The 72,089-nt window shown below is 36.6% G+C and overlaps 4 protein-coding genes across 6 annotated transcripts in view; 3 read left to right on the top strand and 1 right to left on the bottom strand.

Annotated features, from left to right (window-relative positions):
- Nucleotides 1–16,655: 16,655 nt before the first annotated feature.
- LOC145765526 (uncharacterized) lies at nucleotides 16,656–39,292 on the bottom strand. 2 transcript variants are annotated; one of them, XM_082577360.1, is made up of 19 exons: nucleotides 39,184–39,292; nucleotides 37,882–37,994; nucleotides 37,032–37,128; nucleotides 36,494–36,674; nucleotides 36,255–36,345; nucleotides 35,768–35,940; nucleotides 34,912–35,061; nucleotides 33,545–33,724; nucleotides 32,577–32,716; nucleotides 31,887–32,006; nucleotides 30,922–31,043; nucleotides 28,487–28,655; nucleotides 28,089–28,152; nucleotides 21,385–21,524; nucleotides 20,592–20,628; nucleotides 19,947–20,056; nucleotides 18,695–18,850; nucleotides 18,095–18,254; nucleotides 16,656–17,839 (listed from the first exon to the last, which is right to left on the bottom strand). In XM_082577360.1, the coding sequence occupies exons 2-19, from the start codon at nucleotides 37,906–37,908 to the stop codon at nucleotides 17,623–17,625; spliced, it is 2,334 nt and encodes a 777-aa protein (XP_082433486.1). In that variant the 5' UTR covers nucleotides 37,909–37,994; nucleotides 39,184–39,292; the 3' UTR covers nucleotides 16,656–17,622. The 2 variants fall into 2 exon arrangements, with proteins under 2 accessions (XP_082433486.1, XP_082433485.1); XM_082577359.1 differs by lacking the exons at nucleotides 28,089–28,152; nucleotides 28,487–28,655; nucleotides 30,922–31,043; ... (8 more) ...; nucleotides 37,882–37,994; nucleotides 39,184–39,292 and adding an exon at nucleotides 22,213–24,461.
- Nucleotides 39,293–49,858: 10,566 nt separating this feature from the next.
- LOC145786210 (protein NLRC5-like) lies at nucleotides 49,859–51,898 on the top strand. Its single transcript, XM_082597857.1, has 4 exons — nucleotides 49,859–49,996; nucleotides 50,159–50,281; nucleotides 50,713–51,791; nucleotides 51,872–51,898. The coding sequence occupies exons 1-4, from the start codon at nucleotides 49,918–49,920 to the stop codon at nucleotides 51,896–51,898; spliced, it is 1,308 nt and encodes a 435-aa protein (XP_082453983.1). The 5' UTR covers nucleotides 49,859–49,917.
- Nucleotides 51,899–51,906: 8 nt separating this feature from the next.
- Nucleotides 51,907–61,515, top strand: LOC145786244 (uncharacterized). Of its 2 annotated transcripts, none has more exons than XM_082597888.1 (7): nucleotides 51,907–52,032; nucleotides 53,917–54,066; nucleotides 57,239–57,295; nucleotides 58,361–58,429; nucleotides 59,405–59,673; nucleotides 60,475–60,657; nucleotides 61,386–61,515. In XM_082597888.1, the coding sequence occupies exons 1-7, from the start codon at nucleotides 51,921–51,923 to the stop codon at nucleotides 61,449–61,451; spliced, it is 906 nt and encodes a 301-aa protein (XP_082454014.1). In that variant the 5' UTR covers nucleotides 51,907–51,920; the 3' UTR covers nucleotides 61,452–61,515. The 2 variants fall into 2 exon arrangements, with proteins under 2 accessions (XP_082454014.1, XP_082454022.1); XM_082597896.1 differs by having other exon boundaries at nucleotides 59,408–59,673.
- Nucleotides 61,516–67,098: 5,583 nt separating this feature from the next.
- LOC145764973 (uncharacterized) overlaps nucleotides 67,099–72,089 on the top strand; it is a 7,844-nt gene continuing 2,853 nt past the window's right edge. Inside the window, exons 1-5 of the mRNA XM_082576691.1 lie at nucleotides 67,099–67,416; nucleotides 67,984–68,111; nucleotides 68,719–68,857; nucleotides 69,282–69,434; nucleotides 70,209–70,321. Coding sequence (XP_082432817.1) covers nucleotides 67,215–67,416; nucleotides 67,984–68,111; nucleotides 68,719–68,857; nucleotides 69,282–69,434; nucleotides 70,209–70,321 — 735 coding nt within the window. The 5' untranslated portion in view covers nucleotides 67,099–67,214. The remainder of the gene's footprint in view (nucleotides 67,417–67,983; nucleotides 68,112–68,718; nucleotides 68,858–69,281; nucleotides 69,435–70,208; nucleotides 70,322–72,089) is intronic.

Here is a 72,089-nt window from a genome sequence, read left to right on the forward strand (position 1 = left end):
TTCCAGGGATGGCAAGCTCGTGGTGGGGCAGACGAAGGAAACGCGAGCAGAATGGTTTAAAAATGGGGTAAATGTCTTACGTATTTAAAAATAAATAGAGAATTTAACGTTTATAAACGCCTTCAATTAGGCGCCTATAAAAATATTTTCCCGAAATATTTTTCGGAATTTTATTTTTGAATCGTGTTCAGAATTAAATTTCCTTTCCAGGGATGGCAAGCTCGTGGTGGGGCAGACGAAGGAAACGCGAGCAGAATGGTTTAAAAATGGGGTAAATGTCTTACGTATTTAAAAATAAATAGAGATTTTAACGTATATAAACGCCTTCAATTAGGCGCCTATAAAAATATTTTCCCGAAATATTTTTGGGAATTTTATTTTTGAATCGTGTTCAGAATTAAATTTCCTTTCCAGGAATGGCAAGCTCGTGGTGGGGCAGACGAAGGAAACGCGAGCAGAATGGTTTAAAAATAGGGGAAATGTCTTACGTATTTAAAAATAAATAGAGAATTTAACGTTTATAGACGCCTTCAATTAGGCGCCTATAAAAATATTTTCCCGAAATATTTTTCGGAATTTTATTTTTGAATCGTGTTTAGAATTAAATTTCCTTTCCAGGGATGACAAGCTCGTGGTGGGGCAGACGAAGGAAACGCGAGCAGAATGGTTTAAAAATGGGGTAAATGTCTTACCTATTTAAAAATAAATAGAGATTTTAACGTTTGTAGACGCCTTCAATTAGGCGCCTATAAAAATATTTTCCCGAAATATTTTTTGGAATTTTATTTTTGAATCGTGTTCAGAATTAAATTTCCTTTCCAGGGATGGCAAGCTCGTGGTGGGGCAGACGAAGGAAACGCGAGCAGAATGGTTTAAAAATGGGGGAAATGTCTTACGTATTTAAAAATAAATAGAGAATTTAACGTATATAAACGCCTTCAATTAGGCGCCTATAAAAATACTTTCCCGATATATTTTTGGGAATTTTATTTTTGAATCGTGTTCAGAATTAAATTTCCTTTCCAGGGATGGCAAGCTCGTGGTGGGGCAGACGAAGGAAACGCGAGCAGAATGGTTTAAAAATGGGGGAAATGTCTTACGAATTTAAAAATAAATAGAGATTTTAACGTTTTTAGACGCCTTCAATTAAGCGTCTATAAAAATATTTTCCCGAAATATTTTTCGGAATTTTATTTTTGAATCGTGTTCAGAATTAAATTTCCTTTCCAGGGATGGCAAGCTCGTGGTGAAGGAGACGAAGGAAACGCGAGCAGAATGGTTTAAAAATGGGGGAAATGTCTTACTTATTTAAAATTAAATAGAGATTTTAACGTTTATAGATGCCTTCAATTAGGCGTCTATAAAAATATTTTCCCGAAATATTTTTCGAAATTTTATTTTTGAATCTTGTTCAGAATTAAATTTCCTTTCCAGGGATGGCAAGCTCGTGGTGGGGCAGACAAAGGAAACGCGAGCAGAATGGTTTAAAAAGGGGGGAAATGTCTTACGAATTTAAAAATAAATAGAGGTTTTAACGTTTATAGACGCCTTCAATTAGGCGTCTATAAAAATATTTTCCCGAAATATTTTTCGGAATTTTATTTTTGAATCGTGTTCAGAATTAAATTTCCTTTCCAGGGATGGCAAGTTCGTGGTGGGGCAGACGAAGGAAACGCGAGCAGAATGATTTAAAATTGGTGGAAATATCTTTCGTATTTAAAATTAAATAAGGATTTTGACGTTTTGACAAGCCTTCAATTAAGCGTTTATAAAAGATAGTTGAAAAATTGGAAATTACAGAAAATAATGGAAAAGACCTGTACAAAATAAATTCCTTGTGTTAGATTTGTTTATTAAGTTCTGTATTGTTGTAAGGTTTTCCCACCGCACCTTTGAGGCAACCTTATACGGTCGTTAGGTTTTTTGTTAACGCAGGACCTGTCGCCAGTAGCCATATTACACCTGCTTATACAGCACATCTTGAATAGTGCAAAAAAATTGTACAGAATAGTTAATGCTTTATCAATATTGAACTTTTCAGAATTTGACAAAATGATGTGTAAATTGAAGAGATCCTAATTTGAAAACTTAAATTTCTCTAGAAAGCGATTATAGGCTATACATTTCGAATGGGTATTTTTTAAAGTTTTAATAGATTACTGCATCTACAATGATTTGATTTAGAAATCACTAGGTTTGTTTGTCGTATCCAGACTTACACCTGGTGGTTGAAGATTTGGATTAAGTGGACACGAAAGCAATGAAGCCAATCTTCCTGTCCACTTTCAGGCATGCCTTTAAGTGTCCTGCCAAAGACACACCCGCATGCTCTTGAACGGTGTCGAACCCGGTGCTCTTTCGATTGCCTTTCCAAGTTCTCACCACTCGGCTATGCAGCCGACCTCACCACTCGGCTATGTAGTAGGTATCAGTTAATGAAGAATAATTTGTATTCTCTGAGCACAACATAAACTTCTAAACATTTGTTCAGCTAATCGAGTAGGATCAGTGGTGCCGAAGTAGGGGGGGATGGGGGGGATATATCCCCCCCAATATTTTGGCAGCATCTCCCCCCCAATAATTCAGAAAAAGTTAGTTGCTATGAAGTTGTACTTCGATTTAGTTGTTTGTAAGCATCTCGAATTGCTGTTGTTTTTCTTTTATTGATGTTTAATCACAGTTCTAATTGTCTTGGATTTGACGCTAGACAATGAAGGACCTTCATTGAAGGTATTCCGGAAAAATTTGCTGCTAATTTTATTTGCAAGCACCACTGCAAAGAAGAGTCCCTGAAAGATTGGGTGGAGGCTCGATGGCAGCTACTGCAGACACTCAACTGCATTAAGTTATAAAATACTTTACAATCAGTTCATGGACAGAGTTATGTCTGAACTGACCGAGAGGTTTGAAAGTAGCCTGAATTCTGATTTGGCAAAGTATAAAGAACTTGCACGAATTTTCAAGACCGGCTTAGTTCCTGAAATGGTCAAAAATTATCCAGAGCTGAATAGACAATCGATGAGTTATCAAATTGATTCATTCAGCAAGGCAACAGCACCAAAATCTCTGTACGATGCCAAAAGAGCTTACCAGGCATTGTCCGAGTTGAAAAAAACCTCTCTATTCTCAAATACTCCAGCTGATTAAGAACCTCTTTTTGCCCGGTAAGCTTTGCTGCTTGTGAGAGGTCGTTTTCCAATCTTCGTAGATTGAAAACCTGACTGAGAAATACTTTGGGACAGGAAAGGTTAAATGCTAGCATTGTTTGCAACATTGACCAAAATATTCTTAATGACATCAGCATAAATGACAGTGCTAATGTATTTTCAATGAGCACTACCGTAAAACGCAATTTGGTTGTAACAAGTTCTTGTGATGTGTTTGAAAGTTAGCATTTTTGTCATAAATTTGCAAATGTTCTTCTGTAGCTTCGATTGTTTTCAGTCTCCTGACTAGTGACTTTGTCCTATAGCGCACTAAGTGTAGTGATTCTAGTGAAAGAGAGGGTAAAAAGAAAAGTAGCCTATAACTTCTGTTGTTTTTTTTGGAAAAACTAAGTATTCATTGGAAGGTCATAGCTTCGAATCCAGCTGGAGGTACCAATTTTTCTTTGCTTGTTTCTTAATCTTGCAGCAGTCATTCACAAGAGCACAGGTAGCGCTTTTATCTCCACTATTTCTTGTCTGTGTATTATGCTGTTAGCAGCTAATTTACCGAGGTCCGGTGATTGTTTAATAAACCTAATAGGCCTACCACAACCACTAAAATTGTGTATAAAAGTATGCATCCTCCCCAATGTTCAAAATTGTCTAAAATTTGATAAAATTTTGATTTATCCCCCCCAATCCTCAACTAACTTCGGCACCACTGAGTAGGATGCTGCGGATTCTTTTGCTGTATTCAGTCTTTAGCTTTTACGTAGAAAAACAAGTATCCGCGATCCTGTATTACCTTTGTCATTTCGCAGAACGAAATACATCGAACTTTTTTGTCATTAAATTCCCAAACTACATTGGCTCCTTCTAGACAATAACAAATGTAATGGCCGTTTTCCTTCCCTTCACTAAAATGTGCAATGGCACTTACGAATTTGTAATTACATTCAACGCCATTTGCATCCTCAAGAGTAAAAGTTTCATCTGCTGTGACACATCCTTTGGATTTGATTACACCAGTATTTCTACCTAAAGACAGAACCAAAACTTTGGGGAAACTAAATATTTGTTTACTCGTAGTGCAGTTCACACTTGTACATTTACAACATGGTGACATTTCGTTGTCAACGAGCAAGTTCTTTAGATATAAGGATAAAAGATTATTTTCTGAAATCCAGTGGTACATTGGTAGAAATAATACTTTTTCGTTATTTCTATGAAGCTCACTTTTTGAACCGCATTCAATACACTGGTGATACGTGACGTATTCCAGTGCCAATGTTATATCAGACCGCTCTAATAACAATGGCAATGACGATTCGCTAAAAAATTCGGCAGGGTCATGTTGCAAATCCAGTGGAAATTTACTTCTTATATCATTCAACGTGTTTTTAAGTAGTTTTTCTTCTACGTTTCTGTTAACAATAAGATTATGCATTATAAGTTACCTACATTTACTAAGCCAGGAGGAAGATTGCTATTAGGAGTTCCAGATAGCGTTTGCGTTTGTATAGCGTTTGATAGCGTTTGTAACGATGTAATATATCATCCAATGTCGATAGGTTGTGAAAAAATCAACATCCAAATTTCTTTGGTTAAGCTTTTCATTGCTGTTGTTGCAAAGAATATCCGCTGTCATGCAAACGGCCACTCCACAAGTATTGTTGTCTGGTTGCATCAAGATGTGTTTAGTGTCTACGGCACAATCGTCCTTACATAGCCCGTAATCAACCAATTAAGACATTTAATAAACAATCTACGCCGTCACGAAAGAACTTTGAAACATCACTGGACATGCCATTGTTTAATGAATCATAGCAATGTAACAACTCCTTTTGGATGGAAAAATGTAACAAACGAAAATGACCATTGCACAAGAAAGGCAGAAGAACGACGGGTCGCAGTTTGTCCTCGTTTTCTATCATGGCCGTTTTGAAAAATTTTATTGACTTTACGGGTGTTCCTTGAAGAAGCTTGCTTGTGGAATCGCAGTCTAAAGCTCCTATGGCGTTAATGTTGCTCGGTTCATTGACTTTTAGCAAAATGTAAGCGTCTACCAGACGTTTGCTTAGCCAACCAACGGCCGATGGATTTGTATAGTGCTTTTCCAATTCGCTCTTGATTTTCCTACAGGGGTTATTACACGCCGTAAGTAAGTCTAGCCAAGACACTTCGTGGTTTTTGTCTATTACGAGAGCGGTATCAGATAAACAGTTACGATTTATTGCCAAACCGTGCCACACCTTTGTTAAAAATTCCTTCATGTACTCGAAATCTTTTTTTATAGCAGTCCAAAAGTCATTTATCCGTTTGTCATCACACATAGAGGTTGCAAAAGCAGTGTTTTTATAAACAGCCGATGTGGACATGGAGTCACTTATGATATTGCCGTATCGAATATGCTTTTTTGATTCATTGTTAGTGTAAAACCCTGTTGAACGACGTTTTTTTGGTTTTCTAAATTTAGAAACTACCAGACTAGTGCAATGGTTTGACTGATCTTTCAATGTTTGGTCGCTTTTGTTTTTGGAAGAAATGTGAGGTTTTCTGTAACCTTGGTGGATATAATGTGCAGAGTATATTTTTTCACTAGTTCTGATTTCATTTTCATATTGTTCCACAAAATTATCGATACTTACAACTCGCTTTCCTTTTAAATAAATTTGTTTCAAATCCCAAAAATGCTGCTCAATGATTCCTTGAGTTAAGTTATCCCGAGAAATATTTCTTAATTCGGAAGAAATAACATTTTTAAACCAAGAGGAATACCGAAAGTAGAGTTGATCATTTGGGCATTGATGATGAGACGAATGCCGGGATAAGTCTCCCAGAATTAGCTGCGTATTATAGTTGTACTAATTCGACTTAAAACAATTCGAATGAGTTGGGAACAAAAGGTTTTGTCCATATAAACATTTTCGTGCTTTAGCTTTGAATTGCAATGGTTAAGGTGATACGAAAAGTTATTAGAATCTAAAAAAGCGACAAGTCGGTTATGGTAGCGTAAGTAAAATGGAGATTTCAATTCTTGTTTTTGATCCTCACGCATGCTGGTATGAAAATGGTCAGTCAGGTCGTTTACATCGGTTTCTTCAATTTCATTTGTTACTTTTGATTTAGTTTCGTAAGGTTTAACGCCTTGATGCAGTCTGCTAAAATGATAGTCCACTTGAAAAGACGTTCGTTCGCAATTGGTTACCCAAATAATGCTTTCCATTATTTCGTCCAGTTCACGCAGGGTTGTACATGCAAATAACAACGAAATCCAATGCATTGCAGTCAATCTGTGTTGTTTATGTTTGTAATGTTTTTTTGCCATAACTTTAGCTGCACGCATGGCATGACTCAAGCAATTGTGAACGAACGTTTTTTCTAAGTCGTACGTTATTGCCTCGCCTGTAACTACTCTCCAGCATCTGTTGTAATAATCTAACCTTGTCTCATTGCACATAGCACTTAATACAGCATTCCACATAGCCATGGAACTGTCAATCATCATCAATGCCGGCTTTTTTACTTTTCCGCAAATTTTTACAGTGTCCATTAAAAATTTTCCCAGAAAACTCCGTATACTCTCAGAATTATGAGTTGTTGCGATGTTTGTTGCCACCGGGAGCGCTGGACCCTCGGTGTATGGGCTTCTCACTAAAAGCGAATAAATTTGAAAGTCTTTTTCACCTTCTTGTTTTCTGACTATACTTCCAGTTGCGTCGAAATAAACTGCATCAATGGGGCGTAAATCCCGATAAAGTTTCACTTGTGCATTTGAATACATTATAACTCCTGGTGGATGTGTAGTTATTTGTCTTATAAAGGTTCGATTTTTCTTTTCAAACTCGTATCTCAGGCGATTGATGTTATACATCCAATATTGAGTATCTATTGCAAAGCTTACCTTCACTTTTTATATTTCTCAAAACAGACGAGGCAGGAGCAAAGTTATACGCTCCGTAAAATAGTTCATCTTCAGTTAAGTCATCTACCAACTTTCGGCCAACTTCGCTAGGATGTTTACATTGTAATTGTTCCATAAGTAATTTACGTTGTTCTCCTGCGACCGGCCTTCGTTTAACGCAATGCGATTCATGGCTACGCTTCCCCTTCACACTTACGACTATTTCAACTTTATCAACGTACGAAAATATACGAATGGTCCCCTTTACCGAGCATTCACAACAACGCGAGTGCTTGCAATACATGTTAGCATGGCCATTGTAAAATTTTGTATCGCCGCTACTTAGAGATTCAACTGCTGCTGGTTCTACCAAATAATGATTTCTGAAACAAACAACACATCTGTCATAAATTTTTCTAACTTTTTTGCATATAATATCGCGATATAAACCAGATGAAAATCTATGCGCAGTGCGACTGGGAGTCATTTTTTTCCATTCATCTAACGTGAGGAATAACGACTTACTATCTATGTTAACCAATTCACAACGTCGTTCACGCTTTTGCGATACTGGCTCTTTAAAATCCCCTAACTCCTTCAATGTTTCATCAGAAATCCAAGGTTTCTGATTTTGGGAGCATCCAAAAATGCTACCTTCATTATCATTTACTCCGTTTGGGTCATTATTTTTGTTTTTTACATCAGTAAATATTTTTTGGCGATCAACTTTTAGGCCTACATCATCTTCAGCTTTGTCATCAGGTTTTAAATTATTATCTATTTCATTTAAGGTTTCATCAACTTTGACTTTTACATCAATAAATTTTTTTTTATTATTATTAACTTTTGCTTTTAGATCATCAATTTCGATTATTTTGTCAGTTTCGGTTTTTAGGTGATTAGTTTCGGTCTTTACCAAATTGTTGTCGCAGTTAGATAGAAGTAAGTTTGATCTATTATCAGACAATTGTAAATCATCAGAATTAGTTGGAGAGGCAGATTTACTTACGTTACAAAGCAAATCAGATTTCTGCTGGAAAACTGGAGGTAAGACATTTAAATGTTGAATGGGTTTGTTGCTTACACCAACAAGCTTACACCAACTTACACCAACACCAACACCAGGACCGGCACCACTCATGCTATTAGCAGACCTCACAACAACAGGACCAGCACCACTCGTACATGTGTCAGACTTCAAAACAGCACCAGAATAGGCACCACTCGTACCGGAAGCTGACATCACAGCACCAGGACCGACATCACTCGTCTTGGTAGCAGACCTCACAACAACAGGACCGGCACCACTCGAGCCTGTATTAGACTTCATAGCACCAGAGCAGGCACCACTCGTACCGGAAGCAGACATCACAGCAACAGGACCGACATCACTCGTCTTGGTAGCAGACCTCACAACAACAGGACCGGCACCACTCGAGCCTGTATTAAACTTCATAGCACCAGAGCAGGCACCACTCGTACCGGAAGCAGACATCAAAGCACCAGAACAGGCACCACTCGACCCTGTACCAGTACTCACAACAACAGGACCGGCACCACTCGACCCTGTATTAGACTTCATAGCACGAGAACAGGCACCACTCGTACCGGAAGCAGACATCACAGCAGCAGAACAGGCACCACTCGACCCTGTACCAGACCTCACAACAACAGGACCGGCACTACTCGTCCTGTTAGCAGACCTCACAACAACAGGACCGGCACCACTCGTACATGTGTCAGATTTCATACCACCAGAACAGGCACCACTCGTCTCTGTACCAGACCTCACAACAACAGGACCGGCACTACTCGTCCTTTTAGCAGACCTCACAACAACAGGACCAGCACCACTCGTACATGTGTCAGATTTCATACCACCAGAACAGGCACCACTCGTCCCTGTACCAGACCTCATAACAACAGGACCGGCACTACTCGTCCATTTAGCAGACCTCACAACAACAGGACCTGCACCACTCGACCCTGTATTAGACTTCATAGCACCAGAGCAGGCACCACTCGTACCGGAAGCAGACATCAAAGCACCAGAACAGGCACCACTCGACCCTGTACCAGTACTCACAACAACAGGACCGGCACAACTCGAGCCTGTATTAGACTTCATAGCACCAGAGCAGGCACCACTCGTACCGGAAGCAGACATCACAGCACCAGAACAGGCACCACTCGACCCTGTACCAGACCTCACAACAACAGGACCGGCACTACTCGTCCTTTTAGCAGACCTCACAACAACAAGACCGGCACCACTCGACCCTGTATTAGACTTCATAGCATCAGAACAGGCACCACTCGTAAATACGTAAGACATTTCCCCCATTTTTAAACCATTCTGCTCGCGTTTTCTTCGTTTGCCCCACCACGAGCTTGCCATCCCTGGAAAGGAAATTTATTTCTGAACACGATTCAAAAATAAAATTCCGAAAAATATTTCGGGAAAATATTTTTATAGACGCCTAATTGAAGGCGTCTATAAACGTTAAAATCTCTATTTATTTTAAAATTTGTAAGACATTTCCCCCATTTTTAAACCATTCTGCTCGCGTTTCCTTCGTCTGCCCCACCACGAGCTTGCCATCCCTGGAAAGGAAATTTAATTCTGAACACGATTCAAAAATAAAATTCCGAAAAATATTTCGGGAAAATATATTTATAGACGCCTAATTGAAGGCGTCTATAAACGTTAAAATCTCTATTTATTTTTAAATACGTAAGACATTTCTACCATTTTTAAACCATTCCGCTCGCGTTTCCTTCGTCTGCCCCACCACGAGCTTGCCATCCCTGGAAAGGAAATTTAATTCTGAACACGATTCAAAAATAAAATTCTAAAAAATATTTCGGGAAAATATTTTTATAGGCGCCTAATTGAAGGCGTCTATAAACGTTAAATTCTCTATTTATTTTTAAATACGTAAGACATTTACCCTATTTTTAAACCATTCTGCTTGCGTTTCCTTCGTCTGCCCCACCACGAGTTTGCCATCCCTGGAAAGGAAATTTAATTCTAAACACGATTCAAAAATAAAATTCCGAAAAATATTTCGGGAAAATATTTTTATAGGCGCCTAATTGAAGGCGTGTATAAACGTTAAAATCTCTATTTATTTTTAAATACGTAAGACATTTACCCCATTTTTAAACCATTCTTCTCGCGTTTCCTTCGTCTGCCCCACCACGAGTTTGCCATCCCTGGAAAGGAAATTTAATTTTGAACACGAATCAAAAATAAAATTCCGAAAAATATTTCGGGAAAATATTTTTATAGACACCTAATTGAAGGCATCTATAAACGTTAAATTCTCTATTTATTTTTAAATACGTAAGACATTTACCCCATTTTTAAACCATTCTGCTCGCGTTTCCTTCGTCTGCCCCACCACGAGCTTGCCATCCCTGGAAAGAAAATTTAATTCTGAACACGATTCAAAAATAAAATTCCGAAAAATATTTCGGGAAAATATTTTTATAGACGCCTAATTGAAGGCGTCTATAAACGTTAAAATCTCTATTTATTTTTAAATACGTAAGACATTTACCCCATTTTTAAACCATTCTGCTCGCGTTTCCTTCGTCTGCCCCACCACGAGCTTGCCATCCCTGGAAAGGAAATTTAATTTTGAACACGATTCAAAAATAAAATTTCGAAAAATATTTCGGGAAAATATTTTTATAGACGCTTAATTGAAGGCGTGTATATACGTTAAAAACTCTATTTATTTTTAAATACGTAAGACATTTCCCCCATTTTTAAACCATTCTGCTCGCGTTTCCTTCGTCTGCCCCACCACGAGCTTGCCACCCCTGGTAAGGAAATTTAATTCTGAACACGATTCAAAAATAAAATTCCGAAAAATATTTCGGGAAAATATTTTTATAGGCGCCTAATTGAAGGCGTCTATAAACGTTAAAATCTCTATTTATTTTTAAATTTGTAAGACATTTACCCCATTTTTAAACCATTCTGCTCGCGTTTCCTTCGTCTGCCCCACCACGAGCTTGCCATCCCTGAAAAGGAAATTTAATTCTGAACACGATTCAAAAACAAAATTCCGAAAAATATTTCGGGAAAGTATTTTTATAGTCGTTTTTGTGATGCTTACTTTTCTTGCCATATCCCATATCGCAGTCTTAATAGATACGATTTTTTGTCTAACTTTTCGCAATTGCAGTTGCTTTATCTTTGACAAGTCGAGTTTTTTATTTAAATTTCTGTGTTCACTGTTCATTTGGCTATGGAAAAAATATAACATTTGCTTTGATGTGGTAAGGAGAAGTGATTTTATCAGCTTCCGAATGTTGCTGCTTTCATCGCATTGTTTACCGCGCAATTTTTTACGGATCATTTTTTTAGGCGGATCGCGCAAAATTATTCTGCCAGAATGACGGTGGTAATTAAATGCCTTAATTCAGGCACTAATTTGGTTGCATGCCTTAGAACATTTTGTGTTACAAACTTACCGAATAGCTACAGAGTACTTAGGCTATATGTTGGAAACCAAATCAAATTATTGGATTCCAAATATAATATACCACTAAGTGGGTCATATAATAGGCCTACTGCCGGTATACTGTGTAGGTAGAGGAGCTGCAAGCCGGATGATCTTCCTTGGCAGGCCGGATCCAGCCCGCGGACCGTAGGTTGCTGACCTCTGCTATGTTACATCATACAGTAGACCCATCCTACACCATGGGTCTGCAAATGGTGGGTCGCGACCCAAATTTGAGTCATGAGGCCATCTACTGTGGGTCGCAAAACAGTTTAAACTTACTATAAATATAACTTGTTTGGCTAAAATAAATACAATCATATACGGTACGGTACCGTACTCTGTGATGTGATAAGTTCAATACCATTTTGTAGCCTACAAAAAAATGTATACCTACTTTCAATGGTAGTAGCCAAGTCCCCGCTTATTAAGCCCAAAATTGTCCGGTCAGGATGTGGGCTTAATACGCGGAGATGACCGTATCGAAATTGACATTAAATTGCAAAGTATTTTGAGCAAAATTATATGCTTCCAAACTGTTTGGGTTGCAAAGAATTGACAGTATTGTTTTGTGGGTCGCGCCAACAATTATTATTTGCGGACCCCTGTCCTACACAACAACAACGTAAGTAAGACGCAAACGAAATAACGAAAGAAATCTGGTCAAAATAGTGTTGCCAGATTCTCAAACACTTTTGTCATCAGAAATCTCATTAAATTTCACCAGATGCCACAAAATTACACCAGATTTTTAAATCTTATGAATCCTAGCAATAAACCTAAACTAACACACTATTTTGTCATCAACCATGATTTACGCGAAAGTGTCTTAAATACACATGTTTATAACATTAAAAATTATTGTTTTTGTGGCACGTTTGATTGACAACAATTTGGTTTCACCAGGCAAACTATAAAGATGGCTTCTCAAAGTAGGCTAACATCTTACAGAAACCAAGAAACTCTGATTGGGGTGCCCTTCTAGATACAATACCGTCAACTGTTTTAACCTTACGCTGTTCGGTTGCAGAATATGCCTGCCCAGTTTGGAAACGCTCGGCATATTGCAAGAAAATCGATCCCATATTGAACCAAAGCTGCCGTTTGATTGCAGGCTGCCTCAAACCAACCAACATCACGTCGCTATACTACATTCTGTCTGGAATTACTCCTCCCAACATTGGTATAAACGTGACCAGCAGAAAAGAAAGATCTTCTCAGGACAGGGTTTGACATACCCACTTTATGGCCAAACTTCAGCATGCAGGCGATTGAAGTCAAGAAAAAATTTCCTTGCTTCAGTTGTCCCACTGGGTCAAGATGAAGTTGCCGCCAATGTGCGGGTCCAACTGTGGAAGGAGGAGCTGGCAGCTGGGCTGACACCAGCCAATATGGAGCTGTCTCCCAGTATCCCACAGAAGGCCTTTCTGTAGAAAAGGGCGAACCCTGAAAGTAGGCTATTGGCGATGTCTTAACCGCCAAGAACTGGTAGGCCAAGGGTAGCCTATTATTGGATAGGCTTGCCATAGCCTACGTCCCGGTTTAGCCGGGATAGTCCCGATTTTAAGGCCTTGTCTCGTTGTCCCGCCGGTTAACCAGTTTAATTTGTCCCTGAATTTTCAATTTGAGATTTGCAAATAAAATCTTGATCGAGTTAGCTATTTTAGCAATTTCTTCTCAAGTGAATCTGCGAAAAATATCAACAAAATGTTTCAGAAGCAAATGATAAACATCGACTTCCTTTTCGATGAGCACGTTTTGGTAAAGAATGTCTGAGAGTGAGAGGAAAGCATCATGGCAAAATACAACGACATTTCTTGAACAAAAGTGGATCCAATTGTTCCAAACTTTCATCAATAAAAACATAACAATTCCAAACTTTCAAAAACTTGTCGAGTTTGTGCTCTGTTTGCCTGGGACATCAGCACCAGTTGAGCGAATTGTTTCAATTGTGAACAATATATCGACTGATGACAGAGGCATTTGCTACAACAGGATGTTTTTGTCGGCAGCAGTGACCGAGTGGTTAGCGCGTTGGGCTCGCAGTCGAGAGCCTGCATGTTCGACTTCAGCCACCCGCACTTGCTGTTGTTTCTCTGAACAAGAAACTTTACGATAATTGCCTCTACTCAGTGATCGATTACGAGTAGCCTAATGGGTAGTACCAAATTTAAGTCATAAGTAGAGTAGACAACCGGAAACAGACATTGCCGTCGGCTGCAGCGTGGGTCAGGTGTAGCCTACGTCGGAAGGCGTACACCGATGCATAGCGCTCAAGTCCGCTTTCCGCCATGCAGGGTAAAGAAATAACAAACAAACAATGTCAAAGCTCTCCTCACGCTCACTTGCAAAATTATTGTTGATTTGACATGCAGTGAATTTTAAGACAATGTAAAATCGAACACTGTAATTTTGAAAAAGGTGCTTAGAAAAATATTAGCCTATTAGGCGTGATTCATTTGCTCATAAATAATATAAACCTAAGTTCTTTTGATCTCGTTGATGAAATAGGCCTACATATATTGGTATTTTGCCCATATTAATTAATTTGTTGCATTAAATTCTTTTGTATTAGGCCTACATTAAGTTCATTTGCAGTTTTCAATATGCGTCCCTGATTTCCATTTCTAAAAAATGGCAAGCCTACTATTGGAAGATGTAGGCTAAGACATTGATGCGACACAGGGGATATTTCTTGGGAAGCACAAGTTGTAAATGTAGACAGGAGCAAACGATGCGACATATCCTCGAATGCCCAGTCCTAAAAGCAAGATGCTTTGCACAGGATTTAGCCGAGTTCAAAAATAGAGCAGGAGAGTGATGTTCTGGGCTACGGCCGTGTGACACACGATAAAGAAGATCAGACCATGATCAGACACAACAAAGATCAGTGAAGGATAGGCCATAGTTTTTTCAATATGGTAAAATGTTCTGTTGACAACATGAGATGTGATTGGATTTATTTTCTGTTATTTTTTTTTTACTTCACAACTTTTTGTAACTTATCATATTGTGGCATTTTATGCAAATTAGGCTACATCAGATTTCACCAATTTTTGTCTGATTCTGAGCGGATTTTTGTCGGTACCGTACCAAATCGTTTCAAATTTCACCAGATTTTCAAAATCTGATGGGCTGTTATATCACCTGGTAGGTCTGGTTCTGGTACCCCAAACGCAACCTCTTGTCCCAAACAATTCACCAACTTTCTGTTTTTTTTTTTTTCAAACTAAGTGTAATTAACTAAGTAGGGTAGTAACCGTAAAAAAAAATCATAATGATTTCACAGGGCTAAGAAAATTGTTTCAAAAAAGTTGTTTAAACGATCAAAAAAATGTACATGATAAGCCTAGAAACGAAAAAAATTGACCATGATTTTAACGAGTGTTCAGTGAACACATGGAATAGGGCATAGCCTCTATAGGCTACTGGCAGTTAGATTAGCTAAGTGATTTTCTACCGGTGTTTTGTGAAAGATCATCAGGCGTTTCGTAAGAAATTTATGTGACCATAGTTAATAAATATATTTATTGCAACATTGGTCACATCATAGTTAATAAATATATTTATTAACTATGATGTGACCAATGTTCCATAAAATACCAGTCGAAAATCGAAATTACAAGATTTATGGTGCCTATAGCATAACCACTGAGCTAACGGGGCGGACAGTTTGCCAACCTGTAGGTTAGCATGAAACTAATTAAAAAAACGACAAATCTTTCGTTTTGTTGGAAAGTGTGACAATAAGCTTATATTGCGCTGAGCTAGACCAAGCATGGCGATGGCTTCATGCAAATGGCCTACGGTTTGATTTGTCACATGTTTAATTACCATACCGCTACTGCTAAGGTAGCCTAGCTTAGGCTACTGTCCGATTAAACGTTTTTTAAATTACTTTTAGCTGATTCGTAATTATATTAAAGTTTTTGTTGCCTTGGAGAAGCGGGGAGTAAAAAAAAGTAGTTTAAGTTAAAAAATATTCAATCAGACTTTAGTTAAAAATTATCCAAATTATCCTTGTTTTTAAATGCTTGATGACGTCACCTGAGGAAGACAGTACCGTAAAGAATAACTTAGGCCTACGTTAAAATATAATTTTTAGAAAGTTTCATTTTCGCAGTTATCAAAACTTGAAAAAATCTGCAGAATGTGACCGATCACACCATAAGTTATCTCTAAGTAGCCTAGCCACAAGCCAAGACTACTGTTCAAGATAAGATTTTATTGGGTTTTCAAACTTTGAAACATGGTTTGGTTGGTTTTGAATCTTTATTGTACCGTACTGTAGTCATATTTTAAACTGATTTGTTCTGCTTTGGTATCATGCACGTTATAACGTCCACGTTTTGTCGCTTCTACCTTTTCTAGACCTCTGCTATGTTTGTCATAGGCCTATATTGATTTTTTGTTGTGATGGTCAGAAATAAAAACAAACTGAACTGAGTTTCGTATTCCTGTAGGTAGAGGCTTTTGATGCAGGGGTTAACCGAGATTAACAGAGTGAAGTTTTCCGATCAAAGTGTTGTTGCCGGGGAATTACTCTATCCATTAGGTGTTGCTGAATAAAGAGCATTCCTTAACGTGCGTTGTTAAAGCACACACCACACCCCGGGAGTCGAACCAGCACAGCTTGATCTTGAAGCTTCTTCGTTCACGAAGTAAAACATTGGTGTAAAAGCTTTGCAGCAGATACGGCAATATATTTCTGTCGGTAAAGTTGCAAGGTTGTTTTGGTAAAAGCTGAAATAATCACGTAGGCTACAGAGGTTCCCAGCCGGGAAGATTTGATTTTAGGGTCGTATGGCTTTCTAAGCAAGGCTGTTGAGAGGATGTTCGCGGCCCGGTACCAATGTGATCTTTGGGCCCTAAATCAAGACATTTATAAGAAAAACGCACTGTACCGGTATCCAAAATACGCTGTAGTTTCTTCATGCTTCCAGGCCTAAAATTATCCCGGGCTCGGTTCCAAAGGCACTCCCTGGATCTCGTTGTCAACGTTACTGTTTCTGAGCCTGCTAAGTTGGCCTAGACTACAGTTTTAGAGCGTGTTCAAATCATTTTTGAATAAACAGATGTTCACACACTAACTATAAACCTTTGCGACTTCATATTTGTCACTCAAAAGTTGAGTATCAATAGGCAATGAAAAGAGTAAACAAAGCATTTGTGATGTCACAGATACTGCGCACTATAGCCTACCGGTACATCATAATCAGAGCCTGTATGAGAAAATTGGCAATCGCACGCAAAGAATTTTAAGTGGCTGATAACAGTGATACAGTAGGAGAGGAATTGTTTTTCATGCCATCAAGATATTATAGTGCTCAAACTTGCGATGTAAAACATTTTTCCTTACAATTTCACTTACTTTAGTATGTTGTAGAGGAATACCAGATGCTAAAGATCTTATTCCTAGTGAGAGAGTTTAATTTCTCTTCTAGGACTTAGAATAAAACATTAATGTAAACGGGTTTTTAACAAACTAAATTTTAGGAGGAAAATTTAGATTTGAATATCGACAAAGACTCCACAGGAGAAAAAAGAAACCTCTGACGTAGGTTAACAACAGCAGACTTCCAGAAATATGTTGCAATGAAGTAGAAAGCTGTCCAAGCAACAAAACTTGACATTTATCGATTTGAATGCAGCGGCAGTGGTGCATTCATTCGATTTTTAAACATGAAACATACTACAAAATAAAAGGGTAGTCTACACTTGAAGAATTAACTTCTGACCAATGTTATCAAAACCGGTTTTATAGTTTCTTGGGCGTAACTTAAAGTTAGTAATTTTAATTGAAAAAAAAATAACTTGATTGTTGAGCTAATCATCAGGCAAAAAAACTTATCACGGGTGATGAAGATGCTAGGCTACATAAAATAAATTGTGAGCAAAAAAGCGATAGGCCTATGACCAATCGTGGTTCCCGCCGTGTAAGACTGTTGCAAAAATATATTATTTATCATGTGACTAGTAAAAACAATACTGCAAAAAAAACACAAGTATAAAAGCGAAATTTGTACAAAAAAATGAAGAATTCAAGGCTAGCGAGTTATCATGATTCTTTATCCGCTTTGCTTTTCCGTTTCACTTTCCGGTTCCTTTCATATTTTATCGTGTCCGTCTCAAGGATGCTCAGTTCTGCTAGTCGTTGTTGAAATGAATGCGGCGCCCCGACATTAGGATCTGTATAGACCATTTCCCGACCACTGGCAACACCGCCAGAGAGATGGCTGTCAAATCGCGTGCCATATTTGCTGGGCAATCGAGACCTGTAAGTTAAAAATATTAAACTTTATATGAAGCAAAGTGCCACGATCTTTGCAAAATGTCGATAGGATACAGTTTTAACGTTACAACAGCTAGTAAACTGCAAACTTATTCCTACAACTGCTAAAGTATCGTGCAATAATACAAAAGATATCACCCGCTAACTGCAATATTAGTAGCCTATGATTGTGCCACTCGAAAAATGAATTCTAACAACTAGGTCACAAAGCAAGAGGAATAATAAATATATACGTTACTTTGTTGACGCTGCTCCGTTTTTGTCACGTGATTGCATAGCTTTTTGCGTAAAACTTGATGCAGGACTGATACTGAGAGACACAAGATCGGCCATGTCAACTCTGCCTCCAGGTTGCATGACGTGTGACGCACAGTAACCTCCACCGTTGAATGACAAGTCTATACAAGATGTGACGTAACAAGTTATGAAAGGTCGTTCCAGTTGTCAAAGTTCTAATGCATATAATTAATCGCATGATTCAAGTTCAATTGTTAAAACAAATACCAGACAAAAAACTTTCAAATATAAATATTGAGTATAGTACTTTACATTTTAAGCTCTTTATTTTTGCTTAGAACATATAAACAATTTCACAATTAAATGCTATTATTTTCACAATTAAATGCATTTAATTGTGAAAATCTTACCTTCTTGTGTTGGAATCACTACCTTTCCGTGTTTACTTATATCAAACAACAAAGACTGGACAATAATAAATAATAAAAGGGGCAATATATTTGCTCATGATCGCGAACAATGGCGCATTGTATCCAATCCGTGTCACGAAAAAGATGATGACGATAAAGCATAAGAGAGGCGGTCCATAGCCTGGCCTTACCACTTATTCTGCTATTCCAGTTTGGCTTGGAGTCCTTGGTAGAACGGAAGACGATTCTACTGGTGGTGGTAGCAGAAGCTTGTGTAGGGACAGCAGAGTGATTCGTTTCATGAAGTCGATCTCTCAGCGGTGGTGAGGTAGCATATTCATGAGGATCTTTGAAAGAAACACAAATATAATTCCGCCGAATATGTATTGGATTCTTATACAAGAAATAATTAACATCAAATATAAGATAGATCATCATCATGAAAATTCTGAGCAATTTTGTCTATTGTTGTTTTATTGACATTAATATTATTCCAGAGATTATTATGTCATTTGGTGAAATTATTAATATGTACACAGTACACACACGTATAATATTAATTACTAATACTTGTACATTATATATAATATATTAATACATTATATACACAATAGACATATTGATATATCAAAGAAAAATAGGCAAAAAATCGATCGGATCAGATGGAGGTGAAGATGGACGCACGGGTCACCACAAGAAGTTGCAATACAGCCAGAAGATGCTACATATAAAGCCAAGTAACATCACCGGATCAACAGATTGCTTTCAAACACGCATCACAAGTTGATCTGTAACACATCATGTGATCTTTTCCGAGCCGTTTTGTGTAATTTCAACTTTTAATTTTAAGTGCACTGTTTCGGTTGCACTGATCAGAAGTGGAACAACACACTGGTACATAAAACACACGATTGGCAAGAAAATGGGAAGGTTTTTGCTCAGCAGTGGGCTATCACAGTCTGAAAACGATGATGATCAGAAGTATAGATGATAATTTAATCTATAACTGCTATATTTTCGTTCATCAGACGCAGTTTAATGTTAGCGTTGTTATTCCTGATGTGTCGAAAGTGTTCCATGTAAATTCTTTATGTAGTCTTTTTAAAAGTTAATGTGAATAAAAATACTGAAAAATTTAAATGCTTATCGGAAATATTTTGTACGATAGTCGCTCTGAGGATGCGCATTGTCATGAGGCGCGAAACGTCAGTGAAACATTAAAACAACCTGTATGAAACTATTTCAACTACCCCATTCATCAGATGCAACTACTGTTAAAAAAATCAAAAAATATCTGTTGAATTCGGGAATGTTGCTTGGCCTTATACGCTTGTGGTACCAGTCAGCCTCTCTACCAAAGCTCAAAAAAAGATTACCACCCATTTGAAAGCAAGCTCCTTAATTATTTTACGCAAATATCTTTAAAATATTGAACAAGCTTACGAGTGTCATCCATGTGTGCGGATGATAACCCCAGTAGCTTTTTGGAGGAGAACGAAGGAGCACGTCTGTCGATGGTTGAGGAGCTATCAGACTTTTTCAATCGGCCATTGCTTTGCAAAGTTGAAAACGAATGTTAGCTAGTCAACCCTTCGCATATAACCATCTAGGCCTAGTAGATGTTATGTTACTAAAATACTGCAACACAAAACAAATCTTACACATGTTATGTACAAGAAGCCATATACTATAACCATCAGTCTATTCACATATCATTCACTTTCATCAGAAGAACGTTGCAAGTGGCGCTAGAAACGATAATTATCCTGACGAAAAGCCAATTTTTTTTCAGTATTCAACCTATCGTGTACTAAACGTGGACCAGTAGTGCCAGTGACAAACAATTCCAAAAGTAGCATTGTTTGGGTTTTTCCGATGCATGTGAGCTAATTATGTTACTACTAGATATGGCAAGCAGTAGCACTATCCAGTTTCATTTCCGACGTTTCGTCAGTTAGAACGATTGACTTCTTCAAGCACAATAATCGTACGGGTAGCTTCTAAGGTTAAATGCCAAATAAACACTTTCATTCAATCTAAACATCAACACTTGTTATAAAAAATAAAGAAGAAAATCTTATTTCAAACCTTTGTTCTTCTTTGTTTGTGTGAGAGGCATTTGAACCTGAACAAGAATAAGTTATAGTTTATACATATCTCTAACAAGATAAAAGAAAGTTCCTTTTTGAATGGCGTGAGCAAAATTTTCATACCAAAAGCTTAAAGATGGTTTGCATGTGGCAAAGTTTTCTGCTGTAAGCCAGTGGCAAGTACCACTATTTTGATACGTACTGAAAAAAAAAACGCAAAACTTATTTTACATTTAACACCCGTAGGCCATCGACACAAGTGTAAAGATGGAAAGTACGACCCCACGATCATCTGGCAACAAACACACTTCGATATGACGTGACTTAACGTTGTACGAACATAGTTTGGGTTGATATGTTATTATTGAGGCATGTTGGCATAATTATCAGGCTGCGACGTTAAAATCAATTGTTTCACCACAAACATGTACTGTATGTGTATTTGAAAAGTTTGCAAGTGCACCACATATCTCTGTTGAGTTCGATCAAGCTTCACAAGTTGAAGGCATACACCACGCTAAAAAAAAGCACAGAAAAGTCATTTCGTAAGCTAAATTTTTATAGCCGAGTAGTGAGAGCCCTGGTAAAATAGGACGCCGGTTTGACACCGCTCAAGAATATTTGGTTGTACTTTTGGAAAGACACCCAAAGGCATGCCGTCGATTGCGGAGTGGTGCCCCTTCCATAAAAGCCCTTGATTTCTATCATGATTATGAACAAAACGTTGCTCTAGTGAGAAATGCCTATGGCCCTTCTTAGGGCAATGGCCTACTGAACTGAAGTCATCTTACCATTTCTCGCATCTTCGCTGATGACGTAAGCCGTCAATGAACTCTCATTGGTTCCTTTGCAGCGGCTGCCTTCGTCAAAAGAAACGTCATGGGTCAAACGATAAGAGGCTGTGCTTGGATCTGGTAAGACTGGAGGTGAACTGTTGGTGAAAAGATCGATGTTGAACTAGACGCCATTATTCTGACACAGAATGGAACAATATCGAAACTTGAAAAGTAGATCAGTTGCTAAAACTTATTTCAAAAGACAATTAGGTTAAAACATGTATCGCCTGCTTTCTTGAAGTAAAATGTCAGACTTGCGTGCACTTCTGTATTGCGAGCATGTAACATTTAAGTGTACCGGTTGGTCTAAAAAGTTACTTGATAATGAGTAAATACAACTTAAAAGTGAAAGCCTGGCCATTGTAAAGTTGTGAGGTGACATGCGAGGTACATGCCCGCTTTCGCCGTTAGAAAGTAAGAAACGAATGAATATTCACTGTCGTACTTTCACAGTGCTTTTAATCAAAATTTTGAATTTGATCGATCTTACTTCACCTATGCAGATTTCTCAACAATATCAAGACTTAAAGACTACAAGAACACTTAAAAGTGTCTGATCTAATAATTCACAGCTTTCAATCAAAACGCCCTACTACTTCAACCTTAAAAGTGCTGCCAAGTAAATATAAAAAAAAAAAAAACTTAAAAAAACAGTTTATCAAAAGGTACAGAAAATGCGACACGATACCGAAAATAAAGCAATTAGGAAATCTAAAAAACAAGCTATTTTGTGCATTTTCCAATGTCGGTGCAGTGTATATCAGGAAACATAGCCTACGGTACCTGTTTGTAGAATTAGAGACACAATTTAGTTTGCAACTCTCTGAATTCTGCAGATCGTTGGGTTCCACATTTTTGTGACCTATTGAGAAATCGTTGGCATGAAGTTTTCCATCTTGACAGAGTAAAGATTCTATATGATGCAACTTATTATGACTTTCACAGGAAGAGCCCCTAGCATGGGCCTGCTCTTCAACAGCACCAGCAACCTCTTCCTTATCTTTGACTGCGTTATCAGCATTGGAATCACGTACGCAGCTTGTGGTGTTGGTGGTAAGCCCCTGTCTTCTTATAGTGTGATTTTTGTTTAAGCTGTAGGATTCTAATCTTGTTTTTTTGGTTTCGAGTATATTGTTTTGTTCCAATTGTTTACGAGCTTGTTCCTTTAGATGCTTGTAATACTTCTGACGTAAGAACAGACTATAACGAACGATACTAGATTTAAAACCACCGCCGGTTGCTAGTTTTACATTTCTAAGACAACTCGACTCATTTATTGATCCCAATGGTATTCGTCGTCTTTGGGATGATTTTTCAGCACCACTTGCAATTGGTTCACCAAATAAAGGAGTAAGAGAAAACTTGGAAGTCTGGTTTGGGTTAATGAAATCCAACGGTCGAGATTCTTCATCTTTTAGAAGACAATGTATATCACCATCCAAGCATGACTGATCAGTGTGAATGCCATTTGCAAAAGATGCTAAATGAGTTTTATGACAATTATCTTGTGCTCCTCCGACGTTTTTTCCCACTATCCCAACATTATGCATGGAAAGATCGACTTTTTTGTGTGTTTCATCGGAGGTATTCGGTTTGGAAGAAATAGCTTCGTCTGCATGGGAATTTTCAGATTTGAATGCACCACATGACAATTTTGTCAAATGATTGTTAGATTGATCTTTAGGTCCATTGTTGGATCTCACGCGTTGAGAGCGAGATTCATTCAGCAATTCTTTGAATCCGGTTCTTTCTGGAGCAGAATTCATTCGGTCACAGATGCCTTTTCTCCCAACTGTACTTTTCAAAATGCATGCACTTTGAAGGGAAGTTAGATTTCGACGGTCGGACGCTTTTGACCGATTCGACGCGAAGTTTGCATTCGATCGTGAGTCGACAGGTGCCTGAGCAGACAGTTCGGGAACTACGATGACTGGTTTTATTGTCTGACAAGATTTAACAGTGAGAGAGTGCACAGGTTCGCGATAGCTTTGTTTAGTAGGGTCTTTCAAGTGTCTAGGTTTTCCAGCAAAATTCGCCAAGCCAGTGGACATCATAGATTTCTTACTTTCGGGACAAATAAATTCTTTTTCAGCTCTACCTCCAGCAGTATCTCTTTGAAAAGAGGTCAAATTACTGCCATCTTCATTGCGGATGTTACCATCAGAGATGATTTCAATATCTGATCTAACAGTTGTGATAGTGCCGATTGAATGCCCTTGTATAAACGCGCCATTAGTAAAGCTCTCCTCTGAGTTAAACCCATCATTGAGCGCAACTTTCACACTCTTTGAAGCGACGTTCTTCCTGTTTCTGGTCGGTCTGTTGGTACTCTCGGCTTGAACGAAGTGATCTTTGGTAATGACTGTAGGTCGTGACGAGGTACCAGTATATGCGTGGAAGGTGTTGGGGTCTGATGTTGGGAAAACGTGACATCGGTTTGGGAGCAACTGGGGGGATGGGTTAGGTGCAAAAGGCGAATCAATGACGCTTTGCGAAGAAGACGAGGTGGATGGACTGTTAGAACGTGAGGTTACGCTACCAAAATTGTTTTTAGAATTCGCTGGTTCTAACGTCTGAAATCTATCAACATGTTGAATTGGTGAAACATCCACGATTCTGTACACCAGAGGCTGTTTATTTCTAAGTTGTAAACTTTCTGCTGGCGTTTCGTCGATCGGCCTTGTTTCAGCAGTACGCGTGGCTTCTAAGATATTGCTGATTTCTTTGCAAACATCATCATTTGTTTTGTGATAATCTTTCATTATTATGTTGCACCCCTTGTCACTTCTAGTAGGCCTATTACTGGAATTGAAAGGGTTTCGTACACTGCCACTCGAACCAATTGGGGGTCTTAATGATTCAACAAAATTTTCCAACTGTTTTGTCTCTACAGATTTCCAATCACTTTTCTCCTGCCCTCTACCTACTACAATAGCATCACTAACCTCAAGACCTGCGCTGCTAGATGACAATTGGTGAGGAATGATTCTTGCCGCGCGGTCTTTGCTCTGCTTTCGCGATCCTACCGCTGATACTGATGATGTATGAGGTGGGTTGAAACTAAAATCTCCAGTTGCGCATAATTTGTTATTGTTGTGGGCGTCTATCGCTACAAAAGATGTATTGTTACATGTATCAGTCCTTTCTTCAAATTTCAAAGCGTCTCTACCTTTGTTCTCAAGCTTGCCGAACATATGTTGATCACAGGAATGATACGAAAATGGATTTGAAGAGAGTGGCCGCAACACAGTTCTTGAAGCAAGGTTTTTGCTGACCATGTGCAGGTTACAACTAACACTTTCCTCTCCATGTTTAGTCACTGGGCAAGTGTGAGCATTTCTCGAAGTATATCTCAAGACAACTTGATTTTCACTGCTCCTACAAGCTTCATTTGATAGTTTGCAGTTACTTTTAGCAGAGTAAAGTTTCGTCCGATCCATCGCATCAATCAAATGCATCTAGACCTTATACAAAGATAATCATTTTTTCAGGTCGTTCTACAATTTTTGAGAACTTCTATTGGACAGAGAAAATATCATTGTTCAAAAAGATAAAAAAATCCTTTGACCTTGAAGAAATGCACATACAAAAGCAAAGAGTGCTGTGATTTGAAAAACTTCGCCTCTGCAGCTGTTTCCGATTCTAAACCTTTTCGTAAAACATTTCTTATAACGAATAGGTCGCTTTAGCTAAAAGTTTGTTTATTAGCTAACATATAAACAGACTTAGCTAGTTTCAATGGTTCTAGACTCAATAAATTATTATTTTAATACGAACATTAAACTAGTACAACACTTCCATAAGTAATTATTAAACAAAACGCGATCCACATTAATTACTTCAATCTCAAAATACTGCTAGAAACTTGTTACACCAACTGAATGTAAAAAGAGGTAATAAAGATTTACTGCATTAAAATACAAGAGTTCCAGATGCTACTAATAAACCTTATAACCTTAAGATACTCTTGTAAGCAAAAGAATGTTCATAACAAAAATGCAGCCTTTTGGGGGTATTCTCTGATAATTTTTTATGTAACGTTTTTTTACATAAATATAACTTTCTTTGGCACCTTTCTCATGACAAGGCAATGGCCTCTCAAAAAATTGCTTTTGAAAATTTTATGTATCTGTCTCTGTAACTTGTTTAAAGGCAAAAGTCTTGCACAGTTACACCCAAATAACTAAGATACATACATCGTACAACTACATAAATCCATGTTAACCATGCTAACGTTCTGTGAACGTTATTTAACAACCAAACAATAAACCAGACAGCAAAATCCGTCATTTTTAAATTGATTCAACGTCTGCAGACGTTCAATCAATGTATTAATGACAGATTTTGCTGTCTGGAAAGAGATTTCATTTATTTTTTAAGACTAATTTCAGTTAAATTCGAAAACCATTTTGGAAAGGTTTCTCACTCTCGACCTAACGTTCATCGGTCTTCCAACCAATATATTGGAATGAGCATTCCAATTGGAAAGATGACAATCAAAATGTTGACATAATTTCACGGACAAGGCGCTATAAGGTCATAAAAAGATTCTCTAAAACAAATAATATTTTTACATTAATTATACGTTGCTTGAAATTGCTTCTATGTAATATCTACGGTTTAGCCTTGTTTGCAAACGGTTAATGTTCACACTGCGTAGACGTGACAGCAATAAAACAATTGACAAAGCAAACGGTTTTAAATTAATCCATTGATTAAACTTGTGCTGTAACTAGCAAACACACGGCCATAGTCGACGTTGCATCTTATCGTATATGTCAGACAAAAAGTTAAAACCAGTGTTTGAAAGAACAAATCACCAACAAAAATGCTAACATTTCTTGAAGGCGAGCTAGTCCAAAGATTTTATGATATACTTCGATTGTTCTATGAAAGTGGTTGATGACCCACTAAAGAAAGCCATTTACCTGTCTTCTTGTAATATGCCGCAACACAAAACAAAGTTTTATGGCTTGAAATCCCGTTTGCTTTGCGCAAATCAAAGCAATAATCTGTCGCCTCGCCTGGTAAAGTAAATATTAGAGGAACAGCTTAAATTAAAACCTTGCTTGTGTTCAGTCAGCCAATGTCAAAGTGTATAAATGATCGAATGTGACATGTTTTTCCCACAGACGTCTAACGACGTTGAGTCAACGTAAGAAAGACGGATGTCCCAGTGTCCCTGCTCGTAAGAATTTGACTACACGCTTTTTGCACTAAGATTTTTTTTTTACACCAGGATGAGACTCATGTTACATCGTGGTGAGTCCCGGTAATTCGTGTTTGTGAAGTGAATGGCAACAGCCAGAGACCGCAACTCATAGAGCACCCGGGGTGGTAAAAGGATAAACCTTCGGCCCCAGTGTCCAACGAGAGGAACCCATCCTTCTGAGCAAGTGCACTTCTCAGTGCAGGCAGCTCCACCTGTCTTAAGGGTCGAGTAACATTGTTGCCAGTTAAACACCAAGATAAATGATGATAATGATGATATTATGATGATAAAACCAATCGGTATTTTTTCAGCTTTGCTGTATAAAATTTTAACATGACTTTGGAATTCTTAATTTTTATCCTCGTATGCACTTTCTATCAGCTGACGTTTAGCCACAGTTGAGGTTGTTCGAACAGATTTTTGAAATTCTGTAGGTTTAATGCTACCTATCACGCCACGTCACAGTATAAAAAAGCCCGGTCTCAGACTATGATGGCTGAAAACTAATGAAGCTCAGCGTTGGCTACCAAGTTTTTTCCTTTTAAAAGAATCAATCAATTACGTGGCAGTGTTAGGTCACACATGAACCAACAGGAAAAAAAATGAAAAATACAACAAGAAAGATTCTGGCATGCTCAATAAAGAATGTCTTTCTATCTTCCTTGTAGTATGCGCTCTTTGTAGCCTACTTCGTTTTTTTATGCTGCTCTGTTTCACTTTGCTTGGTTATACTGTGCTATCCTTTTTGAATGATAAAAAACTAACACAGCACTGCTACATTCATGATGTTGGTTTTAAATCATTCAAATTAACTTCAATAGTGATGGTCTTGTGTAAGCATCTTGCCTGTGTATTTAACTGGCTAGTATGAAGCGCAGCAGTAAATATGCTAAACTATTAGACTACTACAGATACGCTAAGATAATCTCTTCGTAGAATCGGTAAAAATAAGAATTCTTCAGACTGCTAAGTTATTTCCAGTGAAGTTATTTCTAAGCATTTTCTTTTCTTTCAGCCACAGCACAGCTTGACCATGAGACAACAAATAATTACGTCACAAACTTCAAATGAATGCCTTTTGTTATTTGTGAAGGCAAAAGAAAAAACGAAATATTCCAAACGCACTCAAACTCAGATTGTGATAACGTAAAATAAACGATTACATTTTCAATGAAAGCAATATTACAACATAAGCGTAACAGAACTGAAATTGCAAACAAAGCCGCATTCAGTGGATCTGAACTGGTGGAAAAATCTTTTCAGTCCGGTGCAGTGAATAGTTGTTTTAAGTCTTACTTTAATTTATACTGTAGCCTATATCAATCTCAATTCATACAACGTTTATGCATGAATAGTCTCAAATAAACTTAACAACCATTGGCAATGTTAGTGTAAATGATCCTTAATACTTAATTGAAGACACGTAGGCATACAGTGAGCTACTTACAAGTCTTGACCGAGCTCATAGAACTTGTTGGGGTTGCTTTGATTCTTTCCAATGCTGAGAGGTTCTAAAGAAGCGTTAAACCACAGCTTGAAAAAGGAGTCAAAATAAACTTACATTAGTCAATTGTAATTTCCTGGTTGCTAAAAGCTTGCAAAAGTTGCACTTTTTACACTGAAGTTATGTGAAAGAAAATGTAATCATTGGCCGTCATTGATGTTTCCTCATTGTTAAGCAAATAACATCAGCCAAGTTTTGATACCTGTATAATTTATTGATAAAGCTTTGCCATCGTAATGTTTCTTCAGTTGACTTCTTCAGTATCTCGAAAAAATCACGCCGATGACTAAGAACACTGTCCAAATCATATAAAAGCAAAACGCCAGTTAGCATTTGCTTACTTAAAATTGTCGTTCTTTGACGTTCCTTCCTGGTTTGTCGGGGTGCGATGACGTTTCCATTGGAGTTCGAGCGCGTGAGGTTGATACTCGTCTGTCCTCTAGCGGCGCGATTAGAGCCGCGTTGTGCAAGATCTGCCGCCCCATTACCAACTTCTCCATGAAAGGATTTCTGTAAGTAGACATTTCGTGTCAGAGTGGTAAAGCAGACTGTTGTTTTTAGGAGAGTAGCAACTATATTAGCTTTCATTAGCTCTGCTTGGAGTTTTCGCTTTGTACTGTATAGCTTGAGTACTTTTTGTATTGGTGGCGATATTTATTGCACAGACGAATCGGTTTATTTGCGCATAGGATAATCGCAAATGGCATTGGGCACTCTTTTTGTGAATAATATTTGCTGTATGTACTTATGTGGACAGCTAATACTTTATCATCATCATCATCCAAGTTAGGTTTTGTCTTTACTTGTTGGAGTGGCCGATATGTACGTCAAAATCCAACAAAGACGCAGTGTTGTCTTAATCTGCGAAACTTAAGCGTTCTTTGTACGGCTCTTATATAACTTTGAACTCAAGAATGATATAGCTTAAATATGAAACATTATGATAAATTACGTCAGATACAGTAGTCAACAACTTCACAAAATAGGAAATAAATGTATATAAAAAATAAAACACACACCACTCAAATTAGTATGTTAAACGTTATATATACATTGATGAATACACATTGAGTTATAAACAGTATAAACACAAGCATATTGTAAAAATATTGTTTGATATTTCTGCTATATGATAAGCAAATTATGATCAATGAGTTCAATACCGGGTATAGGTCGATGGGTAACTCCAGGTAAACGGTTGGCATACTTCTATCGTAACTCTAGCCTTTAGTTTTAATAACACACAAACCTTAACCTGTTTAACATTAAAGTATTTGGAGGATGTTTTTTTGCAACGAATTATTGGAGTTCTGTACAATGCAAACACAGTTTGCAAATTTCTCGTGAACTTGAGTGCCTTTCTGCCTTTCCTTTACGTTTTTACGTAACGTTTTTTCCCTTTCTTTTGCTTACGTGCCTTTCTCACAGCATCGTACTGAAGGCTAGAATCGAACCAGTAACAAAATCAAACTGTAAACTATCCCACCCCAGCTACAGTATGTGACATCAGTGAGGCAGTAGTTGCGTGCAACGTATAATTATCCTGGAAGTAACTAAATCTAAGAAAAACTGTAAGATGTACAATTGTACATATGTGAGCAGCTCAGGTGATGAATTGTCGCAGGAAAATTAGAAAACAGCGCCAGAAACACAATAAGCCTTGATACCTAAAGTCTTTGTCTGATTATGCAGTCACGCAGACCTTCCATACGCTTTTCTACAATGAGTTTAACATATCTTTGTAGCGTTTTCACTGCTTAGAATTAAAATAGTTTAATCCTGTCTACATGCACCTGCAGTTTTACTTACTTTTCTCATGTACTATAGAACTGTAAACTAACATTACAACGTGAGGTCCCACACAGACAGCCTCACTTATGTCTACTCCAGAATTTTGAGATGAAAGAGTTTTTGATATCCCCAACAGACAATATTCTCTTTTGTTGCTTAACAATAACCAAAACCCAACTCCTAATCATCCACAAGCAAATTACAGATTATCCTGATACAAGCGCTACGGACTGGGTTCATATTACTGAAGTAGAGTGCACCGAATGGCAACAAAGCCGGCTATTGGATGTGAAATGTTGGTGAGCTATATACCAGCCCAACAAAGACGAGATGATAAGATCAGCTATTTCTTCTTATATAGCATACAAAGACAAAGTGATAAAATGATGTTTGCTTTCATTGTCATAAAGGACATATCAATATGAGATTAAGATCATGACAATAGAATGTTTTATGAGTCAACAAAAAGTTCGAAATAGCAAAGTTACAATCATTCAATAAGAGTTTATTATCTAAGAACGTTTTGAAAGTGTTTGACTAAACAAAGCCTCGACAAAAAGTCCTCAGACCATTTCAGGAAAGCAAAGAAGCAAGGTATTTATTAATTCTCGGAGTCAATCACAGTAAAATAAGACAGTTCATTGTATAATTATCTTGACCGGACACATAGTGAATAGTGAACATAGACATACAGTGAACTTTCAGATAGCAAGCATCGACCGAAAGTTTGAATTGGAAATATACATTTTAATCAATCCTGGGAGAAATCCATTCGGAAGGAGGTTAGACTGCACTTTTCATAGATGAAAGTATGATAGTCAACAGCCAAAAACCTAGCTCTTCAGCACGCAGCACGGCCTTAACCGTAAAAATATAAACCGTTTCTGCTATTGAAGAAATGATTGAAGTTGACAAATATTTGAGGAAGAAATGAAAACAGAAGTTAAACTGTGCAAAAAAATCTTAAGCTTCGCAAGCATCTTACCGAGTATTTTAACTGGGAGTTCTTTACCAATGCGCCCCCACCAGGTCCATTGTACGCTGAGGGAAGATGGGTGAACGACCGCTGTTCAGAAACCATAAAGGATTGGTCGATATGCTGCGTCACTACAATTATACAGAAGTGCATGAGCCGAACGTAGCATTGCAACAATAATTAGCTTCAGTCGTGCTAAGGCTTGCGCCAGCTGGTTGAAGATTTAGATTAAGTGGACGAGAAGGACAATCTTCATGTCCACCTTCAGGCACGCTTTTAATGTGTCCTGCCAAAGACACAGCCGCATGCATTTGAGCGGTGTCAAACTGACGATTTTTTTAACGTTATACCAAAAATCTCACGACTCGGTTGTGCACTGATTAGATTCTTGAATATTACACGGCTGTGTCTTTGGCAGGATAATGACATGCGTAATGGTGAATAGATTGACTTTCTTGCCTTTCCGTTCACTCCATGTAAATCTTCAACGACTGGGCGTACGTCTGGATCTGACAAACGGTTATTTAGATCTTAAGTAAATTTTGTATGTAGTTAGAAAACGGCGTTCCCTATAGGTTTGTCAGCTACAGCATCTCAGACACAATAGACTCAGCAGTAGCTCATAGTCGTTGGTCAGGAATGTTAGTTTAGTTTATGTTTAGAATATTGTAGGCTTTTCACAAACGATCTAAAATTATCTATTGAACAATAATACAAAGCGACAAAGACATTTTTAGGCCTGTTTAACAAGTTTATACAAACGTATCGAACCTGTAACATCCAGCTAAAACAGGTCGTTTGTATCTGCATTTGTAAAATGAAAAACGATCATGCTGCTAAAACCGAAACTCAATCTATTACATCATTGAAGTCCTTTTACGTCATCAAATGTATGGCACCAGTAAGCAAGCTTTGCACCCAGAAAAGTTCTACTGGTAGATCACAATTTGGAAACAAGAAGTGAAATGACAAACCGGTGAATTTATTCGGTTTGTTCTGATTCCTTGTAGATCCCATGTCAAAACCTTCCAACGGAACCTTGAAATGTCGTTGTTGGACTTCCAGGTCTTTGGTACGCTTGGAAGACGAGAACTCTGTAATAAACTTCAGCTCAAAACGAAGCTTCGATGCGAGTTAGGGTGACAAAAATGAAGCAATGAAGTTAAATGATGCCAAGCTTTCCAATATCACCAGACTAAGTTTTGTTGATTACTTTAAGTTTCGTCTCACACTCATGCGATGAAAGGTCTCAATGAAATAAAACCTGACTAATTCAGCGTGTCTCTTCCATTATTGGTACATTTGCATTGCAACATCCCACGTATTCAATCAAGGATCAGTAGCTGATTTATTGGGCATGCAAAAGAAAGTTTTAAAGCTGATTTTATTTACTTTGGTAAGCCTTTGCACCAATGAACTATGCAAGACTGCTCAATGAGCAATTGGGAAAGATAAAACAGCCTAAAAATGTCAACACGCGAATACTGAGTAAAGTAACTGTGTGGTAGCCGTTGGCAGGCGCCAGAGATTTAAAGCAGGCAACTTTCACAGCGAGTTTACTTCTGTTAAACATTTGGCAACAACTTGTATCAACCATATTACTCTGCCAGTTGTACATCTTTGTAGCATGGTAGAAAACCTACTTATTTTATGCAGCACTGCACCTGAATAAGACTCCGAAGAACAATCCAAGTTGAGCAACTTGTGTAGAGACGTCACCGGATGAAAGTCCTCTGACGTATTCAATTGGTCAGGAAGATGGTAACCCAATGGTAGTGGCACTTCTGAATTCTTTCTCGGGTTGCTATAAAAACATGAAGCTTTCCAGAACATAATTGAAGTTTCGGGATATAGAGGCGGCTTTTTTGAAGCAAATGGAAAAAGAGAGAAGTTTTCCAATAAATCAGCGTCATGATGGTGTCAATACAATGTAAATAACACAGTGGGGTACTTCATATCTACTTTCTGGTGTCACTTCAAACACATCTGCTTTCACTAGGGTGAAAGCAGACGTCAATTTTCAGCCTACAGCTACATTGTTGATGGGACTGTGGAATTCTGAAAGGACTGCGAGAAACGGTCACTATCGCAAGTCACTGAACATCTTGTTGTGAACTTAGTATTTTATTAATACCACTAATGTGTAGAAACCACGTTTAGATATATTTCGAAGCTTACATAAATGCAACGTAAGTATTACAGCAACACCAATTTTTGCCAAAGCTGTGGATAATGTTTTTACACACAAACTATCATTGAATGTGGTTTGATGTAAATATTTCCTCGTTTCTGTTCTCTGATTGGATTCTTCAAACCATGAATTAAATGGCTTTTAAAAGCTACAAAGCATATTGAGAAAGAAATTTGATTAACGCATTTCACAAGTCCACAATTTATTTTTGATGCTGAATTAAAACGAGTACAATCTACTGTAGACGGAACTGGATCAAACTGGAAACAGCCGACTTGTTGTACCACTGTACCACTCTTCATGAGTTCTTATAAAGTTCATTATTACAGAGAAATGTGCGTACCGTATGCATAGAAAATCAGTAATTTACTTGAGGCAGCTTGACCTTAAGTCAAAAAGTCAAACATATGAGTCTCCACAGGGTTGCCAGTTTATTTTTACCTCGGACTGTTGACAAGGGAATTAGAAAAGGAAGTTGGAGCAGAAGCTGCAGTTTCTCCAGGAACAAGAGGAAAAAATTCCCTGTAAAAGAAGGTTTTTCCACAACTCAAGCCTTTGTAGCGAATCAAATTCTTATCTGCTGAATCTGCTTCTGTTGCGTCTGCTTCTGTTTTCCGAAAACTGAAAAAAACAAAGCCTTCCAGCTTAAAATTCAAAGAAAATGAAGGGGTGTACCAGCAAACATCTATAGGATTGGCCCATGATACAAGAGAAGGATCCACAGAGGATATAAACTGATATGCATAAATCAACAAGTGAATAAAAAATAGCCTAACACTAACCTCTCAAGTAAATAAAAAATGTAAAAATAATGTCTTTTTAGACATTATTTTTAAAGAAATAATATACTGTAGAGTCAAAAGTTATGCAAATTTTACTTTGTGTGGAGCTACATGAACTTGAGAGGTTACTGCTATTTCTTATTCCCTTCCAGTTAATCCGGGAACATCATGGATCTGAGGTGATAGGCCAAGGATAGATCCTCGGCCCCAAAGGCTCACACAGCAACGACGACCGTAACAATAATATACAAAAATCACACAATAATAAACACAGCTTATTGTTTTCGGGTAAATTCTCCTTGACATGTTTTGAAAGAACTTTTCATGTTGCTTCAAGCGTACTAACAATGACATCTCTCTACATACGAGCTTCATTTGATGTGCCCTCAAACCAAGGGTGCCAGAAGTCTAGCTGGCAAATGAAATGCTGGTTAGACTAAACATTGACGTTGTGTCGTATACTGGGTGTATTTTCGTCAAAAACATTTGCATCATCATCAACAATAAAGCAAATGGAGCCCCTTAAACCGATGCAAACGTACAGTTTTTGCTAGCAACGTCAGTGATAAAATGCTACCAACACCACAAAAAAAATTTCAATGGAGTTCACAGAATCTCATTCAGAAGTCATTTAAGACTATGTAGTGGTTCACCAACCCTTGATCAATGAATCAGACAAACCACAGGCGCATTGTGTTTTGATCGTTTTCAGCCCAGCAAATCTTGCCCTTTTGTTGATTGCAAAGTTCCTGATAAATCATCGTCATATCGTCATTAGAGGCTTTTTCAATTACAATTTTGGGATTTTGTAATCTCTTAATTATTTTGCGAAACTGCCAAAATTAAGCTCTGCAAGAAGCTTTCCCATTTCGACGATAAAGGTTCAATCAATCATTTCAACCATGGGACCACCACATACAAAGGTGAAAGGTCATGGGGCAATTTGCAATCTAACTAAATACATCTAACATTCAAGAGTAGACGATTTTATCAGCGGTATAAAACACAACTATATGAAGTATGTACCAGTTACTATCTCCTTGCCTATCGCTTCTTAGATACGGAACAGATTGAGAAGAAATACCGCCACCTGGTGGCTGGAAGCTTGTATCTTTACTCAATTCTGAATTTCTGCACTTGGCCGACAAGGATTGAAACAAGCGGCCACGTCTTGATCTGCAAAAATGTAAGAAGATCAATAGAAACAAGACGTACTGACACAAAAATCAATTGCTTTTTCACAGAATATAAGGTTTAACCCATATAGTCACAATAAAAATTATAAATTAGCATCACAAAGTACATGAAAAAGAAATTCAGTTCAGCTTCATGTTTTATTTCTGATCGTCAAAGTGAAAAAGATTAATTGCCAACATAGCAGAGGCCCAAAAAATAGTGGAATAAACAAAAACAGCGACATGTTCAATTGTTCATAAAGACTTGAAATTAACAACAAAAACATGATCACAAAGACTTGAAATTTGACCATGCTGGAACTGCAAATACGTTCAGTTTTATGTGTAGTGTAAACTGGACTAGGCCTATACGATTATGTACACTCAAAAAAAGTTTGCAGAGTTTTGAGATTGACAAAGTACAAAAGTACATTGTTCAAGTATATACAAAAGCAATCAAATTCTCAATATTAAGCTTGACGGTGAATAGTGTTTGTTTAATAAACTGAGAGTATACGCTGTGTTTATATTTACTATATATGTGTCTATAACACGAGCTATTAAGATACCATGCCAGAAGCCTGAGAAAAGTTGAAGCTTTCATATTAAAGATAAACTTAATTGTTAGTAGCTAAATAAAACCAGAGCTTATTTTTTTTTAAATCACGTTAGTATTCCACATCTCACAGAAACACACCGCATCGTACCTCGACGTCACACGAGTTCGGGCAGCAACTGAGATGATAGAAGAATAATCCTTCTTGTCAAGTGAGCTGAGCTTTGTTGTTTGTTGCAAAGATTCACTGACAGGTTTGTGGTGGGTTGACAAGGCAGGGAACACCAGGCAGGAGTTGTTATGTTGTTTTCTTTTAGTGTTTATCTGAAACATCGATAAAGTCTTACTGCTTGTCATCATAGTTCAGTGATGGGAATAATTAATTGATTTTGTGCTGAAAGTAAATAACAATAGGCTACAACACGAATCATGCTTAATGACAATGTATTCTGCAATGAGCAGCACATGGGATCATCGTAAATCTGGGGTTGTAAAAGGATAGTCTCTCGGCCCCAGAGGCTCACACGAAAAAGAAGAGAAGCAGCACATTAATAGGAAGCAACAAGGGATAAACTGGACACACGCATACTATCTGATGTACAATCTTATTGATACAAATTGATGCATTTGCTACCAACCTTTAATTTGTTTTGGTAAGTTCTATCTGCCACTGGAATACCTTCTGTTTTTTGCCAAACTGGTAACAATTTCTTTAAATTACTTGATAGTCTGAAATAAAGAAAAAGATACAGAAGTGCTGTGATATTGGATATTTTTTGTACCATTTTTGTAGCAGAAAGAAAAGTTATCAAAGTTACACTTGTACTAAAAAACTTCTGAAGAATATCTGAAGAAAAAAAAAATCTGGAAGTTCTACCTATGTTCCAAAACTGAAAGTGTATTCTGCAAAACGGAACCATTTGGTGCAATCTGTGCTTTCAATTCTCTTTCAAGAATCTTTCTGGTGGCCTTCAGCAATTTCCTTGACTTTTTTATGGAACTTAAGGTGACGTTGTTAGAGTCTTGTGGCAACGTTAAATCTGGAGATCCAAATATTCCTAAAAAAAATTATCACTGATCTAATATGAAATTTACCATTCCTTGTGAACAAAACTGGCAGAAGTATGAAACTACTTTGACTTCTCTGTTGTCATAATCAACGTTTTTTTCACACTCAAGTTAACAATATTGTTTTGACTTTTGGAACTGTTTGCTTCTTGCAGAACATGAATAACTAAACTCAATTATTCAGATTTGTAAAAAACAATTAAAAAATGGTAAGTAAAACCTCTTTCTTGATTGTGCAATATATTTATTGACTCCAGGTATTTAGAATATGCATTGGAATGCCATTGGATCTCATTCCACTTAAACACCATTCTAAATATCTAATAAAATTTCCAAGAAGTACATGCCTTTTGGTGTACATTTACTCCATTTATTGTGAACACACACAAATTGACCATTTGCTCTTCTAAGCTTGCAACTCTCTGATGACAACTTGCTAAGAGCCTAATAAGATAAAAACATAACGTTAGCATTCTGTAAGAAAGCTTTTACTGCTTTATTACTGTGTTACCTGCAACAGACTAGGGTGGCAGCTGACATAGATGACCTTACAGGTCTTTCATTGCCATCCTGTTGTGCTGATAGACATTTTGTTGTTTGTTGTGCTGATTTCAATTTGTATGTGCTTCTTGTTTGTTTATTGCCAACAAAGCAATAAACTGAACTTTTACTATTGTATCTGTATTTTATCTTAAGCAACTATACATCTCATGGCTGATAATTAGATGACTTGAATGAAATAGTTTGCCAGGCGCATAAGTTTGTAAAATATTGAGTATTGTTCTCATGTTAAGGACACAAACTATCATACTATTGTGATAACCTTTATTTATTTTGACATCACATTAATCCAGCATGACTGACTTTTCTATAAGCTACATGAGATAACCTTCTCAACACATTACAGTGCAGAGTGACACCAATCAATAATCACTATCTAGCTGCTTGAAAAAGCCTGTCACTTCTCATTAAAATATGTGAGAATATTTGCACATTTACACCAAAAGACAATGCTTTTGAAATGAATAACTATTATCGGGAAGGTATTCTTGCTACATGTACACCTTACGCAAGATCATAATAAAAAACTTTTATTCCCTTAAGTGTGCATGAGCTGGCTTATGCAATCTCAAATTAAACTGTTACAAAGTCTGTCTTGGTAAAACTTAACGTATACATATAAATAAAATATATTACAGAATGCTGATCACTGTCCATGCTCATCAAGCAAGAGGCATGGGCCACATGCGCTTCTCATTCGTAGCTTTTTCATATATATCCACTCCATTTTGAAAACATTTCTGTTTTTTCTGATAACAAAAATTACTAGGTTACTTCTATTGTAAATTTTAATGAAGTCAAAGTTAGCTTGGTGCCCTTCAAAGTTTTTCACCTTCTTCCTCTCTTAATCTCCATATATGACCTTAATAACAGTGCATTATAATTTATATAATGAAACTTTGAGAAAAAATATATTATACTACATTATTGATTGATCAATTTACATCACTTAATCATGGAAAAAGTAAATGGCAGCAATCATAAAAGAAATTTCAACAAATTTCAACAATTTCAACAACTTTGGAGGATCTAAAAAAAAGTATTGAATCCAAAATGGCAAAGCTATTGCATGAAAGTATGTGGAGCAAACATTTCAAACACCAATTGCTTTCATCTTCCGTGCTGGATGAAAACACTGTTAAACATGATTATAGCTTCTCAACTTTGAGCACTCTACTTTTCATAGTAGTTTCCACTTTGTGTTCAGTAGTGAAATACTTAATAGCTCACAAAATAGGACTAAAGCCTAAAATCATCTAATACTAAAGTTTTCAAAGAATCACAGAAATTTTTTCTACCTTACTCTGTACAAGCTTGTTACAATGCTAAAACAAACTTAAAAATGTCAACCATTTCCTATTGTAAATGATGATTTGAAGTATTAAAATTAGTTACAGTATAGTAATTGTGTCACGATACTTGTGTTAGTTAAAATCTTTGTCAATTTTCCATACAGCATTGGTTTAAAATAATTTTTTTGTTTCTTTGAACAAGAGTGATGACTGTAAGAAACTGCTCATTTTTTATACATAAATCTTTTACATGTTCCTGTAAATTCTATTAGAGGCATTAAGTCTTTGAAGACTTTTTCCATGCACCTAGGTCTGGTAAAACTCATTCACTTAGAAAAACTTATTTGAATTGGTACGTAGCTCCTGAGTGCATTGCTACGATACCGGTACTCATCGCGGCGCTACAGAATTATCAAATTCAATTTTCAAGCCAAAATTTTTACTTTGTTTATTTTTACACAGTTATACGTCGTGCTTCAGCAAACTGACTGAAACATGGACCAAGTTTAGACACCAACAACAGCAAGAAGGCTCAGGGCATGTATTTGTTTAAAACCAAAATATAAATTGGCAAGCGTTACAATAAGCTTTGATTGTTGTTCTAGTAAGTAGATTGAATATTTTTGTTAAACAGTAAGTTACTTACACGCAAGTTTGTTTTGGCTTAATTGGGCTTATTGAAGAATTAAAAAACGTTTCACATTAAAACATGATTCAGCGTCAGTGATTGCGGGTTGCAGCTTGGCTGACGGCATGTCGTTTCTATGGTTGGTGCAGCAGCGTCACCTCGTGGCAAATTTTGAGGTTACCTTTCAAGTTTTAATAAACTTCCCATTCTGAATTCAGTTTTATTTTCATTTCTGACCATCATAACAAAAATAATATATGCCGAACATAGTATAAGTCTAGAAAAAGATAGAAGCGGAAAAACGCAAACGTTATAACGTGCTTGATACCTAAACAGAATAATCAGTTTAAAATATGGCACAGTCCCAACACCAACATCTTTTTTTTACATTATGAACGACGTTTTTCGGCAGTCGAGTGTAGAAACAATTGACAGCGATAGACACGTGCTTCGTCCATGACGCTGGGCTCATCAGTATCGCACCACTAATTCAACTATTTTGCCGATTTTAAGCGTCACGCACTATGCGTCATTTTATGTTATCTCGTTTCACAATGAGAGTTTCACAATGCATTCTAGCCAGTGGCCAGCGCGCCTCAATCGAATTACCGGTTTTCGCGTTGGTTCAAATGGCTACCTGGAATACAAGCGGAAGAAGTTTGCCAAATGGTGATCACTCATATCGTGAGCAATAGCTTATCGAGAACGAGGGATCAGAGAGAGAAAGCGAATAACCAATGAATGTCATCGCGGAGATTGAAGATACTTTATTTCAAGAACTCTGTGCCCCTGAAAAGAGCGATTTTGTTGCAGTGGACCTCGTTAAAAGATTTATATATGCTAAACCATCACCGCACGCCTGGAACAGTGATACCTTTCCGAATAAACGTTTTCAAGGCTTGTTTTTGAAATACAACACACCAATACAGAGGCGTAGCTAGGGAATGTGCCGCCCGGGGCGGATTCAGATTTTGCCGCCCCTTCAAGAAAAAGCATATGAAAATGAAATGCGTTTTTTATGAGATCAGTAGCGTAGCCAGGAATTTTGAAAGGGGGGGGTTTCTTCGGCTAAGGCGACATCCAGCGGCGGGGGGTCTGGGAACCTCCCCCAGAAAATTTTGAAAAATTACATTGAATTTGGTGCATTCTGAGAGCATTTTCAACAAAAATGTGGGTATGAATATTCCTGTAAAATGGTGCTTCGGAGGCATAGCAAAAGGATAAGATCATGTTTTCTTCGGCATTTTTTGGAAATAAAGCTAATTAAGTCTCTATGTTTTCTTGTTGCTAATTCCTGGCTGAGATGTTTGAATGTTTGGTTTTGGCAAAACTCGCTCTTTTAATGCAGATTTGTTTAAAATTAGACAATTTTTTTTTAGACTGAAAGCATCATTCTCAATATCGTGACGTCACACGCGTACCAAAGGGGGGGTTGTAACCCCCAAACCCCCCCCCCCCCCCCCTTGGCTACGCCACTGTATCAGATTATAATCAAAATCAAAAATCGTAGTCTGAACGTGCCGCCCCCAGACGTGCCGCCCCCCCCCCACCCCACCTAGCTGCGCCACTGCACCAATACCATCCAGCGCTGCTGTGGAACGCATGTTTTCACTTGGAAAAAACATTATGCGCCCCAAACGCAGCAGATTGTCAGACAAACGTTTTGAAATGCCTGTGTTTCTACAAGGAAATAACTAATAAGTTAGGCTAAGCAGCTAGTTACAATACAGTCTCAAAACATAATACCTGCTCTTTATTCATAGCTATTGTTAGCCTAAACCAGGGACCTCAGAATACCGGGACCGCTCACTGGAGAATTTTCGGTGCTTTAGTGGCCACTAGTAGGGTAAAAATAACACACACGTTTTTGAGAATTATGAATGTGATTCTTTGAGGTCGGTAGTGGTCTGTTTTTTGCAAGCAAGTGATGAATCCTCATGATGTGTAATTTTATTATAACAGATGGTATTCCTAACATATGAGTACAACCAATAACGTGGTGGTTCTCGGTTTAAGAGACTTAGCTGAAGACTAATTGCTACCCTACTGACTGAGAGATGACTTTTAAGCTTATGAATTTCAAGCTAACTTAAATTTGTTTCTAGCTGTTTCAGTGGCAAGTACTATTATTACTTCACTAGCTGGTACAAACAGGTTATTTTAAGCATAGATTGTAGTCATGGTCATCCCTTTTACATCAGCAGTAAACATGTGTTGGGGTGGGTACCGTACTGTTTCTCCAGTTCTGGTAAACTTCCTAATAATTTTGTAAACTTTTGATCAGCAATGTTGCCTTTCACCTATCAGGCTACATACCTTAGAAGTTTTACTCCAGTAGACTATACTTTTTTTGCAGGTTCTCATGATGGTAAAGTGATTTTTTTTTGTACTGTAGTCAACTTATATTTAATTTAATTATATTTAATTTAATTAATTGTAGTCAACTTATATTTAATTTAAGATAAAAACAGTGCACCTTTTTCTTCTCCTCTCGTCCTTTGCTTTAAAAGAGAAAAAGAATACGTCATAACCAGTCAAATAGTGTTTCAGATTAAAAGACCGGAGCCGGTCAAATAGCCACTGCCTTCAATGTGCGTTATATCACTAGCCTATCAGTTACTTTACATGATTTTATTAGGTTAATAATTTTTACTTAATGTCTAAATAAATATATACAACTAAGGATAGTGCTGTTATGCCAGTGTTTAGATACCATGGTGTTTACTTGCTGTATTCCGAAATGTAAAACTGGATATAAAACAACTAAACCAACCACCACTGAAAAAATCACATTGTTTAAATTTCCAGCTGGTAAAATTCTACAACGAAAGTGGATTAGAGCAATTCCTTGTCAAGATTGGAATCCAACAGAAAAACATAGAGTGTGTGCAAAACATTTCAATAATGATGATTTCATTACCACTTCTCATGATACAAAAAAGAGTCGAAAGATTACTCGCAAATCTGATAAACTGCAACAGATACGTTTTAAACCTAAGGCTGTTCCACATGTTTTTCTGTGTCTTCCTAAGTATTTATCTATCTGCAGCAATAACAAAAATGAGTGAAAATCTGTTACAACAGGAAACATTTAATGATTTTGCATCATTCCAGCAGAAAATAAAGAATGAACCATTGATAAGTGGGTACATTACAATAAAGAAAGACAATTGTATGCAATTTCATTACATGAAATGCTCAGGGAACTTCGTTGATGTTCCACAGTTGCTGGCATCAGTAATTATTACTGATAGTATGGAAATTAAAGCATGTAGCTATATGTGCAGATAATCATGTTTGCAACAGGTAAGCTAAAATATGTTCTTATATTGATACATGTGCATGTGCAGCATTTAAGAAATTGTTGTTTAGGCAATTGACGTTTTTGGTGTGCAAGAAATTAGCTTGCTTTGGCAGCTAATGACAGCTAATGACTGTTTTTTGCACTCTGCAATGCCTGATGCAGATTTATCTGTAGATTTCCATCACGCATTGAAGCGGTGATCTGATAATGAAATTTTTTCTACGGTTCGAGAAAAAGTTTTCTCTGCCTATAAAACGTTGAATGGTAGTTTAATTAATTATTTCTGAAAGTTCCTTGGTTTCATATTATCTGAATTTTCTCAACGAGCTACTCTCCAAGGCGTATATAATCAATCAGAGTTGACTCTGTCAAGGAAACAAGCAAAGATGGTCCTGTAACCGGTGGTGAAATCTTTCTAAAATGACTGAGACTTTTGATAAATTCTTATTTCTGTTCGAATTAACGTGTACTTTAAAAGGTCGTCGCTAATTAATTGGATACGCTACTGTATTACATTGTATTATAATCACTGAAATCATATTGAATTGATATTAATAACAATACCGTCTATTAATTTTCAGTGCTTATCTAAGTAATGTAAATTAGTATACTTCGGTAGATGTTCATTGTGATGGCTTTTTTGCTTTGAACATTAAGTTTGTTTTAACAAAAAACACCTTAAGCGAGTAATGTCGGTCTGGAATTGCATGCGGGAAGTGATTTTCTGATGTTTCTGGATTTATTAATATTCAATTGAACACTGAGAATATGTCCTTATAATGTTTGTAATGTATTGTATTGAGTTTAAATTTAACCGTTGTTATTGCGTTCATAAACGTAGTTGCACTGATGAGAATTTAATATTCGAAAACGCGTTCTGCAACACTGTTTTTTGCACTCTGCAATGCCTGATGCAGATTTATCTGTAGATTTCCATCACGCATTGAAGCGGTGATCTGATAATGAAATTTTCTACGGTTCGAGAAAAAGTTTTCTCTGCCTATAAAACGTTGAATGGTAGTTTAATTAATTATTTCTGAAAGTTCCTTGGTTTCATATTATAATGACAGTTAGTTGTCGCTAATCTCACCATACTCTTTGTCTTTAATCTCAATGTAGAGTTTGAAATTTTTTGATAAAAATGATTTAACTTGGTGACATTTTTTCTTTACAAAAACCTATGAGCAACTCACATTTGTTTCCGGCTTTGTGCAAAAATGAGCTTGTTAGTGACACTGCATTTGTATATTATATATATACATAATATATATACAGTATGTAAAAAGATTTGGAGTTTTAAATAGCAAATGTGGAGTTAAAAAGTTTAATTGCATCTAGAATTTCTATCCTCTAGAGTGTGGTGTTCATATGGTATGATTCCAGTGTGGTTTGGCATTTTGGTTTTGTCAAAGCAGTGTGTTGCACTGCTTTTAATATTTGGTGCATACATAGCATCATCCGATGATAACAGGTATAAGCATAATTTTAATGCTCTTTTTCTCTGTGATGGTTAGTTTGTTGTGTTATGGTAATTTATAAACTGTACTAACTACTGGTGTATGTATATTATATATATATTTTTAGGAAGCTTTTTGTGGACCTTTGTGATGGGAAGTTGTCACACAACATTGATCACCCAACACGGAATGGAGAACGTTTGTTAATTTTATTCGACTTTACACACAACTTCAAAAGCATGTACAACAACTTTCTTAACAGGAAAATAATGTATCTTCCCACTGTTGGCCATGAACAAATATTGGGTGAAGCCTGTTGTGCTGAATTCTCAAACACCAAGAAGCTGTAGGCCTATGCTCTGGAAGAAAATAAGACTCTGAAAATAGCCCACAGCTTGAAGAAAGTATCATTAAATCCAAGCAGTATAGCACGAACTTCTCAACATGCTCTGGGTAAGTATATATGTTTGTTATACCTTGGTTACCTGTTTATTTCACTAATAATTATGGATATAACAAACTTTATATTGTACATAAACATAATTTAATGTATTGTTAGTTAAAATAGCGGTTACTGTGTTATACAGTTCCAGAGCTGTATTTCCATAAAAACAGCAAAGTTTTGTAAAATAGCAGCTTGATGTCAAGCCTTCTTGGTAAATGACAACCTCTGGTTATGTGAACAGGTTTGTGCTCTTTTTACTGCATGATTAATTATTGAATGACTATATAATTATTAATTAGTTAGGCCTAATCATTAAATTCCTTATCCATTAAGTTTGTTGTTGTGAACAATTCAAAAGAGCTTTATGAATGAAAGTATATTATACCATAATGTACTTTCCAGGTGCATTCAGTGAATCCACTGCCAGAGGTTTGGAATACCATCCCAGCACCTACCCTCCATTCATGCAGACTGCTCGGTACGTGAAATTTGTGAACAACATAATTATGGAAAATCATGTCAGTAAAAGCACCATATAAAGGTAAGTCTTGTTTCTGAATTAAATAGGTACTGTCGCTAAGAACTGTCACACAATAGTTATGGTTTTTAAGCATTTTATTAATCTGGCCAGAACTCAAAATCCAGGTCTGGTATATCCCTATTAGTGTCTACTAAACTATATTATATTATACACAAAATAATTCTGGTTATGTTTTGGTAGATTTAAGAAAAAGAAACCAAATGTATATGGAGATGAAGGTAGTAGATGGTGAAAATCATGCAGCATTGGCATACTTGCAAGAAGCAACACAACTCTTAAAAGAATGGCAAGCATCTCATAGATCTGGACTTACAACCGAAACCTTCACAGCGTGCATACAAACTATGGGGGGCACTCCCTGAATTAACTCGGCATTTGCAAGATAAACACAGTTTCCAGTATGTTCTGTCTGGCAAACTAATATCGGATCCTTTGCAATCATCAGTTTAAGCAGAGCCACAATAATGGGTAGGTTGCTTGACCCACGTGCTCCGTTGAATTCTGTTGTTTGTACTTTGTATGCTTGTGATATTTGATGCTTGTGATATTTGTGTGCTTTGCTAGCGCTTATTGGTAATATAGGCTACTTGTAATAATCTCTAAAATGTGGTCTGACGAAGGGAGTTAAGTTGCCCTCAAAACATCAAAAAATAAATGTGGTGGATCAACGTTATGTATTGACCTCTTAGAACATTAATTTAAGAGAACATTAACAAGTTTGCAGGGTTTCGAAAATCTACCCTACTAGTGTCCGGGGCAAAAACAAGTGAGCCATCCCGTACTTCAGAGATCCCTGGCCTAAACTTGGTTGAAATACTTCCGTTTTGTGAGATCCTGGCTAAAATAGCGCTAGAAATTAGCGCTGACGCTGACGCCGTCAATTTTTTTAAGAGCTGACGCAGTACTTACGCCGTAAAGTTTTTAGGCAATTCGCACTGACGCCGTCAATTTATTTCATTGACACGTACAACACTGGTTACTTCATTAGATAAAGACCTGTATTTTCTAAAAGGTTAAAAAATTGCTAGTTTCAATTTGAATATTTTTCTGCACTTGCAACCATTTACAGAAAATTTCTATTTGTTTAAAAAGTGAAGTTTATTTGATTCTTTCTTCCCATAACTGCATAAACATCACTGTGATAATGCATGTGTGGAAAGTCTGACACTTGCCTGACATCTAGCGATCATAGTTTAAAAATTTTTTTCAGAAGTCCAAACGGAAACGTACGGTAACAAATAAAAAAAAATGCAAAATTACTGTAGGTTGTCAGAAATTTTAGTTATTTAAAGCATTTTCAAGGACAAATACACAAAATTTGTGAACCTATTTTAAAAGACCGTTAAGAATACAACAACTTTGATGTTTTGAGTTCTTTTCTAGCAGTTAGGCTAACATTCTCAAAACACAGCAGCTCAAAATCAAAGCTTTGCTCAAGCTAAATTGTGAACAATTCATCAAAAAAAGTGTGGCAGTTAAAGGGTAGGTATGCCTGAAGGTGGAAATGAAGATCGGCCTCCTTGCCTTCCTGTTCGCTTAATCTAAATCTTCTACTACTGGGCGCAAGCAAGGATACAAAAAAAATATAAAAAGTTGGCGGCTCGTGATCATTTATAAGGGAGCGGCTGCAATCTTGATTCGATAGGTTATGACTGCTTGTGTACATTAGATGACGTCTTATCAAAAAACTTCACATCACCAACAAAATAATAAGATCCGCAACAATATGTAGCAGCAAGTTTCGCTTGACAATATGTAGAAATGCATGAGTAACACTTTTTTTAGGACTGATGTCTTTTTTATGACCGTGCTATAAAGAAGGTTTGCAATCCTGGTGATAGAGAGTTTAGTGTTGTATGAATTTGGTGTAATCTATGATAACTGATTTAGTTGATATGCTTCTGCTACAAGTATCAAATTGAAAACCTCAGATTGACAACATAACATTAACTACTCTATCACAGAGCTGTAAAACAAAGGAATAATATTTACTGTAGGGTACAGTGGCTCGGCAACACATAAAATCTTTCAACAATTGTGTAGCATGGTTAGGCTACGATGTCACCATCCATATTATCTTATTATATTATATACTATCACCACTATCACCACAACTATCACTACTATCACTACCACTGTCATATTATATATTATCACCATGTCACCATATTATCACCGGACTTATGTTATACGAAAAAAACAATCGGTGCCATCTTAGAAGTGTTTGCTTTGACCAGGAATCAAGCAGCTCGGATCAATGAAGATTTGTAAGTAGTGAAAGTAACCTCATGTATATATCATATAATTTTGAGCTTTAATGATGCTATAGCTTCCCATTTTATTTTAGTTTAAAACTTGAACTTTTACTTAAAGTTTATTCACAGATACTAGGTTCGACTGAAAGATTATATGACGTCATAGCAGACAAATCCATTTAAATCCGAAAAATATAAATCTAATATATTTGTGTTTATCATGATTCCCCAGTCAAAAGCGATTGTTGAAAAGCGTTCGCTTCTTAACATGCAACGTAAACATGACCTATTTGAAAGGGAGATTTCCTTTTTAAGCCAAACAATGGGTGCACCAGTTTGTGTGGGCAAAAGGAAATACGTGCAACCGATTGAGAATATTTCTGCTTCACTTGAAAAGCTTAAAACCAATTTTACGTTTCAGTTACTTTCTACAACAGGAATACAAGTAATTCAAAAAGTTTTGTAGGAAATGTGGAGCTTTTGGAAATCCGGTCTAAATCCATTCTGTAATGCTGGCGCAGCTATTTTTCTGTCTGTGCGGTTGAGAAGGAGCGATCTTCCTGGCGTCAGTACTACCTGACTACCCACTATATCACTAATCACTATAGAACAGCGAGCATTGCGTTTCGCTAATCATGCCGGTGTAGCCTCCACACTAGCCATCAAGATTTTTCCAAAAACATGTGTTTTTTCGCAGTCGAACATGCATTGGTTTCCAAAATGAAATTTTGGCAGAGAAAACCTGGCAGCGAAAGATACGCAAAACCTTGTTATGGTTTTCAAAAAAATTATATTGGTAATGATGTCCTATTACGTTTTTGTGTAGCCTACTTGTGTATTCCATGCGTTTTGCAACAAAATGAGAGTAAAAAATGATGTAAAATCAATACCTTCCTGAAAGCACAAAATTACGTAGACTACTTTTTTATTGCTTTAGCGGCGACAATGGGATTTTCAAATTACTATTATCAAGGACTTCCTCAGGCAATGTGATCCAGTTGAACTGCTTTATGCAAGAAAAGATAAAATTATTTTAGATGTTTTGGAAAATATCGATGCATTTAAATCAAAATGAAACGTTCTCACTAGGATTGGCGGTGCGTGTCGGTAATAATTTACTTTTAAATTCACGCCACTGTTGAAATGTGAATTTTATTTTTTGTAACTTACGCATACGTGCACTTTATTTGAGTCCACGAATGTCCATGCTTCTGTACCGCTTCTGTTACACTTCTGTGAAAAAAGATCTGTAGCCTAAAAAGGTTGAGAACCGCAAATTCGAAAATCATGGCTCATAAAAAAGAGATTGAATATTTCAAACATTGCAGAACCGTGGAATTTATTACAGAACTGTTAAACATCGCGCAACTCTCCGTCTGCGATAGGTTATAGGTTGTGATGCAAATATGGAACACATTTTTATATGGTGCAGCCACAATGGTGCAAGAATAGAGACACCGGATTTTAGTTGAGTCCGTTTTTAGCATCTTAATGTTTGTGTATAATTTCAATCATATCATGTGTACGAAATTTTATGATCTCGTTAAAATTGATCCTCCCTTATTGAAAAAAGTTAAGGGAATAGTAAAATATTCATGGGCTAAATCCGACAAATATTTTTTAACCATAACTTTTGCTGCATAGGCCTATAATTATCTAAAAAATGTAAAAAAAAATTAAAACATAAAAATTCACTCACATTAGCCTACTGGCCAACAAAGCATGTCCTCTTTTGCATGATGAAAATATGGTAGGCCTAATTATGAGGGCAATCCAATTTTACATGAAAAAAAGATGTAAACCTGTGAGGTTTACCTGCAACCTGCAAGTAGTGGCGTCCACTTTAAACTCTGAGCGTTGCGCGAAAGAGCAAAATCAAAGAAAAAAAAAAAGCCCAAACTCATGGGTGGAACATGGGTCTACCGCTGTCTTTCTTGCTTCAATCGGTTGCCGAGAAAAATATAGCTAATTGGATGGTCTGAATGGCTAGCGTGGAAGATACACCGCTCTTTTCTTCACAATCTTCACTGTATATGTTCGTAAGTTCAGTCGATGGTTGTTCGTTACAATACCTTTTACGTTAATTCAGCATATAGCCTAACAACAATGGATCGACGCATACATAAAAAAAAGCTATATTGCTTGTTGTTGACGCTCACTTTTTTCTAAAAAAAAATCCGTTTTTTTACATTTATGCAAATCACGCCTTGGTGATGTGATCATTCGGCAATAGAAAGCTGTTCTTGAGGTTTGCTTTTTTCTCACCATGAGACGAAAACTACTGAGCGCTTCTATGCAGTCAACAAGTTAGTCAGTCTGGGTTCAAATCTGGTGATGGTCAAACCAAACAACAAAACTTTTGATGTTGTTTCTAGTTTCAGTGGCGGAGCTAAGTCAGGCGTTGCATGAATCTCACATGTGGATGAGTTTATAACATTTGATGTTAAACAAATTAAAACAAAGTAGTATGACCCTATGAAGCATGAAGGTTAAGAATTGTAATCAAAAATTACGTATTAATAAACTAACTACATACTACTGACTAACTAACAAACTAACTAAATTCCATTAATAAAATTAAGCGCTTGCATTGTTTTGCTCAATCTAAATTTATACTTGCTTAATTTGTCTTGATTTTTTGTTTGTTTTTTCCTTTGATAAGGGACCAAACTCATCATCACTTGGAATAGTGTTTTACAGCATTAAACTAACTTGACGTTTAGTAAGCTATCTTCAACAACGAAACAAAAATGTCTCATCATGAAGGAATGACCTCAACTGCCCCAATTGAAGAAATAGAGGCCCAAGGCGGATTGTCATCCAATTCTGGTGAGTTTTTTGAGCGCTTTCTCAAATTTGTTGATAGCCTAATTTATACATTTATAGCTTTTAACTTGTAAAGCATGTTGGTACGTTTTGTTGCAACACAACAAGAACTTGCTGTCGTCATATTCATTTTAAAAGTGATGTTCATATTTCGTTTTCTTACAGAACAAGTTCAAAAGGGAAACGCTCTTATGCAGCAATTGATTCAGCAGGACAACCGGCAGTATCATCAGCATGCTACAACAATCTACAACATACCGAAAAAGTGTACTTCATCTGGTGAAGAAGGTTCGTACTTTTGTGTAAATTAAAATAGACTACTTTGTTGTAGAAACTGCACTTCTGTTAAAGCAATTGGAGTCGGGTCTTAACATATGGTTATTTATATTTCAATTGTAAGTTTTATTATTATGGTTAATTAGATTAGAAATTACAACAAACTGTTGAAATTCGTTGAAAACGGCTGAATTGACACAACGTTTTAAAAAATAGTGATAAACAAACGTAGGACTGCACGAACAAATAATAGGCTACTGCAATAAACAAAAATAAAGTCACAATTTGTAAAATGTTACCCTGAAACGGTACATGCGTTAAGTTGATAAGTTGAACTCTTTATACTGTTGAACAACAATTTACTTAAAGTTTAACTGTTTTTAGCACAATAAGTTGCCACTTTCAAACATAAGTTTGCGCAGTTTCTTCATTTTGCTTTTAAGGTTTAAAAAAAGGACTTCACAAACTGAAAAGTGCAACTCAAAGTCTTTATCAATCCAAGTATGATGTTGATCTCTTTAATTTTGACGTTGCTCCCGAAGGATTTCCAGAAATCTATTCTGAAATGTTTCGAATTGACTTTTACCAAGGAATGCTCATTCCTAACGATAACAACTACAATCCAAAAAAGCAAGAAATTAAGTTAACTACCAATGACAGAGCAACAACAATCGATCAATTAGTTTCTGACATTCGAAGGATCAGGTTTGTGTCTGTTATCGGATATCCTGGTTCAGGAAAAACAACCCTATCGAAACGCTTGGCAAGACGGCTTGCTAAAAGCGAAGATGTTCTCATCCTAAGGAAGCTTTTTATGGACATGAATGACTACAAAAAACAAATGACATTGAAAGAGTTTCTATTAGGAGATTGCAACTACAACTTAAATAGCAACGACAAGAATTCGATTTTCGAATGGATCAAAGCCAATCCGGACAAATGTTTTATAATTTTAGATGGATTCGATCAAGCGAGTTGGAACTTGAAAGAAAATGTGAAAGAATCCAATTACAACACTCCACTCAACTATTGGAAACTTTTGTCCAATCTTTGTTTGGGGAAATTTCTTAAGCACTGTCACTTGATATTCACTTCTCGACCACACGCTATGCTTAAAATTCCTAAGGCATGCAGACCCAAACGCTCTTATTTGATTCATGATCTGTCTCCTGAAAACATGAAAACATTGTTCCACGCATTAGTAAACAACCAACAAAAATCCGAGATTCTTTGGAAAACATTTACAGGAAAAACTTCTCATTTAAAGTCAATGTGCAACAATCCTCTCATGCTACAACTTTATTTGAGAGCTTCTCTTGTTTCGTCACAAACTGCTGATATCTCCACGATGACCAGGATATTTCATACCATATTGCTAAATTTTAAAACCTCAGAACACGCTACTTCTATATCTGATGCAATTGTTATCAAATTGTCACAAATCGCTTATGAAGCAACAGAAAAAGGAACCGTCTTAATCACATTTGATAATCTTCTACAAAAACATCTTTCCAGTGACGAAGTACAAGATCTTGTCGTCACTCTTTTGGCAGCAAACAGAGAATACGCACTGTTGAAAGGACATCAACGCTTCTATTTTAGCCATCAGACCTTCCAAGAGTACTTTAGTGCTTTATACATCTGTCGTGAAATGTCATTGCCAGATTTTAGATCTTTCGTTCAAAATAATTTGTTGGAGGATCACTGGTCTGTCGTTGTCCAATTTTTGTCTGGACTCCTTTTGGATTTATTCGTGAACAAAGGTAACGTTATGTTTCATAAACAGTTAAAAATATAAGAACTTAACGTAACAATTCATGTAACAATAAAACAAAGAAAACAATGCTGCAATAGATAAAATGTAAGTGAGCTTTCTTAAAATAGAAAAGCAACTGCACAATTTTGTGTGAAAACTGTTGGAGCTACTTTTTCAATCTAGTCAAGACTGACAAAGGTCATTGTGCTTAGTCAGACCGTGGTAGACCTGAAGCTATTTTAAAATAATTTCGTCCGCCCCAATAGCTCAGTTGGTTTACACGTGACTTCGTGAACGAAAAAGCTTCAAGATCAAGCGGCGCAAGTTCGACTCTCGCGGGTGTGCGCTTGAACAACGCATTCTAAGGACTGCTTTCCATTCAGCGGCACTTAATGGATGGAATAATTCCCCTCACTAACACTTCAACAATCGGCAATTTCACTCTATCAATCTCCGTAACCGGCCCTGCGTCAAAAGCCTCGACAAGTATGCGAAACTACCAGGAATAACCTATCAAGGCTTTGTCAGTCCGAGGATAAAGATTCAAAACCAACCAACCAATAAGAACATTTTTTATGGCTTTAAAAGTTTGCTTTATCCCGAAATTGCAATTTTCATAAAATTGTTTGTAGATACTTTCTTATGAAAAAAGTATTTTTTATTAAGTTTGTCAAAAAGCAATCGACTCCTCAACATCGCACAAAATGAATTACAACTTTTATACTAATTAATAAAGGCGTTTGAATAGCACTGAAGAATGTATAGTCTTTTTGTGGAACAATGGCAGTAAAAAAGTTTAATGCGGTATTTCATCATAACATACTTCTCATTGGGATTTAACAGCACGGGATTTCCAACTAGGTTACTGCCGAAAAGAGGGTGCATTAAAACAAAATATTGCCAGTTGTTATTGAAATTTCAGGCAAAAACATTAGTTCAAAGTGGTGGCAGTTCTAACCTTGTCCGTTAAAACTATCCCAAAATTTAAGGTTCAACAAAATTAGTCCAAAGGAATTTGTAATAAACTTATCTTGCAATGATATTTGTAAACTACTTAACTTAAAAAGAAACTGAAAGTTTAAAAGTATTTGACCAAGTCTTTAAAACTAAAAAAAAATTGGAAAAGTAAACTGCAACTAAGAGATATAATATATTGTATGTCAAGTGATAAATGTTGTAATATGACAATGGTTATAAGTTCTGCATGTAAATTAATTTTGTCAACATTATGATATGATTACTTTGATGCGTTTGATTGAAGTGATAACAACTTGCTTTAAATTTATTTGAGAATAATTTTCAATGGGCAAAGCTTGGGCTACCACCTACCAGTGATGTAAAATAGCATTTTTCATAAAAAAAAAAATTGAACAATATCTAGCAATTTTCAAGTTTAAAACACCCTCTTCTTGGCAGGTAGTTGGACATTTCGTAGTTCTAGGAACCAATAACTTCTCAACTAAAATATATTTAGATCTACAGTAGGTCAGTCTGGCGATCTTTGCTTTTCGCTAGGTAGTTGCTAAGAAAATGTTTGTTAAGTGCACATGAATAATCGTAAACTTGTTCTAACTCTTGCCAAGGCATCGTTTTAAATTAAAGCAGCAAAAGACGCTAAATAAATTAAATTTCTCATGAATTCAAAATTTGCATTTTTATTTTTCAATAGTTGTTCATTTATATGACGTAAATTATAAAAAGTTGGAAAAGTTTACGCATTGTTTTTTCCTTTTCACTGCAAGTATATAGTAAATATAATTATACATGACAACGTATTATGCGCCACTTCAAACTAGAAATTTGTTTGAGATTCGTCGTTGTTCTTTGTCTGTGCAATATATGAAGTCACAAGCATACACAAATAAGCGTTATTATGAATGTAATTTCTTAGCCACTCCAGCCAAAGTGACTCTGGAGAAACTGCAAGAAAGAATTCCAAAAAGACTACAGTCTGCATCTCAGCCATCCTCATCTTATTCATCGCCTATTCACGCATCTGCTCAAGCATCATCTGCCCGTCGATCATCATCTTCAAAACCTCGTAAGCTATATGCAAGTTCAAGTGCGACAATGCCTCAAATCCAGACTGTTACTTGGCCAATCCAGGATTACAAGATTTTCTCATTATTATTTGTAACATTGTTATTATTATATTTATAGAACTGAAGATAAAGATATCTACAGTTTGGGCTCTTTTTTTTGATTAGGATAAAAAGCCTTACAACCATTTTGCCCCTAAGATATAATATGTAGTTCATAATTCTACATTACCGTAGTTGAGATCGTCTTCACAACTGTAACTTTTTGTTACCTTAATCGAAAACTCATGTGATTGAACACATTGTGTACTTAACCATCCAGACAATCGAAATATCGATAAATCCGTGATTTTAAACCATATTGAGAGTTATTTAAGTTATTTAAAGTAGGCCTAGTGCAAAAACAGAAAGATAAACATATTAGATGTTGCTTTGCACGATTGAACAGGACACGACTTCACAACAATTCCACATACTTTCGTTACAGTCAGGGACTCCGAGAGAAGTCAGCACTGGTCGGGAAACAACACGAAAATGGGCTCCATAATATTTTTTAGCAAATATTGCATTGCATGTTCGAGTTAAGCTGAAATTAGTCTACTTTCCTCAGCATGAAAAGAACTTCGTTCAATGTAAAAATCATCGATATATAATCACTGGATTACACTTGCAGCAAACATGCCATTGAGGCAAACTATTTTGTCTAGAAAGCTTTGTAAACACACAATAGGCCGACAGGCAACGAAAATAGTTCAACTAGGCATTTAATTCAGGAATGTCCAAATTTTTTCCCACGCGAGCCAGATTTGATAATAAGTGTTCGCGGGCCAACAGCCACAATAATTTTTCTGAAAACTGCAAGTTGAATTTATATGATTTTTGTGTGTCTGCAGGCCAAAAATAACACATTGTACAACTACAGGCGCGGGCCATACAAAAACGTCTCGTGGGCCGGAGTTGGCCCGCGGGCCGGACTTTGGACATCCCTGATTTAATTCAACTCTTTCTGGACTTTTTGCAATGCAAACTTACGGATCACAGCATCAAATGATAAAATTTTGCGACGTCTGAATTGATGCACAACATGTACGAGTATATAGTTAGGCTTTTCAATCGGTTTTGCGTCATAGGCCTACTGGAGCGCAAACAATTCTTTACAAATTTTAGTAATTGCTAAAACCACGTTCTCAAAGCACAACCGTTGGAGGTAGCTACCGGAACACAAAAAAAATCATAACAAAACTATTTGGAAAAACTTTTCGAAAGTTGCAATCAATGATTCCTTGTGTAAAGATTATGAGGTGGTTCGTTCTGGTTTGCAGCTGAAGTTTGCTGTGTGGCTTTCTGTCAAAAGTAACAACTCATCCAAAATGTCTTGAAAAATGTCATTGTTGTAGCATACAAATGGTTTAAATTTGTCCCACATGCCCGCAACTGCACAACAGACATACGATGAAATTTTCATGGAACTTCAAACTCATCGACGATAAGTTTGGGTTTGTTGATATATTTGTCAATTTCAACAACTATCGAATTCTTTGCAATGTACGGTAGAATACATTTCCTTCGAATGATTCAGCTAGTTAAGTGGAGTTATAAAATCGTTCTGTCCCCAGGAAAACAAAGTCATTTTGTTTTAATTTTATAATTGCCACTGCAACTTTAGCTTGCGAGTAGTAGCCTACTCTTCTCAGCTTTCTCTTACTTAGATTACAACTTCCTTTAATTCCATTAAATTTATCAGTGAATCTTGTATAGGACCGTAATCCACATAATGCAAAGCAGTCACAAATTTAAAACTGCTAGTTGTAGGCTACTTTAGCATTGACTCAGCTTCCGATCAAGCTCTTGTTGGTTCCAACTTGATGCATTTAAGAAACGTCTTTAGAGCTCCAGTTGCAAAAGGGTAATGCAAAGCATTGGGTTTGACTGCACCACGCCTTGATTACCCTCTCGAAGTCAATTTTCTTTGCAAGATGATAGGACAGCTTTCTTTAAATTTTTCAGAAATTTTCCTCTGACTGAGCTATAACTTTAAAGATGCCACAAGCTTACAGATAAATCAATTACTCCAAAAATGATAAGACATTTGAACAACGCTGTCTGTAGGCAACATTATGAGTTCCAACTAGATTTAAGCAACAACATCCATAAACAAAAAACTCAAATAAAGAAAAAACTCACTACCTTCCAAATCACATCACGAGAAGCATGACTAACAAAAGGCTACTTGACCACACGAAAACAGAAGATCTTTTAACTATGACAAAATTACATCCAATTGCAGCAATAAGTTAATAAAATCAAAAGTTTTAAAACTGTTCGGCCACACTAAAAGATCACAATTCGGAATCAGCAAGTTTGCACATAAGGAAAAGTAGAAGAAAAAAGAAAACGTGGCAGACAACCAAAATGATGGCAAGACAACATCCAATCATGGACCGGACTCAATTTGGCGACACTGGGCGAGCTGGCTCAAAATCGCAACTCTTGGAAGCAAATACATGTTGATGCGCAGTCTGCTGCAGGCGGAGATGATGACTGATGATGATCCATAAACAAAAAATATACAGGATTTAATTTCTTTAATCGTGCTTGGACTGATACCTTTAACTTTCCCAGATAACTTATATTGGATACAACATCCCATGCCTGGCCAACGCAGATTTTGAAGTTAAGGTTCAGTTGTCAAGCAAAAATAGTTCCCGCTTAGCTAAAACAGCACCAGTTTTCAAGTTGACACTATACAATCGAAACCGTTCAGTGATACAGAAATCATTTCAGCTTCAGATTTTACGTCTTGAAGCTGTTCAACATCGCCTATCTTAACACGAAAATGATTTGTTCTTGATGAAAAGCATCGAGAGTGACATTTACAATGATTGAGAAATACTTGGAACTACGCACTTCATTTAAGAATTTGTTGATTATTTAGTTGGTGCATTTATACTTTAGTACTAAAAATAGGCCCCCCTCAAAAGTGCAAAAACAAAAAACTACTCGTTTTTCCTTTACAATGTTTTGCTAGGGGGAAAACTGGCCCGACTTCCCACCCCCTCTCAGAGCCACTGGTTACAGTGCACCTTTAACTTGGAGCAAACTTTGTCAATTTAATGTATTACAATCATTACAAACAAGATCGCTTCTATCTCAATTAAAGTTTTTATTTTACAGATGCATCGAGGCAGTCAGTTCGGGGCTTGGTCAAACGTTATGATACCATGGGTCCGGGTGAGTCTGCTTGCAATTTTAAAATGTTTTATAGCTTAAGCTACAAATAGAGTTGAATAATGCTAGTTATAAACTAAAAATAGATCGGAATAAAATGTTCAATAACAGTTTCAAGGAATGTTAACCAATAAACTTCTGGCTTAGTATGACCTCTTCATATTCAACGCAAGCTTCCCATGCTATTCCACAGCTACTGATTTCCCTTCCTCGTGGGAATGTGAGCAGGGATTTTCAGTCATGATGAACATCAAGTCAAAAATTCAAAACCGACTAAGTGCGCCAGGAAACGACTTTCGATGCACTGTTAGTAAATTTACACCACCCATCGACCAATTGGTGGACAGTAAACAAAAACAAAAATCTCATTAAGTTTAGTTGTGGTGCTTTAGTGTTATTTTAGTACGCCAATATTATTCTTCTGAATAAAATATGATTCGATCAAGTTAGTTGTTCTGCAAGAAGTGGTACGCTTGGCAGCACAGAGCGTCCAAGTGGTACGAGATCGTGAAAAGGTTGGGAACCCCTGATATAGATGAACTTGACGACGATTTTTTTTCTGAAACTAGTTGTGGAATGAGCAGCATAACTTGTCGTATAGCCTATAGGCTACAAAATTTGGTTTGATAAAAAGTAGGACGCTTTTGTTCTACATTTTTGATCTAGTTAACTAACTGTTTAGTTTGCAAAATTAGTTTCCAGGTTTAGTTTGCAAATCCTCACTTGCCTGCAATTGTACAAAAGCACAAGTCAAACCTAAGATGGAACAAAATAATGGGATGATTTATTGGCTGTTACCCGATAATCACAAGCGTTTTTGCTGCCGCGTTTTAAAGTTTATATCCACGCAAAAAACCAAGCAATGAGTATCGTTTTTAAACGCTGTGGGATGACTTGTCTAGGAATCGAAGCTAGGCCCACCAGAACCGAACATAAAACACATATGTGCATGTTTATTGATTGGCATATTTGTCAACTACTCTCTATTGGCCGTCTATCCGCCCAGAAAAGCTATGATTTCAAATCGCAGTTTCAATAATTTTAATTCAAGGATGTAATGTCTTTTAGGTGAAAAGCAGCAGAAGAAGAAAGTGTTTATTGCAGAACTGCATAAAAAAACCAAGGAGATTGCTGCAAGTAAGTCACAGTTTTTTATTGGTTAACACAAGTTTTATGCCAGATATGTTTCATCCATTTTGGGTAACCCAGATATCAATATTGACTACCTTTCAGTCAAATAATAAATGCATTTAAATGGCCAAAAAGATTCATTTCAGATTTTTGAAAATTTAAACCGAAATTGATTAATCAAAATTCATCTGAAAAGAAGTAGGCTATAGTATGCATGTAGCCTACTTTATAAAACTTGATGGTATCTGTTTTCAATTTTTTTTTTCTAAATTCTTGCGGTCACACTGAGATGGCTTCTTGTAATTTTTGCTTTGCTGAGTTTTTTATGAGGTCACAATTTATTTTATAAAACGCCTTTAAGGATTCGCAAAATACAAAGTTTAGAAAACCTGTCACGTTTTGAATTTTTTTTGTGTGTAGTAAAATTGAAATCGCCCTTGTTGCACTGGCAAGTGTTAATTGTAATTGTAGGACTATTTTGTGTTATTTAAAAAAAGTTTTCCTTTTTTTTATTTCTTCTCCAAGTATGGTAGCTGTGCAAATTAAAAATGGTGATTTTAAAACACTGTTTTATGCACATTTTAAACTTTATGGTTTTGCCATCTTTCTCTTTTGTTGGTGCCTTGTATTTGCTTTGCCGTGTCAACAATGAAGAATAAAATTGAATTGAGTTGTCACATCTAATACATTTCTCACCTACTACATCCTTAATCTCCTTCTTCATTTTACGGCTAAACACTTGATTCTTTTTGTCGATAAAGTTGATTCCACTGAATTTTTCTTGTGCTTTTTCTTAGAAAAGTATAACCGATTTTGCAACCATTTTAGCAACATTATAGGCGTCTTTACTATCACCGCTCTGCCATTCAGTATTAATATACTGATATTTGATTATATTACGATTAGAACAAACCAAACTGTGGCTTTTGTTTACAGCCTGGTTATCTGAGCTAATATTAATTGATATTATTCCTGCATTAGAAGATCACAATGATCGTCTCTCCATCATCGCCATCAGCAAAATATTGAGAGAAGGCTACGACAAGAAAGTATTCGAGAAGGCAGGAAGTCATTTTGATGGAGGAGTGATACAAATGAAATCCTCCGACACTCAAAATGACATCCATGCGGTGACGTCATTCCTGAAGTTAATGCCAGCTCGACTTCGAATCTTTGATGTAGTCGGATACAAAATGACTTCTGACCAATTTCGTCTTTGGATCGAGGCGATCAAATCGATGCGTGGATCAGTAAGTCATGTACATCATCAGTCAGTACATCATCAGTCAGTACATCATCAGTACATCATCATCTTACTGACATCATCAGTAAGTCAGTAAGTCATTTCCGTCCCAATTACATACGGGACGGAGAAGCTTAAAAATGATATCATTATCCGCGGAAGAATCAGAGTCATTCTGCAGCTGCACAAGACAAAAAATGTGCTATAAGTCACTCTTAAACAGCCCTGCAAAATATAAGCCTATACCAACTGTAACTATGGTGTTGGCATTTGATACTTTTGGCATTTGATACTTTTGGCTATATACAGTATCGTATTATTGGTGTGTCATTATCATATTTGTTTTTTTCCTTGGGAAATGTAAATTATTTGATAGTATTTTGACTTAGTTTCATGCAATAAACGATTTTAATAATAACCTTAGTGATTAATGGACGATTTTGATTATGACGTTACTTTTTGTGACATCATAAAGATCGCGTAACTGCAAAATTTTCAACCAAGACGTCATAATGAATATTTATGGTCAGAGTTTGGCGACAATTTTGTTCATTCAATCGCTGCTGCCCAGTAGACTAGCACAAAACATCCGACAACCCTGCTTATGCTAGGCCCAAAAACTTAGTTTTCCGTCCTGCAGTAAAGTCTGGAGATTACGTTAACATTATTTGTTACTTTGCATTACATTGTTTTACCGTCTGAGTTTCAAAAAGTTTCCAATTTTATGTTCTGACAATTTTTGATAAATTTTTACAAGTAAAGCAACAATCATTGCTTAATGGTTGAATCATAATTCATTTGTATTTAGATTGTTCAGATAAAACTCCCTGGCAACCTCCTATCACTCGATGACGTCATCGCGGTATTGCACAAAATTGAGGAGAAGGTTATGATGTGGAATTGCCTCGATGATGGTGCTGGGGGATCGAGAGTACCGAACATGGAGGAACGAGAAAGGTTGAAGAGCCACTTAAATGAGTTCAATCGAAAGGTGAGAGTTATTTACGTTGTACCATGGCCACCTGGAGATGCGGCCTGATTTGTCACATTTGCAGATTTTGATTACAGCTACTGCTAGTGCTTGACTGACATTTTTTGAGATGTTTTTACTTTTTGCGGTTTCCTAATGACATAAAACTTTTTTTTTGCCTTGGGGAAACAATAGCAAATGAGAAAAGGTAAGTGGAAAAACGCAAAATCAGACTGTTATTGAAAATTAACAGTCTGACTAAAATCTTCGAAATTAAATTTTCTTTGTTTTTCAACATGTGAGGATGTTAAAACCTATTATGTCATCTGGGAAAAAGAATAAAGAAAGCGCAAAAATCTAATTTTTAGAAAAAAATATTTAAACGTTTGCCCAAAGTTAGAAAAACCTGGTAATTTCTGCAAAATGTGACAAATCAGGCCGTGTCTTTAGGTGGCCATGGTTGTACTAACGTTATTTATAAAGTATTGTCGAATTGTCGCTCAGAAATATTAAAATACTTTGCTTCTTGAGATTGTAGCCTATGATAGTCCACATTGACCAAGGTTTGTTATTTTAATGTTGATTCTACGTCAGCAAACATTAATCAGCACCAATTTTTGTGTCAACATTGCATTCATTAAACAACTTAGTTAGATTTTATATCAATAAACAACATAAACAATTTAATGAATTCATTGAAAGGTATTCTAAGCTTGGAAACTTGTATATTTTATTATTCTTATTTGTAGAAGTTGCAGATTGCGGTGGACTTCGATGGTCGCAATTTCACCTTCCTCAAGCAGGGATCGCGATGATTGAAAGTTGTTGCAATTTATTTATTGATGTCGATATCCTTTGATTGTCGATTTTGTTTATTTATTGAGTTAAAAATAAAACAATCATCAACAAACTGGTTGTTAACATTAGGTGATGTTCTATCAACATAAAGTTCATTGCACAGACCAAGCGGGTAAAGCCTAGACAGTAAAAAATCGATAACAAAGTTTCGAGAGTGCAGTAAAAGGTTTAATATATTTCCTCAGTGATATCATTCACGTCAAAACATAATAACGCTTATTCAACGTAGAAAAAGCATCAAACCGACGTTAATTCTACAGCTCATTGTTATTGTAACATAATAATTGAGCAGGCCAACGTCACGCTGATGAACTTCTGTGACGACTTTGCAACAATACAAAGTTAACTGAAGATATATTTTAAAAAAGAGCATCACCTTGAGCAAGTATATCCTCTTCATCCACACCTATAGTGTTGCAAATTAACGCTGTCTTATTGGGATTTCACACCCCTTTTACATGTTCTTCAGCTTAAAGCCCTAAAGATATTAATAAAAGTAGAGTTCTGATATTCGCTAAAACTTTTTCACGCAGTTGTTATAAGATATATACTATATAGGTATCGTTTTGAAGATTCCACAACGTATTTAACAAATGTCGGTGATAACTTTGCGGCGTTGCGAAACGATGTTGCCAGATGGACAATTTGTCTCCAGTTTAGGAAAATTTCAAAGTTGTTGGGAAAAAATGGCGAAAAATTCCGGAAAATTGTAGCAGGCAGCGGTATTTGCACAGGAAGCCCGCTAGAATTGGCATCTCAGAAAGTGAATACTTTTTAAAGATCACCTTAAACTTAAAAGAAATCTTAAGGTCGCTTTTCGATGAAAATGCACTAATGAAATGAAGTTGTGTTTAGTAAATTTGCGAGGAAGCTGTAAAAAAATTCATTTGGCTTAGACTAGCAACATATCGTAAGTTAAATTGAAAACAAACCGTACATACTAGTATATATCCTCTATAACGACACCTAGTGTTGCAAACTGACGTTATCTGAGTGGGGTTGCATGCTCTTTTTGATGTTCTTCAGCTTGACAGCCTGAAGATGTTAATAAAAATAGAGTTTATTTGGTATAAAAAGTAAAATTATTTTTCATCTGGTTGCTATAATTTCGATAAAGAATTTAGACCAGAAACGTATCAAGAATTTGTCGAAATGTGCCACGTTGTTGCAAAGGTCAATCAACTTATTTGAATAGATAGCTACAAAAAATGAGCAATGAAACTCAAGCGCCATATGTTACATACCAGTGTATATCATATTCATGACACAACCAAGATGGTAACGAACAACCACGAGCAGTCATATAGATCATTTCATTGTCATTTACACCAAGAGCAAATGGTAGGCTAGATTAAACTGCACCCTCATGCACAAGCGCATACAATTTGAGTTAAGCATTTGTGTTTTTACACAGTGTCTGTACAAGTTATAGACTAACAACATAATACAATAATGATGAATCTCAGACTCTGATAATGGCAATTAGTGGAGGCTTGTTATGGGCAGGCTTGATTCGATATATTATGACTACTTGTGCATGGACATCTTATGATGTCCAATCAACAGAAAGTTCACATTACCAATAAAAAAAAATTTTTTTTCTAACAAAACAAAAAAACAAACAAAAACCAGAAAAAGAAACAATAAATGATAATAAGATATAAGCAAGAATATGTACCAGCAAGTTTCACATTAATACTAACATGTAATTAAATGCATGACTAAATCCTTTTTTTAATATTGATGTCTCTTTTTCGATCCATGCAATACAAAGGTTTGCGATCCCGATGATGGAGTTTATTATCTACTGTATTTGCAATTTGCATGGTTGGCAAACGTATTTAGATCCCACATTAAAGAAAATATGTTTAGCAAAGCCATGCTAAGTATATGTGAGTAAAAAACTATTTTGGTGTGCTTAGCGCTTATTTTGCTCAACTGGAGAAATTAAACAAGAATAAATTGAAAATCGTGCACAAAACACCTGGGCGTATGGCCTTGAAAATACTTCGGATCGTAACATGATCAGGGCTATACCGCCTTATTCCTAAAATTTGTCTTAAATAAGAACCAGGCCACGTCTTGGAAAAGATCACTGTCCTTGTTTGTTGGAAAAGACTCTATTTTCGACTTGTGTCCTTGTTTGATCTTATTTTCTGCAATATCGTCAGTGTACCCAATAATACTCTTCAACGACACCTAGTGTTGCAATGTTTTCGGCATTTTTTCAACGACTTCGAACACACCAAAATCCTTGCGATTTCTTTTCCATAGCTTTGGATTCTAGACCAGTGCTTCTAAACCTCTTCAGTTCACGGCCCTCTTATATTGTCAACAATGAGATGTTATACGACAAAACGAATCAACAACAAATTAATATTGAAAATTGAATGAAGCTGTTCACCAGGCATTTAGTTAAATAACATGCTGCGTTCTACTGGTGCAAATTAAGCTGAACTATCACACGATGTATAAAGTGACAACCTGCTTTTATTCCGACGTTTCGTCAATCAGACACGACTGACTTCTTCAGGAAGCTAGACCAGGTAGTGACTACCTGTCTAGCGCGATAATTTTTGTCTAGAAGTTGAATTTTTTATTTTGCATGTTTAGTTGATTTCAACAACACTGTCCTGTGTTTTGCCATGCGTTGTTTATGTTGATTGTTGTCTGCAAATGTTAAAACAATATAAAAATAGAAGTTTTGCTACCAGAGGTGTCATGCAAGAAAAACCAAACATTGTTGCGCTGTTGGGTGCAATGGTATCGAGTAGAAAACGAAGCACTGCGACTTACATCACTGTAAGTATGTAGCCTACTGCTAGTAGGCCTATCGTTGATGCAAATTTTTTTCATTATCCTATTGTATTTCGTATATACAAAATGCGTTTAAAGCATCAGAAAAGTACCGAATGAAAACGAGAGGTAGCCTATTTGAGTCACAATTAACATGCAAATAGAGTGTTCAGTAAATAGCTTACTAAAAGGGTCTACAAACTGTGGCGCACGGAATGGTCAGGCTTTTAAATAATCTGTGGCTCGCGAGACGATTTTCATTTATGTCTCGTTTGCAACGTTTGGTAAACATTATTTTTTGTTTGGCAACCCGACAAGTTCAACCAGTGTGAAATCAAGCAAACAAATTTTTAACTACATTTCTATAGATATATCTTTTGATTGCGGTCACATTTTATCTGTGGTAGCATAATATTGTATTCGCTCGCAAACTGCGCAAAACTTGAATTAATATTAAGTTGCCCGCATGCCGAAAAACCAGACAAAAAATCCGCTGCTATTTTGCAGTTAAATGGCCTACTCGCGTGCTGTTGTGAACAAGGAGTGAGCATCCATCCGCTGAGCCATGGACTTCTAAATAGTAGCATCTGGACTGGAAATTCACTGGACAACATGAGGCCAAACAGTTGGTACAACAGTTGGCCAACAGTGGGCCAACAGGGTTAGTTACTTGGCTGTTGGCCCACTGTTGGCCAACTGTTGTACCAACTGTTTGGCCTCATGTTGTCCAGTGAGTTTCCAGTCCAGGTGCTACTATTTAGAAGTCCATGACTGAGCACGCAGCTGCGGTTCTCGCTGCCAGCGCTTTGTCTGAAGACGCCTTTAGGCTAGCCAGGCGTGAGGTAGATGCGTGGTCATTTGTTGCGTGCACGTTTGTCATGATATACAGTGTACAATAAATACTTTCAGTTGTGGCCGGCGAACCAGGAGGATTATGTGTATTTGTCCGGCAGTGCTGAGAGTTTACACACCCCTGGCCTACTACGTTGTTTTGTTTGGACTGCAATTGCATAAAAGTTAAATTTCCAGTAAATGAATAAGTCTCTGAAAGTGTCTACAAAGTTCAAAATATGAGTTTAGTGGGAGCCAGAAGTACGTAAACCAAGTCAAACTCTGAAAAGCGTTATTTTTATGAGACTGCATTGCCGTGCTTTAGTCTGTAGTGGAAACGATGTCTTACACTGTTTCAGTGGGATTTTTTGTGAATCAAAAATGATCACACAAAACGTGACCACTGAAGAATTGACCACTGTAAGAAACGACATCAATTCAACCAATGAGCGCTAGTTGTCATTGCAGGAAGCACATTTCAACCATTTTGGTATCTGCTGTTCTGCTCACGTATCATGTAACCTTTGGTTTTTACGAAACCAACAGTAAATATCACTGCTACAAGTACTATTTGAATTTACTTTGATTGTTTTTGGCAGCAGTAACCTACTACTATATATGGACTTTCGGAAGTACATTTACTGAGTCTTATAAGAGGAAGAAGGTCATAGTGTAAAAAAAAGTTGTAAACATCAGCTTGATCTAAATAAGGAAATAATACGGCTGGCCGAGTCTGGAATGAAACATGAAGCAATTTTTTTGGTATTTCCATGGTTTGTCAAACGGCTGGTGAAGTTTTTTACAAAGAGACAAAAAATTAAACTCAAATTTGGTTCTAAACAGTTTGCTTATTTAATTTATGTCTGTAAAAAGTGTACATATATCCGCCTGCCACAAATGCGGTAGGCTAAATCATAATGCATCAAGCATTCTTACTGTTGAAACTGCAACAAAAAACGAATTCAGAATTCTTGTTCGATTTAAACTCAATGCTAGTCCAGCTCAAATTTCTGAATGTGGCTATAAATATAAAACCGACAAAATCTAAAAATGGACCTTGGCACTGACGAGATCATGACTAGTCTGGTGAAATTTACATAAACAATAATAATAATAATATATTGTTGTTGAAGTCGTGGTGTTCTAGCAAAACAGCATTCAACACCAAAAATTGTCCGACAAATCGCATCAGTTTGTTATAAAAAATGCAATTTTTAAAATAACTCCTAAACTGTCCCGTAAACTTTCATGTAAAAGAAAAATTTCTTTTTTTAATGCAGTTTTCAGACGATTAATTTCGATTTTTTTTGACACATTGAATCCTTAGCAAAATTTATACTCAAGTTTAAGTCAGACAATTCCAACTACACTTCAATTCAAACACAAAAACACACGATATAAAAATTTTTTGACAAAGTAATGTGTTCCATATTTGTTCGACCCTCAAACCCAAGTAAACAATTAAACAATATAAGTTACGCGCCTTGCTTTCTGAGAAAATCTTTTAGTAAGTTTTCAGTGATGATATCGAATTTTCTAAGCTGACGTGGATTGTACAAAATCATTGTTAGTACGGGATGCTTTTATGACGCACAGTCCAAAAGCAAATCACAGCAACGTTGTTTACGATAAATTGAACGATAAGTTGCTGTGAAGAAAAAAATGTTGTAACTTAAACATAGGCAAGATGAAATAGCTACAATAGAAAACAAACAGGTATCAATAATGGGCGCTATGACATAACAAAACATTGCTTGTGATTCAAAGGGCGTTACTTTTCCGTACCGGGAAGTTATCTCGTCATTGAAGGCTTTCCGCGGTTGATAGTCTTTCCAAAGAAATCTGCTCACATCGACCTTTTGTCTATCGCGATTGCGTCACGACAGAAGACAATTTCTGCCAACGGAAACGTCATAAAAGCTTTATAAAGCGGCGCCGTCTTCAATTAGCTTCATTCTCACATCAGATTCACTTACGCGCGTGATTAACATTTGGTGGCATAAAGCAGTTGATTACTTCTAGCGTGATTTTTGAAAATATCTATTTCACTGTTCTGTGCTTTGAATTTAATAAAACCAAAGCCAACTAATACCATGACACACAACGTTAGACGCGCGGTCTATATTGCATTCTTTGCGTTTTTTCAATTGTTTGAGGTAGAAAGTCATAGCTGGCTGGCCTGCACCGATTATGCCGAAAAGAATGCGGCAACTTGGAATCCGAGCAAGTGTCGAGGCTTCCCAAGAATGGCTCATGTGAAGGTCAACAAGGATCGTGTGTTCGGAGGAGACAATGGTATGTGTTATTAAATAGTTTAGGTCACTTTACAGAAGACGCAAATTATACTTTTCATACAGAAAAGGGGTTCTCGATTATAAATTACTAATTTTAATATTTGATACTGTATTCTGTCTATATGTAATTATGTATTAGCCCTATATCTGTATATTTTGTAGTTAAAAAAATCATCGGATTGTAAAAGTATGTCCAGCTACCAAAACAAATAATTGGTTGTCTTAAATCTCCCCGAAGAAGGTTTAATTGTGTTTTTTAACAATTGCATTTTTGTGCCTTTTGAAATGTGATAAACCAAATATTAAACATATTACGTTACGACATAGCTTAATCTATAAGAAAGGCCGAAGTGTTCCTGAAAGAATGGGTCATCTAAAATATTGTAACAGAAGCTCATCCGATCCAACACTAAAAAGCAATCTTTATATAAGTTTGAATTATTAAAAAAATGGTCGTTAATGATGGATAAATGTATCTGACTTTTAAATATTTTAAAGGAGCAACGCAAGCGTGACGGAACTGTGTGACGTGCTGTTGTGGCATTATAATGAAACTCACTTCCTGCAGGTTACGACCACCGTCCATCTGAGAGCAACGCTTGTAATTTTGGGTTCACCGATAACTCTTACACTTCGGACCACCCAATGGCTGTGTATTACCCAGGACAGCAAGTCGTTTTGGTACATCCTATGAAGGTAATAGGATACACAAAATTGTACTTCGAACTTTCGAGAAAAACCCCGTTAATTTTAGTTTATAGCAAAGTACTACTTCTACAAGTCTTTCATCTCTCTTTGATACTAATGTTGAAAAGATGTTGAAAACTAATTTTGAAAAGAAATACTTTTGTAAAAATGTTGATAAGACGATAATAATGATAATTGTTGTGATGAAAAGATGATTAAGGAATGATCAAAACGATGTTGCGCAATTCGAAGTTTTAAATCCGAGAAAGTAATGACTTGAACTTGATTGATTAACGATAATAATTAACTCTCAATCAACCGATGACGTAACAAGAGCACCATGCTGACGAATTCACTGCAACAACTGAACAAATTTTTTTACGCAAATACAGTTTTTCAAAGCGAAATGAGTAAAGAGGTGTCTGGGTTTTACAATTGTCTTTTCTAGCTGGCAAGATATTCTTTCTGATAAATGAGCGCGATAATAATAATAATAATAATTGATAATAACAATTGGGCGCAATAATGCTCTTGTTAATAGTTATGTCTTTGCAACTATCACATTCCTCATTTGATCACTCGATCTTCATCCAATCTAAACAATGTGTCTTCACAGAATCATGGAGCAGACGGTGCTTGTGGAACCATTTGGATGCCTGACACAGGGTCCGCGCTCTACGCTGTTCGGGCACAAAGAAGAGGAGCGCCCGATCCATCATTAAGCCAATTCCGTCAACATCCAATATTTGATCTTGGTACGTTTTCTTAAAACGTGCAGGTTGCATTACATTACGTAGATTTCAAGTCATATTTATAATGAAAATGCTCTGAACAAAAAGCTTGAAGCGAAACTTCTTGTGCATCTGCGTTTAGAACTTGTCGCGCCGTTCGGATTGCGACGTCATAAATGCATACAATGTAAACTGTACTTAAATATTCTTTAAAATATTTTCACTTTTTTAACACAAAAACTCTTTCAGCCATCATGACATTACCTTCCTTGGGCTGCAGGCTAATTGCATTTCAACGAGAGACAAGGAAAAACACACGCAGTATTAATTTTGCAGCTTATAGTGTAACCTACCTTGGAATTGAACCTTTTCCTATCAGAACTAACGATGGAGACCTCAACTATACCGTTACCAATGTGATGTTATTGATAATATCATTTTTTGTTAGGTCGGTCTCCGAGCGGACATGATTTTGGTGGAAATGTGGAAATGGGCAGCATATACCCTAAACCTGGTTTTGCAAATGCTCCTAACTTTTGTGTAAATACTGATAAATCGTTAGCAACGTACAGCTTCAACGTACCCAAAAACATGCGACCAGGTAAGTGAAAAGTTACGATGGTTTAGAAACTTTAGATTAAGTGAACAGGGATGCCAAAAACCCAATCTTGGTATCCATGTGTAAGCTTATCTTTAAGTATTTCCAAACATTGACGTTTGCTTTCCAGACATTGGTGTCTGCTTTTGTTGGGAGCATGGGGTAAAGTCTTTGTAGGAATGGGCTGTAGACCTAAGCTTTCCACTACTCGGCCATACAGTCAACAAAACTCCCGTGTAGTGTACGAGTTTGATGAAATATTTTCATCAAAGTCAATTAGTTAAAGATTTTGTTACTTCAAATAAAAAAATCTAGATATAAAACATTTCATTCAAACCAACTTCACAGTTTTTCTAAACGTTTTTGAGTTATAATGAACTATTTCCCCTAACATTTTTTGCTGTTGCGTCAATTTTCTCCCTCAATTTGCTTCGGATTGTGTAATTCATTTCCTATTGCGTAATTTACGCTTTAGAGTTGACAAAGGAGCTGGTAATAGATAGGTATTGTGACGTAAAATTGCTCCATTAAAACGTCAAAGCTTATCGTCAGATTTGAAAACTCAAAAAATTACAATCTGTTGTTTATTACTCAAGCAACGTATTGTGGCTATAAGTTTACGACAGCGTTGTGCAAATTAATAGCAGCAAGTCTGGCTTTCGATGCAGACAAATATGTTACTTTTCTTTGCGCATCGGTCTTGTTTGTACGTGGTTACAGACTAAGTGACCAAAACCAAGACAATAAATTGATCACGAGCTTATTGCATTTTCACAGGATTGTATTCTTTTATATGGACATGGTCTTTCAATTCTGCCAATGATCTTTACAGCACATGCTTCGAAGTAGAAGTTGTCCCCAACAAACGAACTAGAGATACCAATTTACGAGTAAGATGAGACATAATTACTTTATCTATTCGTCATTATTGCGTCTGAATACATTTTGGCACGACAATCAGGCAGTTCAACCTTTTAAAGTTTTTGCCTTACTTGGCAGAAAAAATTTTAAATGCAGCATTTCGACGAACTCACGCCGTGCCAACTTTACAAAGCTTCAAATTATGACGTTTGCTGTTGGAAGATAAGAACAGACTTTCTTGATGCTCAAATGTGAAAATGACCTTCTGATGATGCATTCAATCAATGTTTGTTTTCGCCAATGACTTTCCATCATGAGCAATCGATAACATAGCCTACTGCCAACCGCGCACTGTCTACCGCCTGAATAGGTTTGTGAACTCCAACCTTTGAGACGCGCGCAACGTCACAATACTTGAATCAAAAACAATAATAAATTATATGACATCATTTAACACACAATAAAATATACAAAAAACACATAGTAGCTTTTAACTATCTTTTTGGCTGCGCTACTGCAACAGCAACAGCTGAAATGTCTAGTCGATAATATTGTTAGCCAATCAAAAAGTTCTTTGTCTAGCCAACGCTTTCCCTCGGTGTTAATGTTAACTTATTTGGTTAGCCAATTTAAACATAGACAGATAAAACCAAGCAACTACACGGTATTTAAAATAATACATTAAACTAAACATAAACTATAAACTACGAACGTTTTCGGCCATACACATGTTAGCCCTTTCAAGTAACGAAAAATAACGGATTTTACATCTACCTTGAAAATAAATAACTGATCTACACAATGAATTGAAAAAAGAAATGCATAAAATTATAGTTTATGTTCACTTTAGTGTATTATGTTAAATTCCGTGTGGTTGCTTGGTTTTATCTGTCTATGGTTGAAGAAAGTCACCTCTTTACCAAAATTGTATTACAATTTAAACATTTTCAAAGATCGCACTATTTAAAAGACTGTACTTATTGTAAGTCCGTTCATTGCATTACGTTACATAGACATTGAAACTTAGGATATTTAAATCAGTTTATTAATTAAACAAGGAAAGCTTCGTGTAACGATTATCATCTTTGACCTGCCAGGAGTTAGAACTGGCACTCCTAATGAATCACAGGATACGTTACTCCAGACCACTAATAACATGGGTGGCACCAATAAACTTAAGTTGGCAGTGTTACTCAATATTGCTTTGAACCAAGAAGTAAATAGTGAAAAAGCTTCATTTTCAAAGCTTTGTTGAACGAAATGCTCAAAGGAGTGGTCGACAATTTATATTGCATAAACAAACTCTGAGCTTATGGCGGCCTTGAATGAGAATAAAAGAACGATTTCAGAAAGTATTAGCCAATGTCATTCAAGAAATTGCAGTTTGCTAACAATACAAAAATTTTTTTTGTTTGGTTTGAAAGACAAGTTGACTCTGACACTGAAAGACACTGAGGAGGCTGGAAGACTGAAACGGTGTACACTGTCTGCAGTAATTTAAATGTTATATATAAAAAATGATATTATACTATTATAAAGTATACTACAAGAATATATAGTAATATAACATTACTATACAACATAAAAATGGAAATGTAGATAAACATTGTTATATATAATCAGTGCGAATCAACCATAGTTCTTATGACGTCAATCAAATTTCTTTGCTTTGCAAATCTTACAAACAACTCATACACAATTGCGCCATTGTTCAGTCACTAACGCTATTGGAAGTGCACGCCGCATGGAATGTTACTGTGACGATTTCAAGGAATGATTTTAAACGTCCAACTTTGT

This window comes from Aplidium turbinatum, chromosome 2 (assembly GCF_918807975.1).
Source record: "Aplidium turbinatum chromosome 2, kaAplTurb1.1, whole genome shotgun sequence".
In the NCBI taxonomy this organism is placed as follows: Eukaryota; Metazoa; Chordata; class Ascidiacea; order Aplousobranchia; family Polyclinidae; genus Aplidium; species Aplidium turbinatum.

Excerpts from the sequence above, each read along its gene's own strand:
- LOC145765526 (XM_082577359.1), bottom strand. The coding sequence starts at position 24,191 with ATGAAAGATTATCACAAAACAAATGATGATGTTTGCAAAGAAATCAGC. Across the intron at positions 18,851-19,946 it reads CGCACACATGGATGACACTC|ATCCTCATGAATATGCTACC; the intron begins GTAAGCTTGTTC and ends TTTCTTTCAAAG. Across the intron at positions 18,255-18,694 it reads CTGGAATAGCAGAATAAGTG|ACTTGTCATTCAACGGTGGA; the intron begins GTAAGGCCAGGC and ends CATCTTGTATAG.
- LOC145786210 (XM_082597857.1), top strand. The coding sequence starts at position 49,918 with ATGTCTCATCATGAAGGAATGACCTCAACTGCCCCAATTGAAGAAATA. Across the intron at positions 49,997-50,158 it reads CGGATTGTCATCCAATTCTG|AACAAGTTCAAAAGGGAAAC; the intron begins GTGAGTTTTTTG and ends GTTTTCTTACAG. Across the intron at positions 50,282-50,712 it reads TACTTCATCTGGTGAAGAAG|GTTTAAAAAAAGGACTTCAC; the intron begins GTTCGTACTTTT and ends TTTGCTTTTAAG.
- LOC145786244 (XM_082597888.1), top strand. The coding sequence starts at position 51,921 with ATGTCATTGCCAGATTTTAGATCTTTCGTTCAAAATAATTTGTTGGAG. Across the intron at positions 58,430-59,404 it reads AACCAAGGAGATTGCTGCAA|AAGATCACAATGATCGTCTC; the intron begins GTAAGTCACAGT and ends TTCCTGCATTAG. Across the intron at positions 59,674-60,474 it reads TCAAATCGATGCGTGGATCA|ATTGTTCAGATAAAACTCCC; the intron begins GTAAGTCATGTA and ends ATTTGTATTTAG.